The sequence below is a fragment of the Triticum aestivum genome, chromosome 3A (genome assembly GCF_018294505.1).
Source record: "Triticum aestivum cultivar Chinese Spring chromosome 3A, IWGSC CS RefSeq v2.1, whole genome shotgun sequence".
Classification (NCBI taxonomy): Eukaryota; Viridiplantae; Streptophyta; class Magnoliopsida; order Poales; family Poaceae; genus Triticum; species Triticum aestivum.
Window position 1 is genome coordinate 505,111,164 of NC_057800.1, and position 71,552 is coordinate 505,182,715.

The following is a 71,552-nucleotide window of genomic DNA, read 5'->3' on the forward strand; positions in this document are numbered from 1 at the left end:
AATCAACTAAACCATAACCGATCATCACGTGAGATGGAGTAGTTTTCAACGGTGAACATCGTTATGTTGATCATATCTACTATATGATTCACGTTCGACCTTTCGGTCTCCGTGTTCCGAGGCCATATCTGTATATGCTAGGCTCGTCAAGTTTAACCTGAGTATTCTGCATGTGCAAAACTGGCTTGCACCCGTTGTAGATGGACGTAGAGCTTATCACACCCGATCATCACGTGGTGTCTGGGCACGACGAACTTTGGCAACGGTGCATACTCAGGAAGAACACTTCTTGATAATTTAGTGAGAGATCATCTTATAATGCTACCGTCAATCAAAGCAAGATAAGATGCATAAAAGGATAAACATCACATGCAATCAATATAAGTGATATGATATGGCCATCATCATCTTGTGCTTGTGATCTCCATCTTCGAAGCACCGTCATGATCACCATCGTCACCGGCGCGACACCTTGATCTCCATCGTAGCATCGTTGTCGTCTCGCCAATCTTATGCTTCCACGACTATCGCTACCGCTTAGTGATAAAGTAAAGCATTACATCGCGATTGCATTGCATATAATAAAGCGACAACCATATGGCTCCTGCCAGTTGCCGATAACTCGGTTACAAAACATGATCATCTCATACAATAAAATTCAGCATCATGTCTTGACCATATCACATCACAACATGCCCTGCAAAAACAAGTTAGACGTCCTCTACTTTGTTGTTGCAAGTTTTACGTGGCTGCTACGGGCTTAAGTAAGAACCAATCTCACCTACGCATCAAAACCATAACGATAGTTTGTCAAATAGACTCCGTTTTAACCTTCGCAAGGACCGGGCGTAGCCATACTTGGTTCAACTAAAGTTGGAGAGACAGTCGCCCGCAAGCCACCTATGTGCAAAGCACGTCGGGGGAACCGGTCTCGCGTAAGCGTACGCGTAATGTTGGTCCGGGTCGTCTCGTCCAACAATGCCGCCAAACCAAAGTATGACATGCTGGTAGGCAGTATGACTTATATCACCCACAACTCACTTGTGTTCTACTCGTGCATATAACATCAACATAAATAACCTAGGCTCTAATACCACTGTTGGGTTTCGTAGTAATTTCAAAAAATTTCCTACGCACACGCAAGATCATGTGATGCATAGCAACGAGAGGGGAGAGTGTTGTCTACGTACCTACGCAGACCGACTGCGGAAGCGTTGACACGACGTAGAGGAAGTAGTCGTATGTCTTCACGATCCAACCGATCAAGCACCGAAACTACGGCACCTCCGAGTTCGAGCACACGTTCAGCTCAATGACGATCCCCGGACTCCGATCCAGCAAAGTGTCGGAGAAGAGTTCCGTCAGCACGACGGCGTGGTGACGATCTTGATGTACTACAGCAGCAGGGCTTCGCCTAAACTCCGCTATAGTATTATCGAGGAATATGGTGGCAGGGGGCACCGCACACGGCTAAGGAATAGATCACGTGGATCAACTTCTGTGTTCTAGGGTGCCTCTACCTCAGTATATAAAGGACCAAAGGGGGAGGCTGGCCGGCCACAAGGGGCGCGCCAGGAGAGTCCTACTCCCTCCGGGAGTAGGATCCCCCCCCCCAATCCTAGTTGGAATAGGATTCCTCGGGGGGGGAGAGAGAGGGGGCCGGCCACCTCTCCTAGTCCTAATAGGACTAGGGGAGGGGGAGGCGCGCAGCCCACCTTGGGCTGCCCCTTTCTCCTTTCCACTAAAGCCCACTAAGGCCCATATGGTTCCCGGGGGGGTCCGGTAACCTCCCGGTACTCCAGTAAAATCCCGATTTCACCCGGAACACTTCCGATATCCAAACATAGGCTTCCAATATATCAATCTTTATGTCTCGACCATTTCGAGACTCCTCGTCATGTCCGTGATCACATCCGGGACTCCGAACTAACTTCGGTACATCAAAATGCATAAACTCATAATATAACTGTCATCGTAACCTTAAGCGTGCGGACCCTACGGGTTCGAGAACAATGTAGACATGACCGAGACATGTCTCCGGTCAATAACCAATAGCGGGACCTGGATGCCCATATTGGCTCCTACATATTCTACGAAGATCTTTATCGGTCAGACCGCATAACAACATACGTTGTTCCCTTTGTCATCGGTATGTTACTTGCCCGAGATTCGATCGTCGGTATCCAATACCTAGTTTAATCTCATTACCAGCAAGTCTCTATACTCGTTCTGTAATACATCATCCCGCAACTAACTCATTTAGTTGCAATGCTTGCAAGGCTTAAGTGATGTGCATTACCGAGAGGGCCCAGAGATACCTCTCCGACAATCGGAGTGACAAAACCTAATCTCGAAATACGCCAACCCAACATCTACCTTTGGAGACACCTGTAATGCTCCTTTATGATCACCCAGTTACGTTGTGACGTTTGGTAGCACCCAAAGTGTTCCTCCGGCAAACGGGAGTTGCACAATCTCATAGTTATAGGAACATGTATAAGTCATGAAGAAAGCAATAGCAAGATACTAAACGATCGGGTGCTAAGCTAATGGAATGGGTCATGTCAATCAGATCATTCAACTAATGATGTGACCTCGTTAATCAAATAACAACTCATTGTTCATGGTTAGGAAACATAACCATCTTTGATTAACGAGCTAGTGAAGTAGAGGCATACTAGTGACACTTTGTTTGTCTATGTATTCACACATGTATTATGTTTCCGGTTAATACAATTCTAGCATGAATAATAAACATTTGTCATGATTATAAGGAAATAAATAATAACTTTATTATTGCCTCTAGGGCATATTTCCTTCATGGAGATGGACCTGACGGTTGGGGTCATCACCCTACCTGCAAACCTTTCATTACGCCGATCGCGTAGAACATTCCTCTCACCATGCGGTACCTGCGTACATTTTTTTTGCTTGCCAATTTTCTGTTGACGCTTCTTTGCCACCATACCACCCTTGCAAGCTCGCTCTCTCCTCCCAGGCGCTGCTCTGGACTCATGACTCTGCTCGTCCACTCCATTATCCGCTATTGTTATCGAATCACTGGTTTGCTGGTCGGAATTTTGTAGGTGCACATTGATTTCGATGAGGTCGCCATCTACAACACCATTACCGAAGGTTCTGCTTAGGTATGCACCTACAACACTATACATCATTATTTATATCTCATGAATGATTACATGATGAAAGATGATGGTTGATAGGATATGTACCATCGGTTTCGGTGTTGCGAATGTATGTGGGGGCCGCATTGACCGTAGGAGCATGATCTATTTGTTCACTGTCGAATTGTTGCGTGAGGGCTGAAAGTGTGAGAGTCGGACAATGTGTGTGAGGGTTAGACAATGTGCTAGTTAGATCTGGACGTGGCATTGCGATCGATTCCACGACGTGTTTTTCTTTGCAGCATACTTTGCCTTTCTCTTTGCACTTGACTCCCCCCTTTCATCCTCAGTCATGGTTTTAGGGTGTTGCACGCGCCATTCTTGCAACTTCTGATTTTTTTCTTGAAGATCGATCGTTCCGTCACCCACTTTTTTCCGATAACTTGCTCGCCTCCGCGCGTTTCTCTGCTCAATTTGCTCGTCTGTTAAGTCACCCTTGTGTTCTTTATCAGGCTGTTTTTCATCTAGTTGCTTGCTGGCTGCCTCCTCTTTTTTCTTTCGATAAGCAGCTCTCCTCCGAGCCTTTATTTGCTCTTTTTTCTCATCAAGGTCCACCGAGAATGACTGACACCCATTAGTGATATCACCGAGAGGTAGCAGGGTCACATTTTGCATATCTGCACGGAGGGTTTAGGGTCTTCATTGTTCAAGAAGATTTCGTGTACTACACAAACGCTTACTTTATATATCTGCACGGTCAGGTTAAACAATGATGTATAGCTGGATGTAGTTGGGTTGGTATCATCGAGAGGTAACAGGGAAACATTTTGCATATCTGCCCGGAGGGTTTAGGGTCTTCATTGTTCACCGAGAGGTAACAGGGCTGGTTGAAGCTACTTATTTATCTAGGGTTTATTTTTTATAGAATCCCTCCGTGTCCATACATAAAGTCTGTATGTACTCAAAAGTCGTATGTCTGCCATATATCAAATTGAACCTAAATGATCAGGAATTGTATGTTAACATAGTGGTCAACTATTGGTCAATTATATTTATTCTCTATTCTTGGTCAATTATTCGTGGGGTTGGGGTGAGGAAACATATGTCGCCTACATTATTCACTAAGAAAGTATACATACGGTCATCATATTGCTGAAACATAAACATCCGTACCTGATATCGTAAGGGCAGTCAGATTTTCATCTTTTTGCTTGTTGGCTGCCTCCTCTTTTTTCTTTCGATAAGCAGCTCTTCTCCGAGACTTTAGTTGCTCTTTTTTATCGTCAAGGTCCACCGTGGTTGGTTGACACACATTAGTGATATCACCGAGAGGTAACCAACCCACATTCATCATATCTGCATGTGAAATGATATTAACATTATATTGTGGAATGGAGGGAGTATATATAATATCATCACAGTGCCTTCCCATAAAGCATTCTTACCTGATATCGTAAGGGCAGACAGATTTTCATCTTGTTGCTTAACAGTAGCCTCCTCTTTTTTCTTTCTATAAGCAGCTCGCCTCCGAGCTTTTATCAACTCTCTTTTTTCGTCAAGGTCCACAGAGGATGGTTGATCTGCATTAGTGATATCACTATGAGGATGGCGTGGAACATTATGCGCCCTCTCTTACCAATTGTCACGTTGCATGCTAGCTAGTTATTTTGTCAGATAACTGAGAGCTGGGAACGAATCTACATTATATAGGAATGAGACTGGAGGGTTGTCTGCATCATGTTAACATAACAATATATTGGACCGAAACAAGGCAAAGTTGTAGGCACATGGTCTTAACCTTTCGGCAACATAATACTTACCCGAAATCAGATGGGAAGGTTGATGATCATATGTCCTTTCACAATCGGCTTGTTCAAGTATCATCCTGTCCGAGTGAGTAATATGGACTCCTACAAGTCACACGCTTGATCTTTTAGAATCGGTTCTGCCCAAGTCTGTTATGTGTGATTTATCACATAAAAAGCATAAAAGCAATCTCAGTATATATGCACAGCCTTAATACCTGGACTACTTGGGTAATTCTTGTGAACATCGTCGGATCCAGGTATAACCCCTTCATTAGAGTCGTCACCATTTGGCCCCTCCATCGGGCCTGCAACATCTCCTGTGATGGTGTTTGACATGTATAACAAAATATGTAGCTGAACATATGCAAGGAGGTAGATATATACCTGGAGTATCATATGTGCTATCACCATCGGTCTCAAGTATCATCCGTTCGGAAGGAGTAATATGGACTCCTAGAAGTAAAGATGTTGATACATTAGAATCGGTTGTGCCCAAGTCTGTTAGGTATGATTTTTCAACTAAAAAGGATAAAAATAAACCTTATACCTGGACTACGTGGGTAAATTTTGTCAACATCATCGGCTACGGGTATAATCCCTTCGTTAGAGTCGTCAACACTTGTCCCCTCCATCGGGCCTGGAACACATATATAGTTGAACATATATATGTTTGACTTGTGTAGCACAATTTATAGGTGAACATATACCTGGAGGTACATGTGATGAAGTCGTCTGTTCCGCTGGCTTGCTGTGTGGAGTCCCCATATGTAACTACTAAAAAAAGACATGTCCAACAGACTCAGGCATCACGCAAAAACTTGTAAACTGACCCTGCAAGCAAATCACGTGAAATACCAACATTACTAAAGGCCCGTTCCCATTGTACAAAAATTCAGTCCATAAGGGCAGGTTGTTACAGATTTATGAGTCTTGCTATATATATGAAAATAGAAAGACATGTCGAACAGACTTTGCTACTTTGCATTTTTTTGTGAACTGACTCTGCTGGATACATGTTAAGAATTCAAGATGCTAAGATGTCCTGTTCATCTGACTGCAGGCAGATGAAGGCCGTCGAAGATCACAAGCGCAGCTTGCTATTGTACAAGTTTGGAATTTAGAAAGGTGACCTATTTTCATGTGAACTTACCTATTCTTTGCTATTCAGAATAATTCTTTATCTTCCCATTGCTGTGTTAATTGATTCATATGCGGTTGTGCTATTCTCACAAGGATGTCCATCAGGGTTGTTTGGAGGAACATAATGAAACTTCACAAGTTCTGGGGGGACTGATTCTTTCAGAGAATTGTTTCATTACTAATGCGCTGTCGCGGGCATGTATTAATCCCAAATTCCAAATCACTTTGGAATCCAATCAAAATCCAGTGAAAATCACACTGGAATCCTTCTCCGTAATTGATTCGCAAACTATTCTCAAGGACTGCTCTGAACCTCAAATATCGTGGGCACATGAAGTTGTGGTGTAATTTTTACAGAAACAAGTGATTCAGGCAGCAAGGTATTGATTGATGCAACTATGTTGTACTGTTTCAATGACTGTTAATATTTTTGTTAGGAAGGATAACCAATTTAGTACTAAAAGTATTTTTCATGTTATCTAAATTGAGGGCGATCCTTTGTACACTAATATGAGGCGTTTTAGGTCACGGAAGTATTGACCTAAAAGGTCTTGTATTAGTTACAGAGGGGTTTGAGCACGGGTGGAAAATGAAGTCTGGCATGGCTTGATTTAGTTTGAACACGAGTCCATCAGGATCGCCCTGATCTGTACACGTAGACATAACAAACAAAGAAAACATGTGTGTTCATACCTGGGGTTGAAACCGTACAGCGTCGCCGATCGCATGTTCCGCGGCGGCGCGCGATCCAGAAACTGCCAGCGATCCAGAAACGTGGCGGCGGCCCTGCCGAGTCGTTCCGTGGCGGCGGCGCTGCGGAGTGCGCAGATCGCACGATGGCTGCGCAGATCTGATTGCAGCGGGGTATGGGGATCGGCGGCGGGGTATGGGGTATGGGGATCAGCGTCAGGGCGATCCTGATCGGTGGCAGGGCGCTGTTTCTTTGGCTACGTGCGTGGGTGGGGTTCGGTGGGCGCGGTTCGGTGGCTGGGCGTGGGGGTGGGGGTAATTTGATGGAAAAACCGGACGAGAAAAAACCAGTTGAAAAAAACCAAATGAAAGTGGGGGGACTATTCAACCAACTCGTCCATTAGGAGTAGAGATAATAATAATAATAATAATAATCTCTACTCCTAATGGACGAGTTGGTTGAATAGTCCCACCACTTTCGTCTGGTTTTTCTTCGTCCGGTTTATTTTCATCTCACATCCCACCACCATATCTACTCACGTTAATTTTTTTTACCCTCACAATAAAAAGTTTCCTAACCTTTCCAAAGTTTCCTAACTAGACACGTTATAAACGGGCAGGAACTGATAGCACGTTACCAATCAATAAAATTTAATTTCATGACAATTAATTCCAAATCCTAATTTTCCTAATACGTCGATCTTTCTCAAATCCTAATAAGCCCTCTTCCTCTTTCCTTTTTCACCGCTCCACCTAGAAAAAAAACCATCAATCATGCAACCCCTCCCTGCCTCTCCCCAACTCCCCAAGCGACATCCTCTCTCCCCTCCCTGCCGTCCCCCAAGACGCCCTCGTCGGTGCACTCTTCATCGGAGCGTCGTCCGTTGGAAGTCGGAGTCGGGAAGGAGAGCAGCCACCAGCGGGGGAGACCATAAGGGGAGGTGTTGGTTCTTCCTCCGATTGATGCATCCGCTCATGGGGGCATTGCTGGTGGGGGGCGAGGAGCGATGTTGGTGGCCGTGCTGGGGCCCGGCGGCGTGGGCGGGCGCGCTGGAACTGGTTGTGTCGATGGCGTCGTTACCGCCGGAGACCACGTTCGTGTGGGCGCTGGCCAGCGCCGGGTGCGTGGCCGGGTAGGTGCGCGTGCCTCTCGACGGTCTGCTCGACCCGGCCGGGTCGGCGGCTGTACGGCTTCTATGTGTTGCGCACTGCAAAGGGCTTTCGTCGCTCGACGAGGTCATCCAGCGGTAAGGGGAAAACCCCCTTGGATCCCTAACACTACCCCACCACAACAATCTATTGCTAAATTTTCTATGACTGTTTGGTTAAATTTGCAGGTCGGACAAGCTCGTTGGCCACATTGGGTAGCTGCCGCCCTCTGCTGAGATTGTTCACACCATGGATGAGATCTCCAACACTGTAAGTTACTCTTCTTTGGTTACGTTTTATTTAATTTGTGTAGTTTGATGTGGGTTGGCTGATTGGCTAGGTTTGCTCGGTCATTGATTCGGCGGAGCTGTGCAGGGACACGCACTCAGATAGGTGATTGGATGACGTCTGCTTGCTTCTTGTGTAATAATTTGGAAGCTCTGCAGCAGAGTGTTTTCAGTTTTCTTTTACTGAATATAAATATGTATGTGAACTAGGGAGTTTACGGAGGAAGTAGATAAGGCGTCAATGACGAATTATGAGCATCTTCAAGTAAGGTCTATAACATAAATGGCATCTGTGAAAAGGGAGAGAGCAAAGTGAAATGACCAAACCAGAACGGTAATATTCATTTCTGTGATTTTCTGCAGTACCTGAACACATATACTACTTTATAAAACGTGGTACTAAATGCTGAGAGTGAAGGTGCCCTGCCTACCAGAGGAATATGGGAAGGCAGCAAATAACTTGCGTATCGACTTTGAGAAAGGAGGGATTCATCTTCGTAACAGTTGCCATAGTGATAGTTATATTCTGTTGTGATTGTTAGCTTTTAATTTGAATTAGAAAGATAATGCTCTACCATTGCAGATAAACTCGAGCATCTTAATCAGCTGAACCTTGCAATTGCGCATCTGGGTAGAAAGTAGGTATTGGGTAGGCCGTTGCTAAGCTTAGTACTATTTTCACTGTCGAACTTGCATATATTGAAGTCAGTTGTAGTTCCAATTTGGAATTTAGTACCATGCATATCAGCATATTAAGAGAAGCCTGATTGGTTCCATTGATTTGCTATAGAACGTTTTATTAGACATGAAGGTGCCTGGCCTTTCTTTTAAAAAAATAGGGTAAGACCTACTTTGAAGAAAAATTGCTTGTTATGTTTACGAGTGGAGCGAGAAAACAATTGCTAATCTCCTTTCATATAGTCATTTTTGTAGCTTAGTTGTCCATCTACAGATATTGGTGGTCATGCCTTTCCCCTCACTTCCCTCCAAGCTTGTCGCCCTCGCCCCCCTCTTTGAGGCAGCCGCCCGCTGCTCATCTCGGTGGCGTCAGGTGCGGCCGTACCCACCATGGCATCGGCGTGGCCCTCCCTGCGAGGAGCGGCGCCTCCTTGGTACGATCGCGACATTGATTCAGCCGGATCGGCGGGGGTTAGTAGGCTCACAGGCTGGCGTTTCCTCGGATGCATCGATGTTCTAATCATGATGGCATGACCATAGATCATATGAGTCTAGAAGACTTTGGGGCGGCTCATCTGCGTGGATGGTTGTGGCTGGGCACACAATCCATTAATAAGCCTTCAAATTTTCACACAGAAGGTCCCCTCCTTTTCCTTTTTGCATTTTTTTCTTTTTAATTTTTTAGATTGCTTGCGTTGGCAAATGGAATAAAGACTCAGAATCCTAGATTTCTACTTTCTATCAGAAGCGTGTAACTGATCTGTAAGCTCACCAGCCAAGCTGTCCATTTGGATTTCAGTAGATATATGGAGTATATTTACTCACATTGTCCATGACTTGTTTGAAGAAATTTCTCTTCTGATTTGGTATTGCATTGTTGAGCACTTACTGTGAATTACATGCAGCATGTGTATGTTCTATAGCTTCTATTATACAGTTTTCCTTCTTTTTTTCAGGTTGTCCAGATGAGCACTGGCCACTGGGAAATGGCAACTTGGTTGAACTGAATCAGCTCTAATCTCCCAAATTTGTGCATTTATCTTAAAAAACACTGCAGTGCTACCTCCCCGTAGTAATAAATAAGTATATTATGAAGCTCATATATGATTATTACTATTATTTTTGCACGTTCAGTCAATTCCACTGATAAATCATTTATGCATTTTTAGAACAAGCATCAAGCATCATGTGGCATTATAGTCATTGATGAAGATTGACAATGCACTCAAATACAAGACTTATGATGGTGTTTGGTGACTGATAAAGATGATTGGAAAGGTGCTTTCCAGGCATAAGGTGAATCTTCTATATTTCACTTTTTAATATAATTTGGCCGGTACGATGTATATTTTCTAAAAACTATATCGCCATTGTGGGTTATCTGACTAAAATTACATTTTCTGCTTGGCACTGATTCATATATATTAATATGGGCAAAGGAAATTCACAATAATTTATGTCAGTGAAAGACTTCTAAAACCAGTGAAGTGTCTTAGTAAGGATGACACGCCGTTGTGCCTCTCGGCCTGAACAATATAGCTCATTTAGTTCATCGCCACAACTGGCTACACGGCGTGACGGAGCAGCTCCACATGTCCTGCGAGGACACGGAGTCAGCGTTGCACGGCCGCCGTAGGTGAGAGATCGTGCCATCGTACTGCATGACCCCCGTCGGCATAACTGGCTACACGGCGTGACAGAGCAACTCCACATGTCCTGCGAGGACACGGAGTCAGCGTTGCACGGCCGCCGTAGGTGAGAGATCGTGCCATCGTGCCGCATGACCCCGGTCGGCTCTAGACTGGTTTGTTTGTTTCTCTCCTTTAGATGTGCAATTAGGAACGGAAAAGCCGGTTTGTCGCCAATTCATAGAAAAGGAATAGCCGGTTGTCAAACAAAGGAAGGATGTTGGCTGGTAATTGGGACTGGGGCATTGAGATTGAAATTAACATGTGCCGTGAATCGACGAGGGTCTCACGGGTGGAACATACGAACCGGGCACGTAATTTTTTTCCGTGAGAGAGGAGGAATAATGTGAGAGAGGAGGAATAATGTAAGAGAGGAAGATGTGTCTGTGGCTCGAGGGCTACTATTGCTTGCGAAAGCAGTGGCAGGGAGCAACCGATGGAGAAGGAGAGGCTAGGAAGGAAGAAGAGAAAGTAGCACACGATCAGGACGGGTGGTTGTGCATGGGCTATTGTGTTGTGTGCCTGCGGCCAAGCCAACTGGGAGAGAGGCAACCACCGCAGAGATAGAGGAAAGTAGCAGTCCATGCATGTTGCTCAGCATCAGGGTAAGGTGGGTAGTTTCTGCCGCTATGCCGCCGCATCGGACGACTGGGAGCAGGGAAGAAAATTTAAAGGAGAAAATATCACAGCGGAAGAGACTGGGCCCAAAAAAGGGCAAGTTCATCCCAAACTCGTTTTTGATGTTTCAGGGTCACCTCTCCGTCCATACACCGAACTAGGAACTCGCAATTGTTTCCTGTTATTGAACTGGACATAATCAGTTTATTTAAAACTGGTACAGAACCATGCATATTTTTGAGTTGATACAAAAGACCAATGGTTTCTTTTTTGCATTATTGCCGTCCAGAGTGTAAGAGTTTCAGCCAAAACAAGTTTATGCCTAACATTTAGTTAGTAATGACTGAAATTTGTTTTCAGATTTAAGCAATGAGGATGTTAGAACTAAATTATAGTTCCAGCATGAAATTAGGTAATTTCTTGTAGATAATCATAGTGGTATATTTTCTTGTGTTCGGTTTACAAGAATTAAAAATATAGAGATATTGTTGAGAAAACAAGAAGTTAAGTGGATTCATGGTTGACAAGCAAAGTTATTTTGGGAAAAGTTCTGTAGTAATGTTTACGAGCATTTAGCATGTGTGTCATGCTTGTTTTCAGTGGAATATTACATGATATGGTTCTATAAGTTCTGGAGCTTCTACTGGTGTGGGTAGTTATTTGCTTAATGGTGTAACTTAAGCCAACTGCATAATGACCTTCATATGGTTTCGCCATTGTTTTTTCTCCCGTTGTGCTTGCGTGTTCAATCTTGTTATTATTGCATCTTGTGGTCTATTCTGATAGGTCATGTTTGTTTGTAGGGTGACAGTTTGTACATCTAGGGAACCAGGGCAATTTGGACATGTGATATTTCCTCGAGTAAGCAAACTTCTTTTGTATGGCCCAGCCTGATGATCAACACCCATCTGGTTTTATATGGTGCCACTTTTGTTGTATACAACAAGCAACTATTCATTTTGTGTGCCTTGCAACAACATCATAATCTCATTAAACCTGCAATAGATCACACATTCAGTACATTTCAATTTCTAATTAGTCTAGACCGTGAAGTATCTGTTTTTTTAACATAACAGGGTTATCTGATCATATAATCTGTCACAAGTAGTAAGGGTGGGTAGATGAGCAAATTTTCCCAGATGGCAAGATATCTATACAAATTATGGAACTTGAATCTGAACATTGGAGAAGTGGACAGTGGACGAGACTACCATTGTTATATATAATTATAGTGATATTCAAAGCTATTTTTTTGTCTTAATGTAAAGTTTATCGCAGACAGACATCCACCCAGAAACACACACATGAGACATGACACACACACTTCCTTTTGGATTTGCCGGTTCTATGTTACCTCGGGAGCACAAAACTTGAGTAATTATAGCAAAACAATTCAAAGATGAGACTACGAACCAACCTGTGGGTGGATGGTTAGAGGTACTGTGGTATCTCCAGCCCATCAGGGTTCAAATCCTGGTGCTCGCATTTATTTCTGGATTTATTTCAAGATTTCCGGTTATGCGCATTCAGTGGGAGGAGACGTTCCCGTTGACGACGAGGTGCCTACGGACTTCGTAAATTTCAAAATGACATGCCGGCTCAGTCTTTCGGAGATGCTCATAGGGGTAAGGTGTGCGTGTGTGCGTTCATAGAGGTAAGTGTGTGCGCGTGTACATGAGCGCTTGTGTTTGTACTGATGTTCAAAAAAAATTGAAGGACGAAACTACTGGACAGTGCAGAATACCTCTTTATTCCCATATAAAGGACACATATTCCTTGCGACTGTCTTTTCATATACCATGATATGTTCCTATTTGCCAAAGAGTTGGCAAGGTACCGGCCCAAAATCAAGTGCATTATGAGCACCCCTATTCCTAGCTGCTAATGTGGATCTTAATAATTAATGTCCATACCTTATCAGACCAAAAGAAGCAATACTTCCATTGATAGACTAAACGACTCGTGGCATGTGGACTAATGGACATGTCTTTTCATCCAAGGCATGGAGAACTCGGTACATGTCGAGAAAGAGGAACATAATGCTGGAGGAAGGCAATAACAAGTATCAGCTCAAGGAGTTCTTGATGGAGACAATTGGCCAGATCTTACTTGTAGCTTTTTTTGTGGGAAAGTATTTGACTCCACATTGTTGGGCTAAGTTATGTTCGCATCTCCGTTTTGGATTAAATCAATTGAACCTACTGAAAAAAATTCCTTTGGGAGTGTGACATTAGCAGGCGCGACAAGAATGATGATGGGATGCTCACTGGAGATGAGGTCAAAAAGGTGAATACGCCAATGATGCATAGATATATGTATGAATTGTACATGTACACACAAAACATACTGTGACAAGTATCTCATGCCAAGCTTTAGTTTCGGTAAGAGGTTTTGTTGCCCGTAGCAACGCATGGCCATTTAACTAGGTGTAATCCAAAATAAATAAATTAAAAGCCCGTAGCAATGCACGGGCGTTCTACTAGTGTGGGGGAGAAAAGTGAGTGTCCAGACTATCCGTCATGTTATCTCCAACACAAAAACCCCACCCCATGATGCATACTCCTTTTTTTCATATCAGACCCTCCCCTTCCGATTGGTTTACCCGCCCTAGTGGAACATTTGTTTCTAGAGCCCTCTCCTTTTCTCACGTTCGTCATAGCACCATCTATCCTTTACACCGTACTTCTACTGAAGCCACATTGCTCTCCGTCCTGATCCCCTCTCCCCGTATTCGTGTTGATGCGCCACCGCCATCAAGGGGGGCGAAGGCGTGGGCTGCCCATGACGCCCCTCGAGCCAAGAAGGCAGTTGTAACATATAGTTGAACGTCATGCATTACCACGAAATAAGAGTATAAAGTATGATATCCGTTATTGGGCATGCAACTGATACGTCACCATCTCTACTATTAACTCTTGAAGCAACCAACCAACAAATTTACGCTTCTATTGAAGCCAAAAATTTGTACGACTTGGTAAAAAATGAAACGCTCACTCTTGCAAGTTGCTACACAGCCATCTCTAATAAAATGTAATTTACCATATTTTGAAGAGTATTGAAAATATTCCTCTCAAACAGTCGTAACTCAACAGACCAACCACAATCCTCATCCCCTCACTCTCAACCCACACTCTTATCACAAAATCTATTTCGCCGTGTTCTAAGTGAGCCAATGATAGACATCGCGGTGGCAGGCCAATAACAAGGGACAAGGGCAGCAACCGCCTTCATATCTTAGTGCCAGAAATCAACCTACCTTTTTATGGAACGAAAATAAAAATGAAATTTGCATGTATATCAAATTAAAAATCAACCGCACTTGTTGTGCGAATTGGACACCGTGGAACACGACCTTTGCCTTTGGCCCCCCATGGTCACCGGTTGTCTGAGTAACAAACATGATGGTTGTTTGCTTGGTAGATGACAAATCAAAAGAGAATGCACAAAGCACTCTGCCTGCAATCTTGAGCCGTCGGACGTAGCAGCCACTAGCGCGTTTCTCAAATTGTTGTTCATATACACAAGATGGAATTATTCTTGCAAAATGGCATACATGTACATGTTGTACAATGAAATGTAAGTATATCTGTGTATGGATAATGTAGGCTATACATGTTGTGCATAACTTTATTTTAAACAAAACTCAGATGTGGAAATTGCTAAGCTACCGGCTATGTCCTGAATATACTGAAATTGACTTCATAGGCAGGATCCGCATATTGATCCAGCACGGAAGAACATCCCCTGCTCCTAGTGTAACCTAACTGACAAACATGAATACACATATCTGATGGATTGCATTACCTCAAGTGCACATAGTTGGTTTCTGGCCTAAGAGTTGCTCTGACATTGCATGGAACATCCTCTGCTCCTAGTAGAACGCCCATGCATTGCAACTGGCTGCGTTGGTGACTTCTTTTTTACCTCTATATAAAATGCTCTCCTTTTCTTCCTTCCCCAACTAAAAATGTTTCTCGGACTGATATGTGAATGTATAAATTTACAAACATACTAAAATATCAAGAGCTAAAGACATATTTATGGAATAACATTTCTACAACACATTAGATTGGGAACATCTATAATGGTGACTTGCCACCAAATCCCATTTATATTTCAGAACGTGTTTGTCCTACCAATATGTACCTTCAAGATCTCTCTGCCCTCCCTCCCTCCCTCGATCTCCCCCTCTCTTGATCTCGAGTGTGTTGCCTACAAGTGGCAACATCGCACGCATGCATGCATGCATGCACGCATGCACGCACATTTCGTTCGATCACATCAGAATGCTATATTTAACCATCCATATTTTTTTAGTATGATACATTGTTTTGAAGAGAAGAAAAATGGTTGTGCATATGATAACTTACTTCAAGACATCATCTCATCTACGTAGGTCCCGTTCGGGGATCAGAAGGACCCAAACAGCCATAGCAATGAAAATAATGACATACAACATAGGAGAGTTTGTACAATTATATACAAGCTTATGGTGTTGACATAAGCATTAGTTGATTGGAACTCCATTCTGGCAGTAACCACAGAATCTGACATCCTCTTGGATGTCGACACAACCATGATCTCCGCCCCCTCATGGTTTGTTCTTCTTCACTTTTGAAGTTGTCGTACCACCCCGTCACCAACACTCACAGTGTCCCGTCGTTGCCCGTGCATTGCAATGGGGCTTTCAATAACAATCATGTATCACTCTTTAGGGTAAAAATACTATGTATCACTCTTATTCATTCAATATATTCATTCTCTACCTCTCCAATCCATACTCGCCACCTCTGTCAATGCCACATCCGGCTCACAATCTCTCTCTCTCCATCCCACTTAAATACACACTTTAATTTTCTAGCGATGCCAATGCCTCATATTTGGACTATCATTGGACATCTAACCTAATATTGTCCCCATATTAACAGATAGAAACAATTTGATGGAAATCAATCAACTGTAGTCACATGACAAAACGAGTTGCAATAGTTAATTGCATAATTGAGCCATTTATCCCTACTTCCTGCAATCACATCAGGATAATTAATTTGACATTCCTTTTGTAGCAAAATATATTGTTTTCAACAGAACAAATATCATTGTACACTATGAAAGCAAGTCTTAATAGGTACTATTACCACAATCAGGTAATGTATGTAGGTTCGGTCCAAGGATAAAAAAGGAGTAACATATGCTAGACGATGCACTTGTATGGAGTTGACATAAACATAGAGAACTATAGTTAAACACGAAAGCATTGATGAACTGTGTATATATACCAAAATAAAATGTAGGCAAGTTGACAGTCGTGCCATACAACAAATAAAAAAGGGTGATATAGAGCAGTATGCAGTATAAAGACATAACCTGCACATAAGTTTAAAACAATGCCACGTCAACTAATGTTACAACCAACTAAAGCTCATGGTTCGTTATGCACACCCAGTCAATTGGACTCTGACACTGACATAGTCAACCAAAATTTACAAAATATATTTTGTAATTAACAAGTAGAACATTTCACAACAAACATCCCGTACAACCCACCTTCACTAATGTTGGAAAATAGTTTATCATGTCAAAAAAACATATATCTACCATGCTACAAAATGTAAGTGGAAGTTTAGACATAGCTTAGAAACAAGAAAGACCAAAACTATTTAAATTTGGGCTTTCAATCATGCACATTGGCGCAATGAATTTGTCATTTTTGTTTCCCAAATTATCATTTATTTAGGCCTAGGATACTCCAGGGGTAGATAATGATTCCATGACCGTGCTCAATTTACATTCCTATGAAAAGTGTATATATTAAGTAGTTAAATATAAGCAAGGGTTATATTAATAGCTCCAGCTTCACCTAGCAACAACTCAGTATCTGTATATGTAAAAACTACATGCCTTCATCTGGACAGAAAATTATGAGTGTTAATGGCCTTCGGTCTAAAGTACGAGCAAGCGTCTTCCCCGACAGTCTAGTTCTACATGTGTACAACAGATCGAGCAAGTAGAAGCCTATGATTACTCATTCTCCTGCAAGCAACTGAACTCAGGTTAGAAGCGTTTCATTGGTCACTATCATTAATTACATTATATGATAAAATCTACAATCGTGTTAATTAATTTGAGGGCTGATATCAATGGACTAATTCCTAATTAAACCTACAGAATATCATAATACAATAATATGTATCTTATTTATTTTTAACTACGATTCTAAAATGTGAACAACAAAGGCTTCAACCTAAAAATAATGGAAATGCACCAACCTTGTCCTAGCTAAGTTAATTAACACTATCAATTGAGCCCCTAAAAAAACACTATCAATTGAGGTACTCAAAGCTGGAAATAGAAAAGAAATATGTCTGGTGTAAAAAAGAGAACCTAAAAACTATGCACCAATTACTTTCAACGGGGCTGAAATTGCACCAATCATACCTGCCACTGACATCGATGTAGATGTAGCCTGAGCGATATAGGTATTCAGGAAATAGACATAGAACCTAATAGAATTTATACCCTGTCAGTTCTAATAGTTTTCTTCTTGCGGACAGCTACAGTTCAAACAGCTTAATATATTATCCCTGCTAACAAAACAAAACCAATCATATTTCCACCATAAGCACAAACTTGTCAACACCAGAAGCATGTTCATCTCTTCCTGGAGTTGCCTCTGCAAATTTCCGACCTGTGGTATTTAATCATATCTGGGAATAGAAAATCCCATTCTTACAAGAGTTACACGTACATGTATAAAATCAATAAAATTGCTTCTGTAAATGTGAAACATAAGAAGTCTGTTAACAGGAAATTTTAAACTAACACTGCAGAATAACAAGTGAAAGTAGAATTGTTTCAATTTACGAATAGCATCACAATACAAATAGGAAAACCACATAGACGAGGAAGCAATTAAAGAAGGTACTCACTTTCCGCTGGAGCTACGGTCTGGACAGACCCCCTCCGGACTCCTTACATCTTGCCATCCAAAAATGAGTAAACAGCACACCACTTTAGTTAATTATAGGTTGTGTGGCAACTGGCAAACCGACACAGGACAACATGTAGGCAGCGAACAATGCCCACGGCGGTCGACGGACATGGCCGAGGTCGGCGCTGCACAATCAGAGCAGCCTGCGACGTGGCTAAGGAACAGGGTCACAATCCGCAACGACGTGGTGGGAGAAGCATTCCCCAGGAGCTGCAGACCCGCACCTTGCACCACTTCCTCGCCAGGCAACGTCGAGGCTCCGCCGTAGCTCGCTTTTCGCCGCCGCCTGAGATGCCAAGTTGATGCACTCTGGAGCAGCCATCGATCATGCTTAGGCAGTCCCACCCGTCACCAGCAACCCTGAGGCACTGCCGCAACTTGGCCACGATCGCTATCCAATGCCTGGAAACACATCCCCTCAGGTCATCACCAGGAGAAGCAGAGTCGACGCATTGTGGTACAATCGTCGATCCTGGAGGAGGGGATGGTACGAGTGTGAGGGGTGGATTGGGACGCAACGAGGGATGGAGAGGATCAGGTGCGAACTGGAGGTGACGGGGCTCGGGCGGTGTCGGAGCACGGACAAAGAACAGATCGAGCTAGTGTGGCGGCTGCGCTCAAGAAACCCTAGTCGAGGGGAGGAGCAGTCGAGCGGGAGATGACGAATGGAGCGACGGCGGCACAACATCTCCCTGGTGAAACCCTACACACGAGGGGGTGCGAGAGGAGAGGAACGTCTTGGGCCGAAAGGCCGAAACGGAAATAGGAAAAAAAGGGGGGAGGCGTGCGAGGTGGGGGCGACTTCCTTCGATCGGTCGATGGGTGGAAGGGAACGAACGAACGAACGACGTACATTCTCAGCAATCTCTACTCCTAATGTCTCTGAGTATTCGTTGGTTTCGTTCGTTCGCATCCCCACCCGTCGCTGGTCCTCCTCGTTCCACCGATTTTCTCCTTCCTTTTTCCCACCAATCCCCACCGATTTATTTTAATTCATCCCGATTTTTTCCTTTTTTATGAGATCACGATTATTTTTCCCGAACAAGGAAGAGGTGGTTCGGGAGCCCAGCCCACCCAATCCTCTCTAGCGCCTCAAGCAGCAGACGCACGCAGGAAGCACAAACCCATGACCCCGACCTCGCAGCGCGCTAGGGTTAGCCTGCCGCCCATCCTCACCCGGCGCCGCCTCCGGTCCAGATAGATGAGACGATAGGATCCCCACGAGCGCGTGAAGCCCTGCCGATGCGGGAGATGGACCTGGAGGTTTACGTCCACGAGGGTGACGGGCAGGTCGTGCGGCGCTGCAAGGACAAGAGCACCGTCTCCGGCGTCAGGTACGTCCGTAAGGATGCGCCTGGTATTTCGTTCGTGCACTGCTGGTTTTCGCCATCTTTCCCTAGAGACAGCCACTCCAGGTACCCCCCTGCTCTTATTGGTTTCTCATCGCTTTGCCCAATCTCACCCTCTTAGTAGTGCCTAAACAAAAATCTTGCATTGCTAATCTCGTTCGCTCCAGGAGGAATGGGTGTTTCGTGGCTGCGTTGCGGCCCTCCGCATGCATAGGAGGCCGACTGCAGTGAGTTCATCGGCTGCGTCCACCAGTCTTGATGGTAGTGGGACTACAGAAATAACCTTGTATCTTATTCGTATTAACCGTAGCTAGCTGGGCCGTCATGACTTCCGGTTGTGCAGTTGCAGAGGTCAGAGGGTTTCCAGGAGAATCAGACTATCCCTCCAGGCCCCAAGAAAGAGGGCAAGAGTGAGCGGTGCAGTGTTAGGTTGGTCAAAGAATTATGTTCCAGCCATGTGAGCACATGGGTCAGCGATTTTCATCCGTTCATGTCTTGTATTTATTGGCAGGTTTGGAAGTACCAAGGCACAACCTTAATTAGTGGCTGATAGGGTGCTCTAGGTACTGCACGGCATGGTATTACTGACCTGCAGCTTGATGTTTCGATCAGGTGAGGTTTGTCGTAATATTCATTGTCTATGCTATTGAACATGAGCTTTGGGTACTTGACATCGTAAAACATGGTGAAGGATCAAATGATTTGCTTCATTTGATCGTACAGTGTGGGCAGTTCTAGATGAGTTGGTTGTACTGGACATTAATTTAGGCCATGCTCAAAAGTTCCCGAGTTCACATATATAGTAACAAATTTGCCTTGTTTCTTCTAAAAGAGTCGATTTTGCATGTATTTAACAGAAACGTTATCAAGTCTGCTGCATTCAAAATCTTGATAATATTTCTAATGTATTGATATGGTGTAAATATTTTAAAGAATTTGTATGTAGAAAACCAATTACAGTTAGATAGAAAATTTAGCTTGCTATAAGGAATTCCGAGGCAGGTTTGGTCCCAATGTCTTGGGACAAATGCATGGGTTTTCACTCTGCTAATATGGAGACCTTTGTGCCAGCTGGTTTGGTGCATTCAGCTTAGTCAGGAACATTCTTCAGGATAGAGCTACTGGAAGCAAGTAACATGTGCATATTATTCGTCCATAACAAGAACTTAAATCCATAATCTGATAAAAGTGAAGGTCAGATAGAGGAATATCACTGGTCCTGTCAAGAAAGAATGCTCCTATTGTTTTATTTTTGTCAATAAACAATTACGTGTATGGGGGTTGCCCCATGGATGAAGCAAGGTGATGCCGATGGCCGTCCGGCCTGGTCCTCATATCGATCGGTTTGTTGCTGGTCTTTGATGCTTGATCTTCTGTTATCTTCAGCCGGCATGGTGCTTAGTAAACAAGCATGATCTACTTATGAGAAGTGGGTATACTTTTTCTTCAGTTCTCTTCGTAAGAGTTCTTTGATCCTTGTGAAGACTTGACATGAATTATAGTGGATGCAGGGCATGAATGGTAGGACGTGCTTCCGTCGCCGCCCCTGGTCCTCCACTCCTCCTCTCCCATGCCTCCCCTTCTGCTAGCAGCAGCGGCCGGGGCCGCGCGAAGCAGTAACGAAGGACAACGGTGGCAGCGAGTGGACGGATGGAGGTCACGGGCATGTCTCCTCTCTATGTCCTCCTGAACATCATAGCTCTATACGTGTCACGGTCAATCGGCAATATAAGCAACGAACGTATCCAACCTCTTGTGATCCCTTCGTCCCTAAGCTTTGGACCAATGAATTTTTCGTCTCTTCGTAAAACACACAATTTCCATATCTTATAAACTGCCCTTGCAAGTGCAAGTGATACTGCAAATGTCATCTTGTTTGATTTATTTTGCCATTTATTTGATTCGTGTCCTTCGATTTGTATAGTTCTTTAATGATTGATATTACTTGATAAGAAATGGGGAAATACTTTGAAGTCCAATATAGGGGAATATGGCAGTTTTGGAGGTGCGGACATTGCTTATCTGAATCTATGGTTCGATGGATATGACTAATTATCTGAATCTAGATGATTTTCATGTTTTTTCTTGCTTGCATGATATGAGCATGACTGATGTGAAGTTCGATATGGGTTGGCCGTAGAGCCGGAAGTACAATATTTCCACTGCTGGCATATATCTCCAGATATATTTGTTCATGTGTGTAATTTTCTTCACAAGATGTTGACTTGGTTAAGGTACTTTTTTCTTTCTGACACAGCTGAATCACCTCATGCACTCAGTTTTATGCATTGGTTTCAAAGTTGGTTGAATGCAGAAACACACGAATTTCAGACATAACTGGGTTAATGCATTTGCGCGGGATATTACATCAGAACAACCGATAGTGGTTGTGGAGCCGTCCTTTGCGACTGGTAACATGTTATACTTTGCTTATGTATTTGCATGCCTATTTTACAATATTTTACTATATTTTCACATTTATTATGCTTTCAGCAGTTGCACTGGAAAAGAATTCATTGTTTCTGCAAAACCTTAGAAATATACTCAAAGTAAGTACTGCTTTTACTTTCAACCATGAGACCGGAATTTTTTTCATTTCATGGATGTTTCCTTAATGATTTAGAAAACTGAAATCGTGCATTCTGTATACCATGGCGTGTGGCCGTGTAAACTTGTCATGTGTTTTATTTTTCTCATAGAAGAGATGTGCTGTAATAATTTTGGAACGACCATATGAGATATGTGGATGTGAATAATGTACTGGTGCATGCCTCCTAAAATCGTCAACACTAGAGTCATGCACTAACATTTGTTTTTTCAGGCTTTCAGCAAAATTTGAGATGGCTAATTAACAGAGTGGTAGAGCATTTCGATTCCTTTCCTTGTTTAAGTTGGACAATCTAAAACCACACAATGGCGTCGTGGCGGTAATTCCAAAGGTTATTTAGTGAGACGTATAGGGACTTTGTCTTCCTGTTGGGTAAGGGTGGAATGAAACACATGAAGATCAAGGAAACGACAACCGGTTACAGTTCAAAGGAAGCCCGTTGGCAAGAAAAACATTGACGCTTGTCAACTCTGGCAATGGACTAAAAACATTCCCCTATAAAGTCATTTTTGATTGTCGTAGGGAGTATAACCATTAATTTATGTGCTTCGGAATGGTGGAGTAAATGAGCCAGGATTAAGTTAGAAAAGTTGTCTCAACCCGTGCAATGGTTAAGATTTTCCTTTAGTGTTTAAGCTTCTAGGATATACTGTAGCCGTTGAATGTTAATACTGAACAATATTAAGGTTTGAGTTGTGGGAGAGGGAAAGAGAGAGACAGGAGTGTGTGTGTGTGTGTGTGTGTGTGTGTGTGTGTGTCCGAGAGGGAGAGAGAGGGAGGGAGAGGGAGAGGGAGAGAGAGGGAGGGAGGGAGAGAGGGGGGGGGGGGAGGGATCTATTGATAAAAAAATAGACTGCAGATGTGCACAAAAAACTGTAGGTATACTTTAACTCGACTAAATCTTTATACTAATTATATATATATATTGCTTGTGTAAGATGCTTATGAGCTCAGAAATAAAATTTTATTATACTTGGTGAAGCACCATGCAAATGAAGTTAAAGACAACGTTTCTGACCTTGTATGGGAACATTTTAAGCGCATCAAGCAGATCTTAGCTTGTAACATATAATTAATCGGATAATTGCTCTCTATTTATATACCATCGAGTTACATGGCAGGTGACATGGATTTCAATTATTTTCCAATTATTGCAAGCTATTTTTTCTATACATGTGAAATATGATATACATTATATGCGCAATCAAGAAAAAAAATCTATCATGTATTCGTAGATGTAATAAAATAAATAAATTAAAAGCCCGTGGCAACGCACGGGCCGTCTACTAGTTAGGAGTAGAAGATAGAGATTTAAACTGAAAGCGTAAAATCACAAGAAGAAGCGTATTTGCGATGGTGAACCCGACAAAGTCAATCCGTGCTTTATTATTAGGGAGAAATAACAGTTTTTGGTCATGCCCGATGGGTGCCCAATTAGACCGGGTAACCCGATGGGTTGGGGTGTGGGTCTGATCTGAGACCCATGGGTAGGGTCGTGGGCGCAAGACTGGCCCGATAAAGGGTTCGGGCGTGGGTCTGTCTTAGGTCGGCCTGACCCGACCTGACTGTCAGGTTGAGCTAGGGGCACTGTTTGCCGAAGGTGGCCAGGTCAAGTCCGTTACAGTGGCGCACCGTCAGGTCGTCGCTTGCTGGCGTTCAGCCGTCTTGCGCTAGTCGTTGGGGGCCGGGTTGAGTTCGGCCGGGTCGACGGACTTGGCCGGGTTGAGCAACCTGACCAAGTGCGAGCCGGATTGAGGGGGCCCCGATGTTTTTGAAAAAGATCCGGGTTCCGTTGCCTGCACAGGGCTCATCCCCCCGACAACAATGCACTTTGATGATGTCCCACAAGCCTCGGGAACTCAACTGCAAGTCTTGTAGCTAAAATCTTGTCGAAAATTTTGACCGATCCATTTACTAAAATGGTGGGTCGGAAATTCTTGATATCCACCGCTCCGGCCACCTTCGGGAGCTCTGGCCATGCCTCTCATGCCACCTTGGCATGGGCGTTGGACCATTTCTACCGAGGTGACATGAGAGGCATGGCCGCCATCAACAAAGCTTTAGTGTTGTTGCTTCCAAAGGTGGCTGGAGCAGTGGATATCAATGTTTTCCAACCCATCAGTTTAGTAAATGGACCGGTCAAGATTTTTGACAAGATTCTATCTACAAGACTTGCAGTTGAGCTCGGTTAGCGTATTTGAAAGAGCTATACTTGATCCTACCCATGCCGCAATTCTTTATGCATCCGTTTAGCTTCTTGCCATGGTCGAGCTCCCCACATTCTATCAGGGTCATTTCCTCACGGCTACAGGACAACCGGTGGCAACTGAAAGAACGTATTTGATTTGTAGCACGTTTAGCATATTTGAAAGAGCTATAGTTGAGACATTTAATTGATATCACATATGCGACAAACAAAGACACAGACACAAAACAAAGTGCATGCCAAGCTATGGAATCAACATTTATCTGGACTTTGATTTTTTTAAGGGCTCGGGTATGAATATGTTAACATACAATTTTGTTTTTCTAAGAAAAAAAATCTTTCCCGCTGAAAGAAAAACTAAAATTTTCTAACCGAGTGAAGAAAGCCCACTCTGTACTACCACCACATACCTCGAGTAGTGAGCCCACCTATCTATCCACTTGACCCAGCCCACATGTAATAGTCCAACCGTCGAAGGCCCACTTCCACGGAAACCCTAGCCTCCGATATATAAGCTCGTATAAGCTCCCCTCTAGCGCCCCCTGCCCGAGCCCTCGCACGCGCACCGCCATCTCCCCGCCTACGCCGCAGCAGCCGCCTCCTGCTACCCGCCGCCGAGATGGTACGTTGCTCTCGTACTTCCTTTCTCGGCAAGCTCTTGCGATAGCGAAACACGTTTCAGTCTTGGATGCGGTATTTCTTAGGATCCATCCTGCGAGATCGTAGTGTTTCTAGGTGCGAAATCATGGTGCAGCAATTCGATTGTGTGTTACTGATATGTTGAGCTCTGTCGAGCTCCCCCTTTCTACCACCCGTGTTAGCCCTGAGTTGTGCTTTGTGCTTTTTATGCAAACTTCCTCTGGGCCAATCGATGTGTTCATCAATTGGCTTAGAACCTAGGTGTATTGGGATACTTCCCAGGTACTCAACCAGTCCCTTGGTGTACGAAATCTGCACTGACATGGTGTTGTGGGCTTGTGGCTAGTTAGGTAGAATAGCAGGGGAAAAGCCATCTGCGCAAGTGGTTCGAGTGGAGCGTGCGATATTTTGTTTGGGGAAGGATACAAACTGGATGCAATATCAGAACATTTTCCTTGTCTAATGTACTAGTGTTTCGTTGATGTTAAGCTTTCCACACCCGAAGTTAATCAATTGCCCAAATTCGATGTTAAATGTGCATTAGCAGTTGCTTCACTGATTATATAATAATGTTCATTTTTATTATGCTGCTGTGTAATTTGTTGTTTTGCAATGTCTACTCAGACGAAGCGCACCAAGAAGGCTGGAATCGTCGGCAAGTATGGTATGCGCTTGTAACATTTGGCTCATTTACCTGTTTATGCGCTTCTGCTGTGTCCTCAAATTAGCCCTTGCAATGTTATAGGTACCAGGTACGGTGCCAGTTTACGTAAGCAGATCAAGAAGATGGAGGTGTCTCAGCACTCCAAGTACTTCTGTGAATTCTGTGGGAAGGTATGTCTTCTGTCACCTACTACTTGGTTACACAGTGCATTGTGTGAATGCTATCTGCTATGTATGAACTGTTGTTGTTTACTGGGGTAGTACTGTACACTGACTACCTTTCCATGCATGTTCATACTCCCTCAGTCTGGAATTGCTTGTCGCATAAATGGATAAAAACAGATGTATCTAGAACTAAAATACGTCTAGATACATCCATTTCTCTGACAAGTATTTCTGGATGGAGTATTTATTGATGCTTGATGTGATAGTTTTGTATTGCTTTGCATGTTTTTTCCCTCCCAGTGATAGTTTTGCTTTGTCAGTCGTAATTTCCTCTCATCTTGTTACGTCATTACCCTGTAATATCTTATGCTAGCTGTTTTATCTTCTATTTGCAACAGAAGTTGTCCAATTTGGTTTTATTGTTGCCATTCTAATTGTAGTTTCATCATACAAAAATGTCATCTTATCTTATTGTATATGTTGTCATCACCATGAAGGGCTTGTTGTACTGTAGTAATCTGAGTACAGGAAAGGGAGGTTGTATTTAATATGTTACATACTCTATTATGCTAGTTATTTGTAGCATATATTTGACTTCCTATACGCTTCCTTAAAAAAATATACGGAAACTTTTGTTTGGTTGTCTAAAACTATGCTTTCTGCTTGTGAATCATAATCAGTTTGCTGTGAAGAGGAAAGCTGTTGGAATTTGGGGATGCAAGGACTGTGGCAAGGTCAAGGCTGGCGGCGCCTATACCATGAAGTAGGCATCTGTTCCGAGCTCCTTCTGGATGACCTCTTCATTGTCATATCGCTTTATGCTAATTTCTCCATGTGTCTTTGCAGCACTGCTAGTGCAGTCACCGTCAGGAGCACGATCCGTCGCTTGAGGGAGCAGACCGAAGCATGATTGCACTACTGTTGTCTTGAGGAATTCAGGGGTTCTGTAGTGGAGTGAAGACTTACCAATCTCTGTATTTTGGCTATTGAGCGATCTGTTAGTAATTTTGGTTCTGATTTTAGGATCTTTCAAACATGAAAGTATGTCCCTACAGTTGCCTGTTATGCGTTATGCCAACCTATTTTTATTTTTATGACATGTCTCTCACTCTCTACCCCTCCACACCCCAAGTCAATCTATGAACTGTTTTTTTAAACATAGTACAGATGAAAATGCACAGTCACCCCAGACACCCGACTGCACCTTTGTGAGATTGAGCCAACACATCATCTGAGATTGAGAATGAGAATGAACATTGCCGGAGGAAAATGTTAGTAGCAGTGCCAAGATGGGCTGGTCGCATCTCTAAAATTGTCAACTTATGGCCCAGTTGAGCAGAAAATTTTGAAAAAATAGGAAATAAGTTCAAAAAGTTATTTTTATAAACATTGTTGAATGTTTTATTGACATGCAAAGTTTGCACTGTAAAAACATTTGTGGTTGTCTCGGAAAAAAAATTGATGTTCAAAAGTGATTACAAGAAATGATTCGACACGCATTGCGTACGCTGCTCCCAAGGTCGTCTAGTGTTACAAGTTACGACTACTTCTGCAAAGGTGTTCGAGTCAGATGTTTCTCCAACAAAGGTTCTGTTGCAAAGGTGTGTTCTGACAGCAGAAGCTCTAGCTCTTAGATTCAGATCATCTCTTACACAAAAAGCGGGATGCAATTGTCTTGTTATTAACTCTGATAATATGAAAGTGATCGAGACAATGAAGAAACGGTCTGCGGGAGAGGCGTCGGCAGTGTTTGACGATTGCTATTTTTTGGCTTGTATATCTTCCCTCTCATTAGTCTTAAACATTGTAATAGGGAAGCGAATATGATTGCTCATGAAATTGCTAGGCTAGCAAAATTTTCTGCAACAAATTCTTGGTTTGAGGAGCCGATGGACGATATTGTAACACTTTTAATAGGCGATGTAACCGTTATTACCAATTAATAAAGTTGTTTCTTTCTGTAAAAGAAGGTTCTGTTGCAAAGGAGGTTTGCAACAATGATTTTGTTGCCATGTCAAAAACTGAGAAGAGTGTGTTCTAGAAGAATAATAATGGAAAATAACATTTTTTGTTGTTGCAATAAGGCCCCTGCTGCAGAGATTGAGTGCAACAATTGGCTTGTTGCAAATCACTGGTTTCAACTGGGTTCACATGGGGAGATCCAATGGTCCTTCTCGCTTCATCCAACGGCCGGCGAGGTGGTCGATCTTTTTAGATCATCTGCAGGCCGATACGTAGCGCCCCCGTTAAAAAAACACCCTTGTCGAAACATCCTTGTTGTTTTTTGTTTGTGCCAAAAAAGAGTTTTTGGAAATTTTCCATGGGTGCCTGCAGAAACTTCATGTTCCATTTCATTGATGCGATTTTGCTAATGTTATGATTTTGTAGTTTCTTTCTCGTGAGTTTGCTGTGCGATAGACATCTGACGCTCATAAAAGCTTATACGAAAGTAAGCCCTGAATAATCTTCAGATTCCACCAGCAAATGATAGGTTTTCATGTTCTCGCAAATAATAAATACTCCCTCCGTCCGGAAAAGCTTGTCCCAAGCTTGTTCCAGTTGGTGCTAGATACATCCATTTGAGGGACAAGTTTTTTCGGACGGAGGGAGTAGAAGCTCCTTATTAGCTGAACTTTAAGTTTCCCAAAGAATCTAGAGCTTCAGATACGGTATGTTACCGCAATCCCACCCAAGGAGATTGCTCAGATCCTCTTGAGAAGCGCTTTCAGATGCGGCTGTAGACTGTTTGTGATTGTTGCCATCTGAACGACGTATGAGAGCTCCCCATCCACCACCTGAAAAGCCCTCGTGATCTGCTTCACCTGACAAAATTATACAAGATTTCTTAGGAGATTCAGGCAACTTAGGCGGCTGCAAGACTCCGTAAGCGAGTGGATAACCCTGAAGATGACCTTCCTATGAAGTTTAGCAACTCCAACATGGAAAGACAATGTGCATGATGAGTGTTGCGAACCTATGAAAAAAAATACAATGAAGTGCCGCCAGCAAGATGAGTCATACCCCTCCTACTTCGGTTCAGGAACACAAAAGCAGATCTAAGTGTCATAGTTTCTGAGTTTTAAACAAATGAGACAACTGCAGAAGAAAGTAGGGCATTGCTTCCAGAGTTCAGAAATTCTACATGTAGATTTATCCCTTGTTAGTACAGATATATTGGTGCAAAGATAAATTTCTACTAGCTCATAGAAGATGAGATAAAAGCTTAATATATCGTGAGTTCATCCTGATTCGCAGAAAACAAAATACACTATCCCATCCTACTCAGAGCGAGACTAATTAACAACAAAGCACCTAAGCTCATCGGACAAACAATGATGCATGGTAGGTTGAAAGCAAAAAACAAAAAACATTATCACATAGTCAAATCAAAATTGACCGTCAGAACATCATGTGGCATAGTAATAACGATAATATTGATAATAAGAGACATCATATACAATCAACCTATGAGAGGTACCTTTGATGCATTGCCAATAAGTTCGCTTTGGAGTGTCACTGTTTTCTTTTCACTGTCATATGAACCCGTCTGCATTTTAGAAGCAAAGTTGTGGCAACAAATAACAGTTTAGCTAAAATAAAGATTGAACAATATAACTGCAGAAATAACAGTTTAGCTAAAATAACTATTATTGACCCACATACTGTTGCAAGCAACTATGCTAGAATGTTTTCAGTATCCAGTTCAGAATCTTCAGATATGAACAGTACGCAGACACTAAATTGAGCATGAGAAACCTGCCGTGCAAATTATAAACTGGGATTGCGATGGCCTATAACGAATACCAACAGGCAACACCTAAACAGAGTTGCCATTTGCAGCTGCCTCCAAATACATATACCATACTCAATCTAGCATCAGACAGAACTATGCTTGCAAGAACTCAGTGGGCAGTCAGTACGAACACACCTGGACCTCGGTGAGGCCTGTGCTCTGGGCGATGACCACCTCGACGGAGCCGTCGGGGCGGGGCCGCCAGTACCCACTCTCGGCGTGCATCGGGTCGCCGGACGCCGCCTTCCACGTCTTCTGCGTGTACGAGATCACCGGCTGCGCGCACCCGCGCCGAGTCAGGCAAAGGCATGAAAAGCTCTGCAGATCGGCCAACCGAAGGAACACATACGGCCGGGAGACGGCGGTGTACCTTGGAAGGGTGGTGGGAGAAGAGGATCTCCTCGCCGTAGCGGAACGGGGCGATGGAGGGGAAGGTTCCCTCGCCCTCGCCGCGCCACTTGCCCAGCAGAAACGACAGCGGAGCCACCAATGGGTGCGGCGCCGGCGGCTGCGTTTGTGGGCCGGCAGCTTCCATTTCTTGAAGTCTCCGGTTGGATTTTCGGACTGGTCTCACCTCTCTGCTCTCTTCTTTCGTGAGCTGAACGGGACGATGGGGAGTGGCTTGGGTTGCACAATCTATTTTTTTTACCGTAACCGTGGGCTGCACAATTTTCACCCAACCGCCCCCATTCGGTCAAGAATTTGTTGCTGACCCACCCAAAATCCTAATCATCCGAGAAAGACGGTCACGCCCACAATAATCATGTTAACTGGGAAAATTTGAAACAAGCACGATGTATGGCAAGAACTTTCACAATTCGTCAACCACGTCACAATTTTGCAAGGAGGTGTACTCGATAATTATCTGCACGTTTCACTCCCTTTAGCCGGAGAGGAACCAACAGGTCTTTGAGAACATCACTCTCCTCCCATCGGCGGTCATCGACAAGATTCACGATAACTGTAAACGATGACAAATAGTGACAGGTCTATCATTTCTATTAAGCTAGGATGTCACACTCTCCTTTGAGAGGAGTGTTGTCGGGTGGACAAACCAAGTAACAAACGCCCAAGGCTGCCTTGTTTGTTTACATGAGAATGAAAATTGAAGATCTCCTTTGTATTTTGAAACGAGGCAAAAAATTAGCAATTTTCATTGATTAGGAGGAAGGCTGGGAGGTTAAGGCTCAAGGCCGGAATTGCAACAATCACTCTCGCTACACTACAATACTCAAGTGTCGCGCCCTTGCAATGCTCCAAAGCGAGGTATTCTCTTTAGTCCTAGTGACAATCTTCCATCGGGACGAAGGAATTACGAAAGATCCGCGCATTCCACTCCTTCCATAATGCCCAAGAGATAAGCAACATCAAGGAAGCCAGCGTCTTACACGATTGGGTTTTTTTGGTAACGTTGTAGGTTCACCACTCTTTAACCCACCCAATCGGAAGGATGCACATCGTGAAGTCCAAGCCAATCTTTGACCATGCACCAAACTCTAATAGTGTACCGACATTGAAAAAAGAGGTGTACCACCGACTCTTCAATCTTCTTGCATACGGGGCACGGGTTACAATCTGACCACCTACGACGCTAAAGGGCTATCATCCCTTCAAATCCTAGTGTTGTTTGCAAGTCATGCAAAGAGCTTGCATTTAGGGAGCACCCATACTCTCCAAATGGTCAGGATCATGGCAGTGTCAGTCCGGCCAATCAACCGAGCCTTGTAGCATGCCGAGTCTGTCTCGGCAAGGAACCAAGCCATGCGAAGATCTCCTTTGTCTTGGTTGAGTCAACCATACATTTAAATGTAGTGTTTTTTCTCTTTCTAGTATTTCTGTAGCATGGTCTGTAATCATCTCGATGCCTCCCTCCCATGTGATTGTCTAGTTGTTTGAATTGGCGGCGTTCACCCTGATCAAATTGAGGCGTCTGCCAATAGCAAAATAACCAAAACATTCCAAGGAACAGTGAATATACAAATAAAAGCAAGGGAGAGATTTACCAGCGCAAGCATGTGAAAAATCAATCCGCCCACACTAACATATCTCGAGATTTTGCCCAATCAATCGATAATGAACTCATGAAAGACAAATCATTATTTGATCATGTTCCGTTGTGGCTTTAGGCCCGGTTTTCGATTGTCGGATTGTGTTGCATTGTATTTGCGCCTCTTTTTCATGCTAATTTGTTGTGCGGAAATAGCCACAAAACCAGAAACAATTATTGATATAGCTCATCATTCATGCCAAATGATAACTCAAGATGTTGTTTATTTTTTTATATAGCTCAAAACATTGTCCAGTGGTATAACATATGCACAATTTTGGAACAAATAAACTAACCAGCCCTAAACGGTATATATATTCACTGAAATGAAGATACCAAATGTGGTAAAGAAAAAGAGAAGCAGAAAACTTATTACAGCTTGCTCATTTTTTTCTCATTGCATTAGTATAGATCTGAGGACGGGACAAAAAACAAATACAAACAATCAGCGAGGCCACCACCACAAGGAGAAAAAACACAAGACGTGGTTGGACGTGGAACGGACGATCAGGATCAGTGCGTGCACCGCGACCTCTGGAATCTTAGCCGTCGGTTTTTGATGTCGAACTCCCACAGGTGCTCCTGCTGCAGGATGTTCCCGATGACGGAGATCCCGGGCCAGGGGCCTTCCTGCAGGCCGATGCACTTGACGCCGGGCGCCGCGTCGATCACGTAGCTCTTCCCCGGGGGCTCCAGCCGCGCCGCCCCGGCGAAGTGCACGGCCATCTTCGGCACGGCGACGCCGGCGTCCTGGCCCGACGGCGACGTCCAGTTGTAGCAGTACTCGAACGGGTCCATGGTGACCCGCGGCAGCCCGGCGAGCTCCTTGCTGAGCGCGGCCACGACGGCGCGGTAGGCCGGCTTGGCCAGCACCGTGAGGCTGGTGCCGGAGTCGAGGATGACGCCGCCGCCCGCCTCGACGTCCCAGACGGCGCGCGGTATCTTGAGGAACTCCCCGGCGACGGAGATGGCCTTGAGGCTGACGTCGTAGAAGGGGCGCATCCGGCGGTCGAGCAGCAGCGGCGTCGTGCGCGCGCGGGGAGCGGCGGCGGCGGCGCAGGAGGAGGGGGAGGCGTGGGAGGAGGAGGGGGAGACGGCGGGGTTGGGGCCGAAGGTGAGGTAGCTGGTGGCGTTGCGCGGGGCGAGGTGGTCGACGAGGCAGTAGGAGAAGCGGCCGCCGAAGCGGGAGGCGGCGTGGGAGGCGAAGGAGATGCCGCTGTAGCCGAGGCTGAGCACGCCGTCGGAGGCCTCGAAGCTGGGGCCGGTGTAGGAGCTGGTGCAGCCGAGCACGAGGCCCCTGAGCTTGGCCTTCCGCTCCTCCCGCCCGGACAGCGCGATGGTCGCCGACTCCGTGCCCACCGTGCCGCGCGCCGCCGACCCGTCCTTGTACCTGCATTGCATGCGGCCGTAGAATGCGCCACGGTTAGTTACGTGGATCGTGCATGGCACATGGCGCGGTTCAAGGACCGGCTTGTAAGTAAGCAAATGCAAATCCTCCGGAGCACAATGATTAAACCGGTGGAATGGAAAAGGATAATGCCTTTGCATGAACTGTTATCGCGAAGGATGCTGCCAGCAAGTGGACCTCACGCGGCGGTGCACATATGTCCTACGTTCATCAGTGTTTTTTGGCGAATGCATGCCGACCTGAACCCGATTGGTTAGCAGCCGGAGTATGTGCGTTCAAGCTGGAGGATGGGTTATTTTACTCCGGTCAAAACTGGTTTTGACCGAGGAGAACGTGGCCCAGGTATGGTCAAAGTCCCCCAGAGAAACTGTGTATACTATCACCGGTGAAATTGTGTAGTAGTATACATTCATCGCTGTTTGACTTTTGACAGTAGATAGCAGAACCTGGTTTTCCCTGCATAAACAGGAGATGATACTGTACTATACTCACTAACCTTTGACATTAGACATACGAGAAAGCAAAACTGTTATCAAGACCAACCGTCATGTTTCAGAAAGAGGAGAGTTGGGCACTCCATTTCTCTTCCTTCAGTACGAACAGGCAGGCAGATCGATTACCATTACAAGAACAGTCTACAAGCTGCATGCATGTTCGCCGTCGACACGCGTAACCCCAAATCTAAATGTACGTGTGAGATGCCATGGCACCAAGGGAGTGCGTGCTCGCCAGCTGCTCTTTCGGCCATAAGCGAGGCGAGACACTACTACTCCATGGCCTATTCTTGCCCTTGCATTACGTGGTACGTTCCGTAGGTACACTTATTTGTTGCGGAATCAACAAGTCGAACACCGTTTGTTACGGCACCTGCTTGGGACTATCACTAACGGCGTACGGGAACCATCTCATCTCAGATCGGTGCATGTAGTACGTATTACAGTACTACGATCTTTTGATTTATCTTTCGGTGGCTCCTTTCCTACGGAATATGTGCAATGTCCTGACACGCAGGCAGGCACTGATGGAGTACAGCCCAATCCACCGTGCACATGACCATCTCAAGCCAAGCCAAGCAAAGTCGAGTATACTATATACTGCTAGCTGCTACCTCGTTCCCCTTTCTCCTCTGCCCATTGTTAATGAAACAAGAAAACAAATGCCCGGCCTAGATATGAACACGGGCGTGCACATGCAGCAAAAACTACGAGCAGATAGATATCCTGCGCGCGCGACCCCTTTCTGGGCGGCGCTGCAGGATCCGAATCCGATGCATATGCGCGCATGTGATCCATCTCATCTCATCGCTTTCGTGAGCAGAGTTCGGGTCGATGCGTTCTTCTTCTTTCCTGTGTGTTCGTTTCGGTCCATCGCCTCGGTGAGCGGAGTGACGACGATGGCGCGACAGCTCCATGAAGGCATGGCAAGCCCACGCCTCTACAACTAGACGCCATAAATATGCTCCAATCTATGGGTGACTTTGACGAAGCAAGCGGCAAATCGATCGGAGATTCCAGAGGGGGGGGGGGGGGGGGGGGGGGGGGGGGGGGGGGGTGGAGCACTGGAGCTGAATCAGCGTGAGGACTCCCATCTCCATCACAGGGGGTAGGAGGAGTACATACGAGAAGGGGCGTCGTCGACCTACACGGCCGAGCCAATCAATGCCGTGCAGTGCTGCGGTCTCGCAGTACAAGTGGGACTGCCGGTACCAGCACCAGTAAGGCGAGGCAGGCCGGAGCTGCCCGGAGCAGGGAGGGCATCAATGGCGCCGCATTGATTAGACGCCGCGGCCCCATTGCCATTTGCAAATTGCAACTGCGCGAGATCCGACTCGCCCACCAACCAACCACTAATGGCGTCTCCTGCCTCCTCCTGCTGCCTCTGCCGCCTCTGCTGCTCGCGTCTCCTCATCAATGCCACGGCCAATTAACGACGCCCCACCCGCAGATCGATTCGATTCAATCGACGGCGATTACGCGCAGCTAAGTATAGGAGGAGTACGAGTGGTGGCGGCGGTAAAGCGCGGGCTGGCGTTCGGGTGAAGGCTGGTTAGTACGGTGGAGGGGAGAGCGATGCGAATGCGAATGCGGATGGCGAGTGAGGGAATGCTGACCGGTAGTCGTAGGCGCAGGGGCTGCCGGGCGTGGGGCAGGTGGCGAGGGAGAAGGGGAGCGACTTGGTGCAGGTGTCCGACGTGCACGAGATGGGCGCCCATGTCCTCGAGTCCTCGGGACGGAACGCGCGCCCCGACCCCGGCCCCGAGTCGGCCGGCGAGAGCGAGGAGTTGGCCGAGGCGGGGCGGCGGCACTTGACCCAGGTCAGGTCGCTGCCGGTGTCGGCCACCAGCAGGAACGGCTGCGCCGGGGTGCCCACGCGGAAGCGCACGAAGTACTGCCCGATGCCCGTGTAGGCGCCGGAGGTGAGCGGCATCGCGAAGGCCGCGGCAGCTGAAGAGGCCGACGAGCCCGCCGCGGTCTCCCGCGTGCGCCGCCGCCCGTGCGAGGCGATGAACGCCATCCGCTGCCGGTCGCTGCGCGCCAGGTCGGCGAGGGACGCCGGCGCGGCGAGGCGGAGCAGGGGGAACCGCGCCGAGTCGCTCGCGTGGCGGCCGCTCGCGCCTGCCAGGAACGCCGCGGCCAGCGCGACAAGCAGCAGGGCCAGGCGGCGACCCGCCATTGCCGACGGCGCGGCAGATTCTTGGGTTTCGCGGCTTTGCTAGGCCGCCAACGCGACGCCCGGCGATGTGTGTATGTGGCTGGCCCGCCGGCGGCCGTACGCGGCAATGCGCGCGCGCGCGCCTCACGGCTGAGCAGGCAAGCCGCCGCTGCGAGCTGCCGCGGCGGGCGGTGGTGGTGGTGCTTTTGTTTGCGCTAGAGTTTCGGGCGGCGTGTGTGTGTTTGTGTGTGTGCCGCTTTGGAGTGCGTATTTATCTTGCCCTCTTTGCGTGGGGGAGGCAGCTAGCTTAGGTTAGTTTAGTTTAGTGCTAAGTTTTTGTTCAGGGTGGTGGCTGTGCTGTGCGTAGTCCGGGCGGCACCTGCCGCGATTGGCATTGTGGTGGTGCGACGCGACGCGCTTGTGCTCTGTCCGCGCCGTGCTAGCCGGCCGCAGGTCTCGGTTTCGTCGGACTCGCTGCGCCGGATTTCGGTTGGATCTCTTTCCGTTAACACAGATGCTAAAAACAAAAAAGATGCTCTCGGCGAACTGAGAGCCTAGCCGGCTTAGGCCCTGTTTGGTTTATTTTTTATCGATGGATTCCGCAATCTGAACCAAAGGGCAAACCCAGCAGAATCCGATTTTAAAAATTCGCTGCCAAAATCTGAATCAAAAGCGGAAGCAATTCAGACGTGCTTTCCAAAATCTGATTCCGCCGCGGGTCAAAATCTGAAAAAACTGTATCAGCTGGTTTGCCAAATGACCTACATCTTTTTCACATCAGATTTTTCACAGCTGTTTTTCCACAGCAGATTTTTCACAACTGCTTTTAGAAATTCACAGTCGAACCAAACAGGGCCTATTAGACCATCTACAGCTTGACTTTGCAAATCCGTTCCCTATACGCTCACGGGCATGCCACCGACCTTTCATATGTTACACCGCACATTCACATACTCAAATTTTGATCCTCAAATTTATATAATGCATGCACATCGATCATATGATACAAATTATGCGAATTCAATAGTTCAAAACAAAGCAAAGCAAATTGTAGTTCAACAAACCAGACATGCAAATTGAAATCAATGTCCGAGCGTGACGGATGGCTTCGGATCATCGGTCGGGTGCATGCTTTGAGCGAAATGCGTTATGCTTCAGGCGGAATGCGTCATTCTGGTCCTGTTCTGCCTGCATTCGGGGTGCCTCCTCCTCTTGCATCCGTGCCGCACCGGCCCTCGCCGCCTTGTACCCTACGGTCGTTGATCTCCTTCTTCTTGTCCGCAAGCCACTTCTTCGCATGCTCATCCAAAAGGGTTTCATCCACCAACATGATCCTCACATCCTTCGCGTCCTGTGCAAGTTGCAACCTCTCCTTCTCAAGCTCTATGTCGCCAAATATCTTGCCTTCTCGAGTTCCCATTTGATCGCCGCCTCTTGCTTCTCTAACTCGATCTTCTCCCTCTCAATTTCGAGCTTCTTCCCCGCCCCTTTTCCGGTCCCACTCCATCCTCTTCTTTTGCGCATCCAACATGAGCTTGTACCTTTTCTCCTTCTTGTTCTCTCTCGCTGAAAAAATGCCCGTCCATGTGGACAACATTTTTATAGCCGCATCACGGGAGGCACGTGCCTTCTCCCACTTATTTTCCCATGACTTGGTGGTTATCCTTTGGCATGGTGCCTTTTCCATTCGTGAAGACAACATCGTCCTCTTCATCGTCCAACCCAATTGATTGGTTGGAGCTTGAGCCTCATTCCTCTTCTTGCCGGACTTGAGATCGTCCTCTGCTTGCCATTCAATATGATCCAACAATGTCTAAAAGCAAACGACATCTTCTCCACCTCGTGATACAAAGCGGTCGCCACCGCCGTCTAGCAAACAACGTATGTATGAGCACGAGAATGCATACATAAGAAGCATATGCAGATGACGACAAGATGAAGTAATTGAGCTTACGTGAGTTGCCACTTTCATCCCACTTTGAGGGCGTTTGATCACTTGTGAGTAGTAGCCGACGTACTTGTTCACTTTCCTTTGAATGATCCCCCAACGATGTTGGAAAGATGCCACATTGCAGGTGATCACGATAGGATGCGGCTCCACATACTCCTTTTGTTCGTGATACTCCTTCCAATTTTTCTCTCAATACTTGTTCCCATTTTGCTCGATGCCGCATATTAGATCCATCATTGTGCCCAACAAACCTTTGACCAACAAGATGTCCTCAAATCTTGAGAATGTCGGACATCTTGCCTTTGCCGTCTTGGTCTTCTTCTTTTCTTGCTCGGATTGAGATCAGATGTGGTCCCAACTTCAAATGCGGTGGTGGCCTCCAATTCATACTCCATTTCGGTCGGATCTTCGTTGTCATTGATCATGTTCGACAAGATCACATCCTACATAATTATGATTTGCAAGCATTCGTCATGTGCGAAATGAACTAGTGGTCTATGCAAAAATCTGATCGGACAGGAGCAAAGAAAACGTACCGACTCTTGTTCGGTAATTCCGTCGAACATGTCGAGGGCAGCCTGGGCGCTGCTGGTGCCCGTGCTCTTCCGCGCCCGAACTGTTGGGGAACGCAGTAATTTCAAAAATAAAATCCTACGCACACGCAAGATCATGGTGATGCATAGCAACGAGAGGGGAGAGTGTTGTCTACGTACCCTCGTAGACCGTAAGCGGAAGCATTATGACAACGCGGTTGATGTACTCGTACGTCTTCACGATCGACCGATCCTAGTACCGAAAGTACGACTCCTCCATGATATGCGCACGTTCGGCTCGGTGATGTCCCACGAACTCACGATCCAGTAGAGTGTCGGGGGAGAGATTCGTCAGCACGACGGCGCGATGACGATGATGATGCTACCGAAACAGGGCTTCGCCTAAGCACCTCTACGATAGGACCGAGGTGGATTATGGTGGAGGGGGGCACTGCACACGGCTGGAAACAATCAACTTGTGTGTCCTAGGGTGCCCCTGCCCCCGTATATAAAGGAGCAAGGGGGAGGCTGGCCGGCCCTAGTGGCGCGCCAAGGGAGGAGGAATCCTCTCCTCCTAGTAGGAGTAGGATTCCTCCTTTCCTAGTCCTACTAGGAGGAGAAGGGGAAGGAAGGAAGAGGAGAAGGAAAGGGGGGGGGCGCCCCCCTCCCTAGTCCAATTCGGACTCCCTATAGGGAGGGGGCGCAGCTGCCCCTTGTGGGCTGCCTCCCCTCTTCCCTATGGCCCATGAAGGCCCAACTTTCCTCGGGGGGGGGGGGGGGGTTCCGGTAACCCTCCGGCACTCGGGTTTTCTCCGAAATAATTTGGAACACTTCCGGTGTCTGAATATACCCGTCCAATATATCAATCTTTATGTCTCGACCATTTCGAGACTCCTTGTCATATCCGTGTTCATATCCGGGACTCCAAACTACCTTCGGTACATCAAAACACATAAACTCATAATACCGTCGTCACCGAGCGTTAAGCGGTCGGACCCTACGGGTTCGAGAACTGTGTAGACATGACCGAGACACGTCTCCGGTAAATAACCAATAGCGGAACCTGGATGTTCATATTGGCTCCCACATATTCTATGAAGATTGTCGGTGTCAAAACCGGCGGATCTCGGGTAGTGGGTGCCGAACTGTGCGTCTAGGCCGGATGGTAACAGGAGGCAGGGAACACGATGTTTTACCCAGGTTCGGGCCCTCTTGATGGAGGTAAAACCCTACGTCATGCTTGATTAATATTGATGATATGGGTAGTACAAGAGTAGATCTACCACGAGATCAAGGAGGCTAAACCCTAGAAGCTAGCCTATGGTATGATTGTTGTATATGGAGTTGATTGCCTACGGACTACAACCCTCCGGTTTATATAGACACCGGATAGGGTTAGGGTTACATAGAGTCGGTTACAATGGTAGGAGATCTTGAATATCCGCATCGCCAAGCTTGCCTTCCACGCCAAGGAAAGTCCCATCTGGACACGGGACGAAGTCTTCAATCTTGTATCTTCATAGTCCAGGAGTCCGACTGAAGGTATAGTCCGGCTACCCGAACACCCCCTAATCCAGGACTCCCTCAGTAGCCCCTGAACCAGGCTTCAATGACGATGAGTCCGGCGTGCAAATTGTCTTCGGCATTGCAAGGCGGGTTCCTCCTCCAAGTCCTTCATAGAAGATTGTAAACACCAAGAGTAGTGTCCGGCTCTGCAAAATAAGCTTCCACATATTGCCATAGAGAGAATAATATTAACACAAATCAAATCTGCTGACGTATTCCGCAGTGCGTCATCACACTACAGCCAAGTCCTTTACTTGAATCGATTTCACCTTTCCACCTCAGCGTGTTTTGCGAGGCAGTTTCCTTGGCACGTCTTGTCAAAGCAGAGATCGTGTGCCCCCTTTTACGGGATTCTCATCAATACGGACGTGGGTAACCCAATCGTGCCCGTTAGCATGTTTTCTCGATTAAAGGCGAGTCCCAAACGGTTACGGGGAGGGCTCCTGGTATTCGACCTCTTATAAAGAGACCAGGGCCTTACTCCTTTTTCCATCTCAAGCGAGTTCGCCCGTCGCCTCGAGTTCCAACACCCTAGGCTCCAGATTCTAGGCGCTTCGGACCTTCGACAATGTCCGGTTCTGACCTTCAAGGCTGATGGATGCCCTCCTTCGTCACGGAGGAGGACATGCTAAAGTTGAGAGAGGCTAAGTTCTTGACCGCCGAAATTTCGCACAGGTTGCCTGCTCAAAGGCAGGCTATCCCCAGTCCCCAGCCCGGTGAGAGCATAGTGTTCGTGTCTCACTTCCTTCGGGGGTTAGGCTTCCAGATGGATCCCTTTGTGAGGGGACTGCTGTTTTATTACGGGCTGGAATTTCACGACTTAGCTCCGGAGTCCATCCTCCATATCTCCTCGTTTATCGTTGTATGCGAAGCGTTCCTCCGTGTTACCCCTCACTTTGGATTATGGCTCAAGACTTTCAAAGTGGAGCCGAAGATGATCAAGGGACGGCACGCAGAGTGCGGAGGCGCTGTTATAAGCAAAAATGCTGATGCTCCATGGCCTGAGGGCTCTTTTCAAGAGGAGCTAGGCTTGTGGCAACGAGAGTGGTTTTATATCACCACTCCCCGGAGCACCAAGTGGGTGGCGCTTCCTGCCTTTCGCTCGGGTCCCCCACCACGACTAGCGTCATGGGTTAACAGAGGGTTAAATTGGGGTTTGCCCAAAGACGTGCCCTTGTTACAGGGCCACATTAAGGATCTCTTGGAAGGAGACCTCAGCCTGGTCAAGGTGACGCAGGTCATGCTGATTCACCGAATATTGCCCGGCAAACGTCGCTCCCTTCGCATGTGGGAGTTTAACCCAGAGGGACCGCGAGCTCTCCAGAATTTCATGGGCGCAACACCCACGGAGATGTATAAACTGTTCTTCGGATCACAAGAGATGTGTCCGGATTTAACCGAGGATGCAGGCCTAAGCTGGAATCACCCGGATACTCAAGTAAGCAACCTTGTGCCCGGACCTTCTATCCGTATAATTGTCATAAACTTGCCCCTAAAAGAGCCGTCCTTTTAAACAGGAGTGGATAGCGAAGGCAAAGCTGATCAGGTGTCCGACTCCCCTTCCCGAAACCAGGCCGGATCCCGTGCTGGTCAGGATGCTAGAGATAATGCCTCTGGAGGGAAGCAAGGGGGAGGACAACGAAACTATGGCCTCCTCGAAGGAGGCTGCTCCGAAGGGAGGAACCGACAATTCCTCTCCTAAGGGGAAGAAAAGAGCCGCCTCTGATGACCCGGAAACCATGGCCTCGAAGCGAGGGGGGGGGGGAATCCTCGTCAGAGGGTCCGACGCCGGGGAGTTCCTCGGCCGGACTACGCCCTCAAGGGGATCATCCCTCCAGCGAGCAGTAAGTAGAGAAAGATTTTCCTTTTGAGGGATGAGGGAAATCCTTGATTTATATCTGAGAAGATTAACCGAATTTTTTACCTTGTAGATCGGACCTTAGCCCTTCTCAGCAGAGCTCGTCTTCGGGGGATCTCCTTCCAGAGATGATGGAGAGCAGGACGCCTCCCCCTGCCGTGCCGCCTAGCGAGGCGGGCGACCCTGAGGTGTCGTCGCGGAGGGTTTCTCTGAATCCGGCAGGGACGGAAGATAGCTATGTGGCCCCCCGAGGTTCTCCGTGTCCGGTCTTCAAAAGAGGTCGTGCGACAAGTCCGGCACCGTCTGGTGCTCGGCCGGAGGAGCTAAAGATTCTGCTGGGGCGAGCTTCTATCTCGGAGGAGCACAGTGCATTGATGGGCACGGTGATTGAAAGGATCTCATCCGCAGAGAGCGGATTGCATGAGGCCGTCAAAATTTTACTGACGGGTTTTGAGGTACATTAGATAATGTACACTTTTGTCAGTTGCGCATGAATAAGATGCACCCTGTGTAGATAATAGCCCCTGAGACTCTGTGCGTCATCAAGAAATGACGGCACGCGGAGGATCATAATCCCAGGTCTAAGATGTCGCCTTTGAATGTAGGCAGCAGGGTGTCCGGAATCGAGCCGAACTGATGATTTTGCCGAACTAAAGCGACAACTGGACGTGGCAGATGCCGACGTCGCGCTTGTCAATAAGCGGCTTGATGAGGCTCAAGGTATGTAATTCCTCGGGTGGCATCAGGTAAGAAGAGTTTTATGCCAGTGTCTTACGATGTGTGTGCTTGACGCAGATGGTGCGGCCGTCGTGGAGAGTCTTAGGGCAGAACTTGCCCGAGCTAAAGATCAAGCCAGAGAAAGTGATGCAGCTGCGAAGAAAGCCCTTGAAGAGCTGAGAGCCGAACAGGCTGCTCATTGCTGAAGCAAGGAAGAGATGGCCGAGATGGCTGAAAAGTTAAAGAGTGTTGCAGACCGTTGCAGACTTCTTGAGAAAGAATACCAGGCGAAACAGACAGACTTAGACAAGGCCGTTGCCAATGCCAAGGACACGCGCTTTGCGATGAGAGCTGCGAAGGAGGAGCTGCGTTAGGCCGAACAGGTTGCGGCTGGAAAGCCCTTTATGCTGCGAAGGAAATCTTGCGATCCGAAGTTTGCTCCGTTGGACCGGATGTGGAGTGTGGAGGATATCTATCTGGATTTGGCAGCAAGTGCTGCTGATGCAACCGAACACTTTCGAGATCAGAAAGATCGCGAAGTGGAAAAGCTTTTCTGGTCGCAGTTTCACAATCCAGAGCGTCCACTGGCAGTGGACGATCGTTAGGCTCAATGGGCCAAACTGAATAGGTTGTCCGGACTCGCCATGAAGTACGTCATGGGTCATCTGTGGCCGGGGAGATCGGAGCCGAAGAGTTATTTCAGCTTGGTGCAACAATTCCTTGACGCGGTGCCGCGTATTAATGCAATGAAGAGGTCAGCATGCATAGAGGGCGCAAGGATGGCTCTTGCCCGTGTCAAGACATACTGGGCAGAGATGGAGACCACCATTGTTGCGTCCCGAGATTCGGACAAAAGCCGAGTACCCTCCGAGCACTATTTTTAGGAAGTCCTTGAAGGCGCTCGTGTAATAGAGACACAGTGCTCGAAAGATGCTATGTTATGATAGCATATGTAATTATAAAGTAATATTTTGATAAACTGTAGAGGCCTTTTTATACTTGTGCCTTCAAGTATTGGGAACACCTCCTGTGCGGCCGTTTTAAGATATATATACAAAATATGAAAGATGGCAGTCGTTGGCTTCAGCCCCCACGCACATAGTGCGGGGGTGCTTGCAGAAGACGCATTTTCACACTTAACCCAAGGTCTTGGTCCTACAAAGGAGGTGATAGCGCAGCGGGCCAGGCAACCGAACTATAATGCTTTAACACTTTCACTTAGCCATAGGAGCTTGATAGTGAGACTATTTAGGTAGCCCCTTGGTGGCGACTGCGCTCGCCCGAGTTCGGGGCGCGTATGTGCCTGACCGGAAAGCGGCCCTTCGTTAAAGTGGAGGAATCCGATAGATTCTGATAGGTCATCGAGTGGCCGACCAGTCTCACGCTACATCATGACAGTCAGTTTTCGGCTTTCTCTACTGTGGTGCTCGCCCGGCCGAACCGGGGCACAATCGCAGTAGTTCTCCTGGTGCTACCTTAGCCGATAGAGCGGAACGTAAGGTAGCCGAACTCAGGAGCCGGGCAACCCAACATTTGACCAAAGACATGATTCGGAGATGATGCATATAATGCCAAAACTCGCGACGCCGAACACTCCCTAAGGTGTTCGGTCTTTATGAGTGCGGGTGAAACAACACTCGTTATTACAAAAGCCCCTAGTGTCCAGGTACGCGCAAAAATTCTGACGTGGCCACATGCCAAGACGCCAGCCTCCTCCTTGGTTATATCAGAAAAAACTGAAGGAAATATGCCCTGGAGGCAATAATAAAGTTATTATTTATTTCCTTATTTCATGATAAATGTTTATTATTCATGCTAGAATTGTATTAACCGGAAACATAATACATGTGTGAATACATAGACAAACAGAGTGTCACTAGTATGCCTCTACTTGACTAGCTCGTTAATCAAAGATGGTTATGTTTCCTAACCATGGACAAAAGAGTTGTTATTTGATTAACGGGATCACATCATTAGATGAATGATCTGATTGACATGACCCATTCCATTAGCTTAGCACCCGATCGTTTAGTATGTTGCTATTGCTTTCTTCATGACTTATACATGTTCCTATGACTATGAGATTATGCAACTCCCGTATGCCGGAGGAACACTTTGTGTGCTACCAAACGTCACAACGTAACTGGGTGATTATAAAGGAGCTCTACAGGTGTCTCCAAAGGTACATGTTGGGTTGGCGTATTTCGAGATTAGGATTTGTCACTCCGATTGTCGGAGAGGTATCTCTGGGCCCTCTCGGTAATGCACATCACATAAGCCTTGCAAGCATTGCAACTAATGAGTTAGTTGTGAGATGATGTATTACGGAATGAGTAAAGAGACTTGCCGGTAACGAGATTGAACTAGGTATTGGATACCGACGATCGAATCTCGGGCAAGTAACATACCGATGACAAAGGGAACAACGTATGTTGTTATGCGGTCTGACCGATAAAGATCTTCGTAGAATATGTAGGAGCCAATATGGGCATCCAGGTCCCGCTATTGGTTATTGACCGGAGACGTGTCTCGGTCATGTCTACATTGTTCTCGAACCGTAGGGTCCGCACGCTTAAGGTTTCGATGACAGTTATATTATGAGTTTATGAGTTTTGATGTACCGAAGGAGTTCGGAGTCCCGGATGAGATCGGGGACATGACGAGGAGACTCGAAATGGTCGAGACGTAAAGATCGATATATTGGATGACTATATTCGGACATCGAAAAGGTTCCGAGTGATTCGGGTATTTTTCGGAGTACCGGGTAGTTACGGGAGAAGCAATGGGCCTTGATGGGCTTTAGTGGGAAGAGGAGAAAGGGCCTGCTGCGCCCCCCCTCCCTTCTAGTCCGAATTGGACTAGGGAAAAGGGGGCCGACCACCTTTCCTTCTCCTCCACTTCCTTCTCCCTTCCTCCCCTCTTGGTGGACTCCTACTAGGACTTGGAGTCCTAGTAGGACTCCACATCCTGGCCGCACCAAGCCTTGGCCGGCCTCCTCCTCCTCCATCCTTTATATACAGTGGCAGGGGGCACCCCATAGACACACAAGTTGATCTTCGTGATCGTTCCTTAGCCGTGTGCGGTGCCCCCTGCCACCGTATTCCACCTCGATCATATCGTAGCGGTGCTTAGGCGAAGCCCTGCGACGATAGAACATCAAGATCGTCACCATGCCGTCGTGCTGACGGAACTCTTCCCCGATGCTTTGCTGGATCGGAGCCCGGGGATCGTCATCGAGCTATACGTGTGCTAAGAACTCGGAGGTGCCGGAGTAACGGTGCTTGTATCGGTCGGATCAGGAAGACGTACGACTACTTCCTCTACTTTGTGTGACCGCTTCCGCAGTCGGTCTGCGTGGGTACGTAGACAACACTCTCCCCTCTCGTTGCTGTGCATCACCATGATCTTGCGTGTGCGTAGGAATTTTTTTGAAATTACTACGAAACCCAACAGTGGCATCCGAGCCTAGGTTTTATGGTTTGATGTTATATGCACGAGTAGAACACAAGTGAGTTGTGGGCGATATAAGTCATACTGCCTACCAGCATGTCATACTTTGGTTCAGCGGTATTGTTGGATGAAGCGGCCCGGACCAACATTACGCGTACGCTTACGCGAGACCGGTTTCCCCGACGTGCTTTGCACACAGGTGGCTTGCGGGCGTCTGTCTCTCCAACTTTAGTTGAACCAAGTGTGGCTACGCCCGGTCCTTGCGAAGGTTAAAACGGAGTCTATTTGACAAACTATCGTTGTGGTTTTGATGCGTAGGTGAGATTGGTTCTTGCTTAAGCCCGTAGCAGCCACGTAAAACTTGCAACAACAAAGTAGAGGACGTCTAACTTGTTTTTGCAGGGCATGTTGTGATGTGATATGGTCAAGACATGATGCTAAATTTTATTGTATGAGATGATCATGTTTTGTAACCGAGTTATCGGCAACTGGCAGGAGCCATATGGTTGTCGCTTTATTGTATGCAATGCAATCGCGATGTAATGCTTTACTTTATCACTAAGCGGTAGCGATAGTCGTGGAAGCATAAGATTGGCGAGACGACAACGATGCTACGATGGAGATCAAGGTGTCGCGCCGGTGACGATGGTGATCATGACGGTGCTTCGGAGATGGAGATCACAAGCATAAGATGATGATGGCCATATCATATCACTTATATTGATTGCATGTGATGTTTATCTTTTATGCATCTTATCTTGCTTTGATTGACGGTAGCATTATAAGATGATCTCTCACTAAATTATCAAGAAGTGTTCTCCCTGAGTATGCACCGTTGCCAAAGTTCGTCGTGCCCAGACACCACGTGATGATCGGGTGTGATAAGCTCTACGTCCATCTACAATGGGTGCAAGCCAGTTTTGCACACGCAGAATACTCAGGTTAAACTTGACGAGCCTAGCATATGCAGATATGGCCTCGAAACACGGAGATCGAAAGGTCGAGCGTGAATCATATAGTAGATATGATCAACATAACGATGTTCACCATTGAAAACTACTCCATCTCACGTGATGATCGGTTATGGTTTAGTTGATTTGGATCACATGATCACTTAGAGGATTAGAGGGATGTCTATCTAAGTGGGAGTTCTTAAGTAATATGATTAATTAAACTTTAATTTATCATGAACTTAGTCCTGGTAGTATTAGCATATCTATGTTGTAGATCAATAGCTCGCGTTGTTGCTTTCATATGTTTATTTTGATATGTTCCTAGAGAAAATTGTGTTGAAAGATGTTAGTAGCAATGATGCGGATTGGATCCGTGATCTGAGGTTTATCCTCATTGCTGCACAGAAGAATTATGTCCTTGATGCACCGCTAGGTGACGGACCTATTGCAGGAGCAGATGCAGACGTTACGAACGTTTGTCTAGCTCAATATGATGACTACTTGATAGTTTAGTGCACCATGCTTAATGGCTTAGAATCGGGACTTCAAAGACGTTTTGAACGTCATGGACCATATGAGATGTTCCAGGAGTTGAAGTTAATATTTCAAGCAAATACCCGAATTGAGAGATATGAAGTCTCCAACAAGTTCTATAGCTAAAAGATGGAGGAGAATCGCTCAACTAGTGAGCATGTGCTCAGATTGTCTGGGTACTACAATCGCTTGAATCAAGTGGGAGTTAATCTTCCAGATAAGATAGTGATTGACAGAATTCTCTAGTCACCATCACCAAGTTAGTAGAACTTCGTGATGAACTATAATATGCAAGGGATAACGGAAACAATTCCCAAGCTCTTCGTGATGCTGAAATCGACGAAGGTAGAAATCAAGAAAAACATCAAGTGTTGATAGTTAACGAGACCACTAGTTTCAAGAAAAGGGCAAAGGAAAGAAGGGGAACTTCAAGAAGAACAGCAAGCAAGTTGCTGCTCAAGTGAAGAAGCCCAAGTCTGGTCCTAAGCCTGAGACTAAGTGCTTCTACTGCAAAGGGACTGGTCACTGGAAGCGGAACTACCCCAAGTGATTGGCGGATAAGAAGGATGGCAAAGTGAACATAAGTATATTTGATATACATGTTATTGATGTGTACTTAACTAGTGTATATAGCAACCCCTCAGTATTTGATACTGGATCAGTTGCTAAGAGTAGTAACTCGAAACGGGAGTTGCAGAATGAACAGAGACTAGTTAAGGGTGAAGTGATGATGTGTGTTGGAAGTGGTTCCAAGATTGATATGATCATCATCGCACACTCCCTATACTTTCGGGATTAGTGTTGAACCTAAATAAGTGTTATTTGGTGTTTGCGTTGAGCATGAATATGATTTGATCATGTTTATTGTAATACGGTTATTCATTTAAGTAAAGAATAAATTGTTGTTCTGTTTACATGAATAAAACCTTATATGGTTACACACCCAATGAAAATAGTTCATTGGATCTCGATCTTAGTGATACACATATTCATAATATTGAAACCAAAAGATGCGAAGTTAATAATGATAGTGCAACTTATTTGTGGCACTGCCGTTTAGGTCATATTGGTGTAAAGCGCATGAAGAAACTCCATGCTGATGGGATTTTGGAATCACTTGATTATGAATCACTTGATGCTTGCGAACCATGCCGTATGGGCAAGATGACTAAAACGCCGTTCTCCGGAACAATGAAGCAAGCAACAGATTTGTTGGAAATCATACATACTGATGTATGTGGTCCGATGAATATTAAGGCTTACAGCATGTATCATTATTTTCTGACCTTCACAAGATGATTTGAGCAGATATGGGGATATCTACTTGATGAAACATAAGTCTGAAACATTTGAAAAGTTCAAAGAATTTCAGAGTGAAGTGGAAAATCATCGTGACAAGAAAATAAAAGTTTCTACGATATGATCGCAGAGGTAAAATATTTGAGTTACGAGTTTGGTCTTCAGTTAAAACAATGTGAAATAGTTTCACTACTCACGCCACCTGGAACACCACAATGTAATGGTGTGTCCGAACGTCATAACCGTACTTTATTAGATATGGTGCGACCTATGATGTTTCTTACCGATTTACCACTATCATTTTGGGGTTATGCATTAAAGACAGCTGCATTCACGTTTAAAAGGGCACCATCTAAGTCTGTTGAGACGACACAATCTGAACTGTGGTTTGGCAAGAAACCAAAGTTGTCATTTCTTAAAGTTTGGGGTTGTGATGCTTATGTGGAAAAGTTTCATCCTGATAAGCTCAAACCCAAATCGGAGAAAAGTGTCTTCATAGGATACCCAAAGGAGACAGTTGGGTACACCTTCTATCACAGATCCGAAGGCAAGATAATTCGTTGCTGAGAATGGATACTTTCCAGAGAAGGAGTTTCTCTCGAAAGAAGTGAGTGGGAGGAAAGTAGAAAACTTGATAAGGTAATTGTACCTTCTCCCTTATTGGAAAGGAGTTCATCACAGAAATCTGTTCTTGTGACGACTACACCAATTAGTGAGGAAGCTAATGATGATGATCATGTAACTTCAGATCAAGTAACTACCGAATCTCGTAGGCAAACCAGAGTGAGATCCACACCAGAGTGGTACGGTAATCCTATTCTGGAGGTCATGTTACTTGACCATGACGAACCTACGAACTATGAGGAAGCGATGATGAGCCCAGATTCCGATAAATGGCTTGAGGCCATGAAATCTGAGATATGATCCATGTATGAGAACAAAGTTTGGACTTTGGTTGACTTGCCCGATGATCGGCAAGCAATTGAGAATAAATGGATCTTCAAGAGGAAGACGGACGCCGATAGTAGTGATACTATCTACAAAGCTAGAATTGTCGCAAAAAGGTTTTCGGCAAGTTCAAGGTGTTGACTACGATGAGAGTTTCTCACTCATATCTATGCTTGAGTCTGTCCGAATCATGTTAGTAATTGCCGCATTTTATGAAATCTGGCAAATGGATAAACAAAACTGCATTCCTTAATGGATTTACTAAAGAAGAGTTGTATACGATGCAACCAGAAGGTTTTGTCAATCCGAAAGGTGCTAACAAAATGTGCAAGCTCCAACGATCCATCTGTGGACTGGTGCAAGCATCTCGGAGTTGGAATATACGCTTTAATGAGTTGATCAAAGCATATAGTTTTATACAGACTTGTAGTGAAGCCTGTATTTACAAGAAAGTGAGTGGGAGCACTACAACATTTCTGATAAGTATATGTGAATGACATATTGTTGATCAGAAATAATGTAGAATTATTCTGTAAAGCATAAAGGAGTGTTTGAAAGGAGTTTTTCAAAGAAAGACTTCGGTGAAGCTGCTTACATATTGAGCTTCAAGATCTATAGAGATAGATCAAGACGCTAGATAAGTTTTTTCAATGAGTACATACCTTGACAAGATTTTGAAGCAGTTCAAAATGGAGCAGTCAAAGAAAGAGTTCTTGCCTGTATTACAAGGTGTGAAGTTGAGTAAGACTCAAAGCCCGACCACGGCAGAAGATAGAAAGAGAATGAAAGTCATTCCCTATGCCTTGGCCATAGGTTCTGTAAAGTATGTCATGCTGTATACCAGATCTATTGTATACCCTGCACTGATTTGGCAAGGGAGTACAATAGTGATCTAGGAGTAGATCACTGGACAGCGGTCAGAATTATCCTTAGTGAAATAAGGATATGTTTCTCGATTATGGACGTGACAAAAGGTTTGTCGTAAAAGGATTACGTCGATGCAAGTTTTTGACACTGATCCAGATGATTCTAAGTCTCAATCTGGATACATATTGAAAGTGGGAGCAATTAGCTAGAGTAGCTCCGTGCAGAGCATTGTAGACATAGAATTTTGCAAAATACATACGGATCTGAATTTGGCAGGCCCGTTGACTAAATTTTTCTCACAAGCAAAACATGATCACTCTTTGGGTGTTAATCACATAGCGATGTGAACTAGATTATTGAATCTAGTAAACCCTTTGGGTGTTAGTCACATGGAGATGTGAACCAATCACATAAAGATGTGAACTATTGGTGTTAATCACATAGCGATGTGAACTAGATTATTGACTCTAGTGCAAGTGGGAGACTGAAGGAAATATGCCCTAGAGGCAATAATAAAGTTATTATTTATTTCCTTATTTCATGATAAATGTTTATTATTCATGCTGGAATTGTATTAACCGGAAACATAATACATGTGTGAATACATAGACAAACAGAGTGTCACTAGTATGCCTCTACTTGACTAGCTCGTTAATCAAAGATGGTTATGTTTCCTAACCATGGACAAAAGAGTTGTTATTTGATTAACGGGATCACATCATTAGATGAATGATCTGATTGACATGACCCATTCCATTAGCTTAGCACCCGATCGTTTAGTATGTTGCTATTGCTTTCTTCATGACTTATACATGTTCCTATGACTATGAGATTATGCAACTCCCGTATGCCGGAGGAACACTTTGTGTGCTACCAAATGTCACAACGTAACTGGGTGATTATAAAGGAGCATTACAGGTGTCTCCAAAGGTACATGTTGGGTTGGCGTATTTCGAGATTACGATTTGTCACTCCGATTGTCAGAGAGGTATCTCTGGGCCCTCTCGGTAATGCACATCACATAAGCCTTGCAAGCATTACAACTAATAAGTTAGTTGTGAGATGATGTATTACGGAATGAGTAAAGAGACTTGCCGGTAACGAGATTGAACTAGGTATTGGATACCGACGATCGAATCTCGGGCAAGTAACATACCGATGACAAAGGGAACAACGTATGTTGTTATGCGGTCTGACCGATAAAGATCTTCGTAGAATATGTAGGAGCCAATATGGGCATCCAGGTCCCGCTATTGGTTATTGACCGGAGACGTGTCTCGGTCATGTCTACATTGTTCTCGAACCGTAGGGTCCGCACGCTTAAGGTTTCGATGACAGTTATATTATGAGTTTATGAGTTTTGATGTACCGAAGGAGTTCGGAGTCCCGGATGAGATCGGGGACATGACGAGGAGACTCGAAATGGTCGAGACGTAAAGATCGATATATTGGATGACTATATTCGGACATCGGAAAGGTTCCGAGTGATTCGGGTATTTTTCGGAGTACCGGGTAGTTACGGGAGAAGCAATGGGCCTTGATGGGCTTTAGTGGGAAGAGGAGAAAGGGCCTGCTGCGCCCCCCCTCCCTTCTAGTCCGAATTGGACTAGGGAAAAGGGGGCCGACCACCTTTCCTTCTCCTCCACTTCCTTCTCCCTTCCTCCCCTCTTGGTGGACTCCTACTAGGACTTGGAGTCCTAGTAGGACTCCACATCCTGGCCGCACCAAGCCTTGGCCGGCCTCCTCCTCCTCCATCCTTTATATACAGTGGCAGGGGGCACCCCATAGACACACAAGTTGATCTTTGTGATCGTTCCTTAGCCGTGTGCGGTGCCCCCTGCCACCGTATTCCACCTCGATCATATCGTAGCGGTGCTTAGGCGAAGCCCTGCGACGATAGAACATCAAGATCGTCACCACGCCGTCGTGCTGACGGAACTCTTCCCCGACGCTTTGCTGGATCAGAGCCCGGGGATCGTCATCGAGCTGTACGTGTGCTAAGAACTCGGAGGTGCCGGAGTAACGGTGCTTGGATCGGTCGGATCGGGAAGACGTACGACTACTTCCTCTACTTTGTGTGATCGCTTCCGCAGTCGGTCTGCATGGGTACGTAGACAACACTCTCCCCTCTCGTTGTTGTGCATCACCATGATCTTGCGTGTGCGTAGGAATTTTTTTGAAATTACTGCGTTCCCCAACAAAAACTGGGGGATGTGTAGCAACAAGAGATAGTAAAAAAGGTTTACGCAGGGTCTTAATCTAAAAAGAATCCTTTAGGACGGGTCCCTACTGCACGTCTGCGCATGTGTCTCCGTTGTGCCGTATCCTGGACGTTCGCCGCATGACGTTCATCTGTAAAAGAGAGGAACTGAGTTGAAAACGGGTCGTGCCGAAAAAAAGTTTAAAATAAACAAAGTATAAAGTAAAATATATAAAATTGAGCTTTATTGTCTCTTATTATATATGCGTGGAGCCCCCAGTGCGGGATTATATGGCCACTAGGCCTGCATCAATGATGATTTTGCACCGAACTCGTCTATCCGTGTTCGTGGTCTTGAATGACCTATTTCGAAGTTTTTTGGCCGGTGAGGCCATTTTTCTATGGGGCTGTCAAGGTGGCCGCACAGTCCTCCGCTTGGGGAGGCGCACTTTAGTGCTTCCCCTTCAAAGAGATGATGCCTCGTGGACCGGGCATCTTAAGCGTAAGAGATGCATAATGCAGTATTGCGTCAAAGCGAGCAAAAGCTTCGCGTCCCAGTAGTGCTTGATAGCGACTTGAGAACGGGACGATATGGAAGATCAACTTTTCGCGGCGGAAGTTATCGGCAGAGCTGAATATCACTTCGAGCCGGAGGAAACCCATACTATGGGTGTCCGGACCAGGTATTACCCCTTGAAAGGAGGTTTTGCTGCGGCGGATTCTTGCTGGGTTTATCCCCATGTGCTGGATTGTATCCTGATATATCAGGTTTAGTCCACTGCCGCCGTCCATAAGGACATTTGAAAACTGGAGTCCGCCAATTATTGGATCGAGTATCAAGGCAGTCCAGCCTACATTCTTAATATTTCTAGAGTAATCTAGCTGATCGAAGATGATCGGTTTTGACAACCAGTGGCAGGACCCTTTGGGGATGGGCCGTGTGGTGCGTACCTTTAAGGGCGCCGCACGTTTTGATATGTGAAGTGAGTTCACTGTTTTTACTTCTTGTGGGAAGTTCTTTTGTTTCCTGGTGCTCTGCTTTTGGGGTTCGTCCTCGTCTTCACTTGGTGTGTCGAGCCCCTTGTGTTCGGCATTGAGTCTGCCGGATTGTTTGAAAACCCAACAGTCTCTGTGGGTATTGTTAGCAGGCTTCCCGGGAGTACTGTGTATCTGACATATCCTGTCCAGGATTTTATTTAGGTTGGATGGATCGTCCCTGTTATCCTGGGGGGGGGGGCGATTTTGCCTGATTTTGTCGTGAGCCTTTGAATCCGGCATTGACTGCCGTGCTCTTTGGACTTTTGTCCTTAGTCCAGCGACGGTCCTTGTTGCGTCACAGTTTTCCGTTTCCACCCCTAGTTTCGGATGTACTTGGGTCGCTAGGGCTGCACCTTGCCAACCAGCTGTCCTCCCCTGCACAAAAGCGGGTCATGAGGCTTGTTAGTGCGACCATTGTTCTTGGCTTTTCTTGGCCGAGGTGTCTGGCGAGCCATTCGTCTCGGACGTTATGCCTGAAAGCTGCTAAGGCTTCGGCATCCGGACAGTCGACTATCTGATTCTTTTTAGTGAGGAATCTATTCCAGAACTGCCGAGCTGATTCTCCGGGTTGTTGAGTTATGTGACTAAGATCGTCTGCATCCGGAGGGCGGACATAGGTCCCTTGAAAGTTTGCTTGGAAAGCATCCTCGATCTCTTCCCAGCTTCCAATTGTGTTCTTGGGAAGGCTTTTAAGCCAATGCCGGGCTGGCCCTTTAAGCTTAAGGGGTAAATATTTTATGGCGTGGAGGTCATCTCCTCTAGCCATGTGTATGTGGAGGATATAGTCCTCGATCCAAACTCCAGGGTCTGTTGTTCCATCATACGCCTCTATGTTTACGGGTTTGAATCCCTCTGGAAATTCATAGTCCAGGACCTCATCGGTGAAACATAGGGGGTGTGCGGCGCCCCTGTATTTGGGTGTGCCGGATTCTGATGATGGCTTCATAGCGTTGCTTACGAGAGCTTGCTTTCTTGGCCCATAAATGGACCTGACTGGGCCATGATGCGAATCCTTAAGTGGGTCGCATGCCAATTTAGGTGCGGCGCCGCTTGCCGCTTTATGGGGTCGTCTATCCGACCGTGTGGCTTTCTCATTTTTTGAATGCGAGGGCTCTAGGGCCTCTTCGTCGAATTCAGGCAGTAGCTTTCTTTTCGGATAGCTTTTAGTGAGGCGACTGTCACCGTATTTATCTGCGGTATTGATTACTTTGCTCCATCTAATCCGGAGTGCATCTTCCGCTGTTTTTAGCTTCCGCTTCTGCTTTTTTAGGCTGCGTGCAGTTGCAACGAGCCTCTCATGGAGATTCTTCTGCTCCGTAGGTTTATTCGGCGTGAGGTCGTCCGGAATGCTATTTTCGCCGGAGGAGGGATGTTCGGTTTCTCTATCCGTGTTGCCCTATTCGGCCGGTTGCTCTAAGGCCTGCTCGTCGTCTTCCGGCTCGTCCTGCTCTATTGCTGGGTTTTTGTCGAGGCGGGGCTTGGGTCGGCGTTTACGCCGATGCTTTGATTGCTTTTCGGGGGGTCGATCTCCCGTCCCATCCCCTTTTTCCTCGTTGTCGCTTCCTTTAGGGGTATCCACCATGTACACATCGTGGGATGAGGTGGCTGTCCAATGCCCTATGGGCGTTGGTTCGTCGGTATCTCCTGCATCGTCATCCATGCCGTCGATGTCTCCGGAGTCGAAGTTGAGCACGTCATTTAAATTGTCGATAGTGGCTACCAAGTGGGTGGTGGGTGGGCTTTGAATTTCTTCATCGTCCGTATCCCATCCTCGCTGACCGTAGTTCGGCCAGGGCTCTCCTGATAAGGAGAGAGACTTGAGAGAGTTCAGGATATCGCCACAAGGCGAGTGCTGAAAGATGTCTGCGGCGGTGAACTCCATTATCGGCGCCCAATCGGATTCGATCGGCAGGGGCGCGGGGGGTTCGGAGTTCGGAAAGGAGTCCGGATCCTTGGAGTCACGGATCATGCAGAGTGCGGGGCTAGTGTTTGGCTCGATCGCCTTTGAGATTGAAGCCCCCGAGGTGACGTCCAACCGCTCATCCTCGATTGGCACAATAGGCTCCGAGTTAGGGGTCGGAACCGATGCGTGTGCGGCCTCCAGGACACTGTCCGGAGGCAGAGCTAGATCATGCCCCTCGAGATAGTGTGGCGCGCTTGGCCGTGGCTCGAACCCGTCGAAGATCAAGTCTCCGCGGATGTCAGCCGTGTAGTTTAAGCTTCCAAACCTGACTTGATGGCCAGGGGCGTAGCTTTCGATCTGCTCCAGGTGGCCGAGTGAATTGGCCCGCAGAGCGAAGCCGCCGAAGATGAAGATCTGTCCAGGGAGAAAAGTCTCACCCTGGACCGTATCGTTGTTGATGATCAAAGGAGCCATCGGGCCTAAGGGCGACGACACAGAGGAACTCTCAATGAAAGCACCAATGTCGGTGTAAAAACCGGCGGATCTCGGGTAGTGGGTCCCGAAATGTGCGTCTAGGCCGGATGGTAACAGGAGGCAGGGAACACGATGTTTTACCCAGGTTTGGGCCCTCTTGATGGAGGTACAACCCTACGTCCTGCTTGATTAATATTGATGATATGGGTAGTACAAGAGTAGATCTACCACGAGATCAAGGAGGCTAAACCCTAGAAGCTAGCCTATGGTATGATTGTTGTATATGGAGTTGATTGCCTACGGACTACAACCCTCCGGTTTATATAGACACCGGATAGGGTTAGGGTTACATAGAGTCGGTTACAATGGTAGGAGATCTTGAATATCCGCATCGCCAAGCTTGCCTTCCACGCCAAGGAAAGTCCCATCCGGACACGGGACGAAGTCTTCAATCTTGTATCTTCATAGTCCAGGAGTCCGGCTGAAGGTATAGTCCGGCTACCCGAACACCCCCTAATCCAGGACTCCCTCAAAGATCTTTATCGGTCAAACCGCATAACGATATACGTTGTTCCCTTAGTCATCGATATGTTACTTGACCGAGATTCGATTGTTGGTATCTCAATACCTAGTTCAATCTCGTTATCGGCAAGTCTCTTTACTCGTTCCGTAATGCATCATTCCGCAACTAACTCATTAGTCACATTGTTTGCAAGGCTTATAGTGATGTGCATTACCGAGAGGGCCCAGAGATACCTCTCCGATACTCGGAGTGACAAATCCTAATCTCGATCTATGCCAACTCAACAAACACCATCGGAGACACCTGTAGAGCATCTTTATAGTCACTCAGTTACGTTGTGACGTTTGATATCACACTAAGTGTTCCTCCGGTATTTGGGAGTTGCATGATCTCATAGTCATAGGAACATGTATAAGTTATGGAGAAAGCAATAGCAGCAAACTAAACGATCATCGTGCTAAGCTAACGGATGGGTCAAGTCAATCACATCATTCTCTAATGATGTGATCCCGTTAATCAAGTGACAACTCATGTCTATGGTTAGGAAATATAACCATCATTGATTCAATGAGCTAGTCAAGTAGAGGCATACTAGTGACACTCTGCATGTCTATGTATTCACACATGTACTAAGTTTCCGGTTAATACAATTCTAGCATGAATAATAAACATTTATCATGATATAAAGAAATATAAATAACAACTTTATTATTGCCTTTAGGGCATATTTCCTTCATGAGCGAGCTGCGATGAGTCACATACGTCGGCCGTCGGCATCTGCGTGGGCGGAAAGCTCTTTGGAATGGCCCGGCCGGCCATCAAACCCTACTCTGTCCCAACGGGGTCAGACGACGTAATCTGCGTCGACGCTTGAATGGAAGGGGTGCGGGGTTCCGGGCGCGGCAGGGGAGACAACTGCTCCACCATGTCTGAACCTCCCTGCGACGCCGCCGCCGCCTCCCTCTCTCGTTGTTGGCGTCGCCGCAACTTTTGGGCGACGTTCTCCGCCTTGTAAGTCGGAGCCGACTAAGGGATGCCAACGGACCGCGTCTCCATCGCGATGGTCTGGGACGGGCTGGACGACATCTCCAACGATGGATCGGGACCGATGGTAAGGATTGGGAGCAAGGGTGAAGGACGACGAGGGTTCAGGCGTGGGAAAGGTTGGACAGGCAACGATAGGAGGAGAAATGGTTTGATGAATTTGATGCAATTTGCAGTAGGGTCGGATGTCAGGTCCGATGTGGCGGGCGTGGCCAGGCGCCCCCATATCCGCCCCATATTTGGGCTGTATATGAGGGGTGCCGGTCAGGCCGGGCGTTTGAGGCCCATTTAAGGAGCCCGTCTGGGTCGAAGTTTCGCGACCGGACTATGACCGGGCGACCCCCACCCCTCCCCCGGCGTATGAGGCGGGTTTGAGGCGCCTGACTGTTGATGCTCTTAGATGGTTAAAAAATTTAAGGGTGGAATCAACCCACCCGGATTTAAGTTTTAGATTTGGTGTTGGTTCTGGATTTATTTTAGGTTTCCAAGGATGTTTGTTCAGTGAATGGAGATGCTTCTTTCGACTGGAGGCGCCTGTGGTGACTGGATGTTCTCCTCCCTCTGAAAGGAGCATGAGCGAATTTGCTAATGGAGCTCGACCTCTATGTAACCCTTAATTTGAAAAGTACAAAAATCAAATTACAATGTTTCATTTTTTTTTGAAAAATCCGCACACACATATTATTTTTTTATTTTTTGCAAATTATAATGTTTCAAAAATGTATGCTGTAGTACTTTTCTGTAAAATTTCAGTGTAATATTATTTTTTATGCGAGCTGCACAAAAATGACAAGATCACGTATTTCTAGCTCATGCGCTATTCACTATAAAAGTACATGATGTTTTTTTGTACAACTCACAGCAAAACGTATTACGTGATAAAATTTCACATACATCGAGGATACAACTATAAGTACTTGTGTATTTATTTTAATTTTTTCTTTTAAATTTAAAAGTTATTTTTGATTTTTTGAAAATTTCAGGCTCCATGGAGCCCAAGAGCAAAAAAGCCACTCTCATGAGCGGCATGACCGCATGAGGTACTAGTAGTACCTTAATTTCACTTGAGAAATGTGGATCCTCAGCTGTGGATGCGGTCATGGCAACACTAGACAACATTTCCTTCGTGTCCACTGGTCACCTACATTGAGCAGAGTAGCAACCTGTTTACTCGTTCCGGACCCAGTCGCTTCTGAGTAGTAGCTTTGCTTGGGCCTCGTTGGGCTGTCGGGAGTACATCGCTATCCACCAAATTTTGGGACTGGATGGATGCCACGGGATGGGTGTCCATGCACGCAAAACAAATGCGTCTGCAGTGACTCGGCGTCACGTCCGGTCCGGAGTACATTTCGGGAATTGGGTGTGTTCAACAGGATTGTCGGACGGTTAGCTGGTTCGAGCTGATCATTTTGCTGTTCCCAGCCGGATTGTGTTTGACCCAGGCTTCCACGCGACCTCACGCTTGAGGCACCGGGCAATGCAGCGAGCTCTCGCCGTATCTTCCACACTCAAGTGCGGCCTTGGGTGTTTGCATTCGCCCTTCGTTTTCTTTCGCTACTTCGATCGGGACCTATTTGCGGTGCGGTGCGGCCACGCAATAACAAGTGGACGTCGTCGTCTCCTTCGGATAAGCATTGTACGCCACCGGCGTCGCCGCATTACACGTCACGAATGCATCGTGGCGGAGCGTGAACAAATATCGGAGGGGGGAGGAAGGCTGATGGTTAGTAGAGCGATTAGCAGAAAAATAAGCATATTTTGCAAAAAAAAATCTATAGAAAGGGGTCCAAGGCCCGGAATTGTCCCGCTGATGATTTTTCGCATGTAATATATGAACACTGTAATAGAAATGATAATCAAGTGGCACATGATCTGGCTAAGTTAGCCAGATTAGCGCCTCCTAGTATCTAGACGGATGATGCCCCGAGTGGGATTATTCCTTTTATTGTAAATGATGCCACTATTCTTATAAGTGAATAAATAACTAAATTGTCAAAAACAAGGAACGTGGAACATCTTCTTGGCAGCGTTTTTCATGTGAAAGTTTTGACGACACAATCATTATTAGAGCGGGCGTGCTACGTGTAGGCCAGCTCGTCTTATCGTCCGGGTCGCAAACTGTCCATCATGCAATCTCGTGATTGCCGTAGGAACCTTGTTGAAAAACACCGTCCGATCGTGTGATCTCGTGATTGCAACAAAAGCCTTGTTGCTCGAACATCCTCCTACAAAAGTCTTATTGAAGACAACATCTGTGGCTCACACAATAAAAACCTTGTTGCGGGAACATCCTGCAATAAATGCCGTGTCGCAAAACAATGGCTTGAACAACTAGAGCCTTCTTGCAAAAAGAAAAGGCATCTACGCTCACGGCATCGCTACCTACGCCGGCTGATTCCAGCGAGTACCAACCACATGCGACACGCTTTCGAGGTCGACTCGCTCCGCTCCTTTCCACCCTCCGACTAGAGGTCGCCGGAGCAGCCGCCCAAGTACCCCTCTAGCATCGCCCGTCCCGACCTCTGCCTCGTCCGACTCCGGTAGCCGGTCGCCGACGTCGGCGAGCCTTATCTCCTCCCCTTTCCTCTACATCACCTCCCTCGCAAGCCAACACCTCCCCCCCTCGGCCATGGCGCCACCCCTCCGCTCCCGAAGCCATGGCGTCGTTGGCTCCCTTTAGTCAGCCTGCAACTGACTAGTTGTTGCAGTGGAAAAAACTACAACAATGACATGGTTGCAAACCTAAACTATGGAAGAGGTTGCTCCCGGGTCACCCGATCAAAATCAGATACGACGACCAGGAAGCCGGCTAACGTGCATGGTGATACGTTCCAACGTATCTATAATTTTTAATTATTCCATACTATTATATTATGAATCTTTGATGTTTCATATACACTTACAAGCAATTATACATAATTTTTTGGGACTAACCTATTAACTTAGTGCCTAGTGCCAGTTGTCGTTTTTTTCTTTTTGTTTTTGGTTTCACAAAATATCAATACCAAATGAATTCCAAATGTCACGAAATTTTTTGGAGATTTTTCCTGGACAAAAGAGACAAAAATCGTGAAACCAACAGAGGAGTCCACGAAATACTTTTTCCGCCGCCACAAGTTCCAGAACCACAAGATCCCATCTAGAGGCCTTTTCCGGCACTCTGTCGGAGGGGGATTCGATCATGGAGGGGGCTCTTCATTATCCTTGTTGTCCTCTGATGATGCATGAGTAGTTTACCACGGACCTATAGGTCCATAGTTAGTAGCTAGATGGCTTCTTCTCTCCTTTTGATCTTCAATACAATGTTCTCCTTTGTGTTCTTGGAGATCTATTTGATGTAAAGATTTTTTGCAGTGTGTTTGTGGGATCCGATGAATTGTGAGTTTATGATCAGACCTATCTATGAATATTATTTGAGTTTTCTGTGAACTCTTTTATGCATGATTGTTATAGCCTCGTATTTCTTCTCCGATTTATTGGTTTGGTTTGACCAACTACATCGATTTATCTTGCCACAGGAAGAGGTGCTTTGTGATGGCTTCGATCTTGCGGTGCTCAATCCCAGTGAAAGAAAGGGACATGACACGCATGTATCATTGCTATTAAGGGTAACAAGATGGGATTTATTTCACACGTGAGTTTATCTTGGCTACATCATGTCATCTTCCTTAAGGCGTTACTCCGTTCTTCCATGAACTTAATACACTAGATGCATGCTGGATAGCAGTCAATGTGTGGAGTAATAGTAATAGATGCAGAATCATTTCGGTCTACTTGTCTCGGACATGATGTCTATATACATGATCGTTGCCTTGCATATTGTCATAATTATTTGTTTTCTGTCAATTGCATAACAATAATTTATGTACCCACAGTATGCCATTTTTATGAGAGAAGCCTCTAGTGAAAACTATGACCCCCGGGTCTATTTTCTATCATATATTAAAACCAAAAATATCTCGCTGCAATTTACTTTTATTTATTTTATTTTGTATTTTTTGATCTATTTATCAAAAACTATATCGTTTAATCTTTCTCATAATCGTTGAGGGATTGACAACCCCTCTACGCGTTGGATTGTAAGTATTTGGTGTCTGTGTGCAGGTGCCTCTTACATAGTGTTGTTTGGTTCTCCTACTGGATTGATAACCTTGGTTTCATAACTGAGAGAAATACTTATATCTACTGTACTACATCATCCTCTCCTCTTCGAGGAAATCCCAATGCAACTCACAAGTAGCTGAAGAATTTCTGATGCAGTTGCCGGGGAGACATCATCAACAACTATCAAGTACCTACGCATAAACTTTCATCTACTTGCATTTACATGCCATTTGCCCCTCGTTTTCATCTCCCCCACTTCTAAAAAGTTTTTACAAAAATATTTTTCGTTTGCCCTTTTGCGTGTTTATTTGTTTGTCCACTTTATCATTATGGCTAGTTCTTCCCTTGCTACGTGCACTCCTGAGAATGAGGTTCTCAATTTTAAGCAAAGGGGTGGAGAGAATTTAAAAGATGCTTGGTATAGAATTTGCAATGCTCATAATAGATCAACTCGAAAGCAATCCACTACTGTTCTTCTCCATAATTTTTATGTGGGTATTACTACTTGGTATAGATTTGTGCTTGATACTATTACCAGAGGGAATTTCTTGATGTGGCCATCTATGGATGCTTTTAATGATATGGAAAATTTAGTGGGATCACCACGTATCGCTGTTAATGAAACACTTTTAACTTTGGAACATGTTATACAAAGGTTAGGTGCTATTGGAAAAAACATGACTACCATAGAACTTACTGATAATTTGGATAAAAAAATCATAACCATGTCACTCAATTTGGATCAAAGGTAGGAATTACTCTAAAGATGCTAAAGGATAAAGAACCAATAATCAACGAAAGGGTAAAACAAAGTCCTGCTAGGATTCATAAGTTGAAAGGAATTATTAATAATTTGGGTTCCACTTTTTCTTTCGTTAAGACTATTAAAAAAACTAGCAAGAATTGCAAGTTTATTTATGTCCCTAAAGACAAGGGCGCCACGACTAGCAACAGTAACGAAGATCTTAAAATGATTAGTGTTCACCCCAATTTCGTTGATTTGATAAAGGAACCAATATATGAGAATAAGTCTCTTGATTTTGTTCCTAGGAGTGTGATTATTAAAAATATATATGCTAGAACTCCTAGGAAATATGGTTGTGTGATTGAGGAATTGGAAACCAAAGATGAGAACACTTGAAACTATGCATTATGCCTAGCTAGGGGCGTAAAACAATAGCACTAGTTGGGAGGCAACCCAATAGTTATCTTTTATTTTATTTGTTTTCCTTGCTGTTTTTCGATAAATATACAATTATGCTACTATTATCATTATGTTTTAGTGTTTTAATTAGTGTTCGTGCCAAGCAAAGCCTTTGGGATGATTTGGGTGATGGTTGCTTTGATTCTGTGCATTAACAGAAACTACTGCGTCCAGTAGCAGAATTGTTAAAATTTGCTGGAGCGTGATAAAATACGATTGTTATAACACATGATGATATACAAATTGCCCACGTTGTCCTAATATTTCAGATTTTTTGGAGTTACAGAAGTATGGTTAATGTTCAGATTACTACAGACTATTATGTTTTTGATATATTCTAGTTTTGATGCAATTTTTCTCTTGTTTTGATGAAAATATGGATTGTATCGGGGGGGGGGGGTTATAAGCCATGGAGAAGTTAGAATACAGTAGCTATAATGAAAAAACAAAATATGAATGGGTTTGCAACAATACTTAAAGTAGTGATTTGCTTTATTATACTAACGTATCTCACGAGGTTTTGTTGAGTTTTGTGTGATTGAAGTTTTCAAGTTTTGGGTGAGATCGCGATAGAAGAAGGAATAGGGAGCGATAAGAGCCTAAGCTTGGGGATGCCTGAGGCACCCCAAGGTAATATTCAAGGACTCTCAAGCAACTAAGCTCGAAGATGCCCTGGAAGGTATCCCCTCTTTCTTCCAACGACCATCGGTAATTTTACTTGGAGCTATATTTTTATTCGTCACATATCATGAGTTTTGCTTGGAGCGTCTTGTCTTATATGAGTCTTTCCTTTGTTTGATTTTTAGTTTGTCACAACCATCCTTGCTGAACACACTTGTTTGAGAGAGCCACACGCATATCATGACTTGCTAGAATACTCTTTGTGCTTCACTTAAATCTATTGAGCCAGGCAGTTGCTTTAGTACTTCACTTATATCTTTTTTAGCACGGCGGTGGTTATATTTAAAAAAAATAAACTCTCACTCTTCACTTATATTATTTTGAGAGTTTATTTTTTAAAATAAATATGCTCTCATGCTTCACTTATATTATTTTGAGAGTGGATTTTTTTAAAGAAATTTGCTCTTATGCTTTACTTATATCTTTTTGAGAGTTGATAATCGCAATGGTAATTTGCATAAGATATGAATTTGGTCCCAAAGTGATGGATATCCAAGGGGGGTATAATAAAAACTTTCATATAGATCATTGGATATGATAAACTTGATTCCTTGTAATAGTTTTGCGATATGGAGATAGTGATATGTGAGTCATGTTGGTGAGTAATTATGCTTTAGTAAGAATATTGATATTAAGGTTTGTGATTCCCTATACATGCACGTAAAGTCAATAGTTATACAATGAAGTTATATCCTACTTGTGGTGCATTATTCAGTGTTAATTATGTTCAATGCGCGTTTATGACCGTTTTCGTTTTTTTGGTTGGTCGCTTCTCAATCTATTTGCTAGTCTCCACTTGTACTAAGCAGAAATGCTGATTGTGCATCCAACTCCTAAAACCCAAAGTTGTGCCATATGAGTCCACCATACCTACCTAGATGCGGTATTTTCATGCCGTTCGAAGTAAATTTGCATGTGTCAACTCTAAATTTCAAATGATTTCCATTTTTTGTGCCTCTACCGCTCATGGAGCGGCAGGTGGTGGCCAATATTTTCCATGCTAGGTATTTTATTCTCACGGTGAGTATTTATTCACTTATCATTGCATGAGAGTGTGGCAGGTAATAGGGATGCCCAGTCACGAAATGAAAAATACTATGATAATAAATTCCTTGAAAAGTGTTGGTATGGAAGGTACCCTTGGATACAGCTAGTCATGTATCGTTGCTATTAAGGATAACAAGATGGGGGCTATTCCTACATGAATAGATCTCGTCTACATCATGTCATCGATCTTATTGCATTACTCCATTTCTCCATGAACTTAATACACTAGATGCATGCTAGATAGCGGTCCATGTGTGGAGTAATAGTAGTAGATGCAGGAAAGAGTCGGTCTACTGATCTTAGACGTGATGCCTATATATTGATCATTACCTGGATATCGTTATAACTATTCAATTTTCTATCAATTGCCCAACAATAATTCGTTTACCCATGGTGTGCTATTTCTCGAGAGAAGCCACTAGTGAAATCTACGCCCCCAGATTTATTCTTTATCATATTTGCTTTGAGATATATTTTTATTTGTTTTTATTTTTAGATCTATTAATCCAAAAACCCCAAAATACATTGCTGCACTTTTTATTTGCATCTTTTATTTCGTGTTTTATTGAGATCTATTTATCCAATCGATCACAAATTTTATTCCGTCAACTTGACAATTTATGGCGCGTTACCCGTAGAGGGATTGACAATCCCTCATAAGCGTCGGGTTGCAAGTATTTGTTCTTCCATTCATATAGTGTTGCTTGGTTCTCCTACTGGATTGATAACCTTGGTTTCATAACTGAGATAAATACCTACCGTAGCTGTACTGCATCATCCCTTCCTCTTTGAGGAAATACCGACGTAGTTCAAGCGACATCAAAAGGAATTTCTAGTGCCGTTTCTGGGGAGACATCACCAACATCTATTAGGTTCCTAATCACAAATCTCATCTCCTTGCAATTTACATTATTTGCCATTTGCCTCTCATTTTCATCTCCCCCACTTCACAAAAAATTGCCGTTTTATTCGCCCTCTTTTCGTTCGCCGTTTTCTCGTCAGATCTATTTTTGTTTGCAATCTTGCTTGCTTTGTCGTTATGGCCAGCTCTTCTTCTATTACGTGTACCCCCGAGAATGAAGTTCTTAATTTTAAACAAAGAGGAGGGGAGAATCTAAAAGATGCTTGGTATAGAATTTGTGGTGCTCATAATAGATCTATTCATAAGCAATCTACTGTTAGGCGCCGCGGCGCGCTCTGCTTGTGTGTGTCGGAGCGCTCGGCTTGTGGACAGTTTTTCCTTGCGTGTTCAACTGCTATATGCCCTAGAGGCAATAATAAAATGGTTATTATTATATTTCCTTCGCAAATAATAAAATGATTATTATTATTGCCTCAACGGCGATGAACCATAAGCCGAGCGCGCCGACAGACACGAGCAGTTGAACACGCAAGGAAAAACTGCTATATGCCCTAGAGGAAATAATAAAACAGCTTGTGGACAGTTTTTCCTTGCGTGTTCAACTACTATATGCCCTAGAGGCAATAATAAAATGGTTATTATTATATTTCCTCATTCATGATAATTGTCTATTGTTCATGCTATAGTTGTGTTATCCGGAAATCGTAATACATGTGTGAATACATAGACCACAACATGTCCCTGATGAGCCTCTAGTTGACTAGCTCGTTGATCAATAGATGGTTACGGTTTCCTGACCATGGACACTGGATGTCGTTGATAACGGGATCACATCATTAGGAGAATGATGTGATGGACGAGACCCAATCCTAAGCATAGCACAAGATCGTATAGTTCGTCTGCTGAAGCTTTTCTAATGTCAAGTATCATTTCCTTAGACCATGAGATTATGCAACTCCCGGATACCGTAGGAATGCTTTGGGTGTGCCAAACGTCACAACGTAACTGGGTAGCTATAAAGGCACACTACGGGTATTTCCGAAAGTGTCTGTTGAGTTGGCACGAATCGAGACTGGGATTTGTCACTCCGTGTGACGGAGAGGTATCTCTGGGCCCACTCGGTAAGACATCATCATAATGATCTCAATATGACCAAGGAGTTGATCACGGGATGATGTGTTATGGAACGAGTAAAGAGACTTACCAGTAACGAGACTGAACAAGGTATAGGGATATCGACGATCGAATCTCGGGCAAGTGTCATACCAGTAGACAAAGGGAATTGTGTACGGGATTGATTGAATCCCCGACATCCTGGTTCATCCAATGAGATCGTCGTGGAACATGTGGGAACCAACATGGGTATCCAGATCCCGCTGTTGGTTATTGGCCGATGAGATGTCTCGGTCATGTCTGCATGATTCCCGAACCCGTAGGGTCTACACACTTAAGGTTCGGGGACGCTAAAGTTGTTATGGGAAATAGTATGCAGTTACCGAATGTTGTTCGGAGTCCCGGATGAGATCCTGGACGTCACGAGGAGTTCCGGAATGGTCCGTAGGTGAATATTTATATATGGGAAGTCATCATACGTTCACCGGAAGTGTTTCGGGGTTTATCGGTATTGTACTGGGACCACCGAAGGGGTTCCGGGGGGTCCACCTGCCCCGGAGGGCCCTATGGGCTGTATGTGGAAGGGAACCAGCCCCTAAGTGGGTTGGGCGCCATCCCCTAGGGACCATGCGCCTAGGGTTGGGGGGACCCTAAAGGGGGCGCCCCCCTTGGCTTGGGGGGCAAGCCCCCTCCCCTTGGCCGCCGCCCCCCTCTAGATCTCATCTAGAGGGGCCGGCCCCCTTTCCCCTCCGCCCTATAAATAGAGGGGTGGAGGGAGGGTAGCAGGACCACATCCAAGGCGCAGCCCTCCCTCTCCCAACACCTCCTCCTCCTCCACTGAGCTTGGCGAAGCCCTGCCGGAGAACTGTGAGCTCCACCACCACGCCGTCGTGCTGCCGGAGTTCTTCCCCAACTTCTCCTTCCCCCTTGCTGGATCAATAAGGAGGAGACGTCCCCGGGCTGTACGTGTGTTGAACGCGGAGGCCCCGTTGTTCGGCGCTTAGATCGGAATCAACCACGATCTGAATCGCTGCGAGTACGACTCCTTCATCCGCATTCTTGTAACGCTTCCGTTTCATGATCTTCAAGGGTATGAAGATACACTCCCCTCTTTCTCGTTGCTAGTCTCTCCATAGATTGATCTTGGTGATGCGTAGAATTTTTTTAATTTCTGCAACGATCCCCAATAGTGGCATCATGAGCTAGGTCTATGTGTAGTTTCTATGCATGAGTAGAACACAAGTTGTTGTGGGCGTCGATTTTGTCAATTTACTTGTCGTTACTAGTATTATCTTGATTCGGCGGCATTATGGGATGAAGCGGCCCGGACCGACCTTATACGTACTCTTACGTGACACTGGTTCCAACGACTGACATGCACTAGTTGCATAAGGTGGCTAGCGGGTGTCTGTCTCTCCCACTTTAGTCGGATTGGATTCGATGAAAAGGGTCCTTATGAAGGGTAAATAGAAATTGGCATATCACATTGTGGTTTTGGCATAGGTAAGAAATGTTCTTGCTAGAAACCTATAGCAGCCACATAAAAACTTGCAACAACAATTAGAGGACGTCTAACTTGTTCTTGCAGCATATGCCGTGTGATGTGATATGGCCAAAAGGATGTGATGAATGATATATGTGATGTATGAGATTGATCATGTTCTTGTAATAGGAATCACGACTTGCATGTCGATGAGTATGACAACCGACAGGAGCCATAAGAGTTGTCTTAATTTATTGTATGACTTGCGTGTCACTGAAAACGCCATGTAATTACTTTACTTTATTGCTAACCGTTAGCCATAGTAGTAGAAGTAATAGTTGGCAAGACAACTTCATGAAGACACGATGATGGAGATCATGGTGTCATGCCGGCGATGATGATGATCATGGCGCCCCGAAGATGGAGATCAAAAGGAGCAAAATGATATTGGCCATATCATGTCACTATTTGAGTGCATGTGATGTTTATCATGTTTTTACATCTTATTTGCTTAGAACGACGGTGGCTTAAATAAGATGATCCCTCGCAATAATTTCAAGAAAGTGTTCCCCCTAACTATGCACCGTTGCTAAGGTCCGTTGTTCCGTAGCACCACATGATGATCGGGTGTGATAGGTTCTAACGCTCGCATACAATGGGTGTAAGCCAGATTTACACACGCAATACACTTAGGTTGACTTGATGAGCCTAGCATGTATAGACATGGCCTCGGAACACGGAAGACCGAAAGGTCGAACATGAGTCGTATAGAAGATACGATGAACATGAAGATGTTCACCGATGATGACTAGTCCGTCTCACGTGATGATCGGACATGGCCTAGTCGATTCGGATCATGTATCACTTAGATGACTAGAGGGATGTCTGTCTGAGTGGGAGTTCATTAGATAATTTGATTAGATGAACTTAATTATCATGAACGTAGTCTAAAAATCTTTGCAATATGTCTTGTAGATCAAATGGCCCACGCTAATGTTGCCCTCAATTTCAACGCATTCCTAGAGAAAACCAAGCTGAAAGACGATGGTAGAAACTACATGGACTAGGTCCGTAACATGAGGATTATCCTCATAGCTGCCAAGAAAGCATATGTCCTTGAAGCACTGCTAGGTGACGCACCTGTTTTCCCAGCAACTCAAGACGTTATGAAAGCCTGGCAGTCGCGTAGTGATGATTACTCCCTGGTTCAGTGCGGCATGCTTTACAGCTTAGAACCGGGGCTCCAAAAGCATTTTGAGCAACACAGAGCATATGAGATGTTCCAAGAGCTCATGCCCGAGTCGAGAGATATGAAGTCTCTGCCAAGTTCTACAGTTGTAAGATGGAGGAGAATAGTTCTGTCAGCGAGCACATACTCAAGATGTCTGGGTTGCACAATCGTTTGTCTCAGTTGAGAGTCAATCTCCCGGATGATGCGGTCGTGGACATAATCCTTCAGTCGCTTCCACCTAGCTATAATAGCTTTGTGATGAACTTCAATATCCAGGGGATGGAAAAGACCATTCCTGAGGTATATTCAATGCTGAAATCAGCGGAGGTGGAGATCAAAAAGGAACATCAAGTGTTGATGGTGAATAAAACCACTAAGTTCAAGAAAGGCAAGGGTAAAAAGAACTTCAAGAAGGACGGCAAGGGAGTTGCCGCGCCGGTAAGCAAGCTGCCGGGAAGAAGCCAAAGAATGGACCCAAGCCTGAGACTGAGTGCTTTTATTGCAAGGAAAACGGTCACTGGAAGCGGAACTGCCCCAAGTACTTAGCGGGTAAGAAGGCCGACAATACCAAAGGTATATGTGATATACATGTTATTGATGTGTACCTAACCAGCGCTCGTAGTAGCTCCTGGGTATTTGATACCGATGCGGTTGCTCATATTTGTAACTCAAAACAGGAGCTGCGGAATAAGCGGAGACTGGCGAAGGACGAGGTGACGATGTGCGTCGGGAATGGTTCCAAGGTCGATGTGATCGCCGTCGGCACGCTTCCTCTACATTTACCTATGGGATTAGTTTTAAACCTCAATAATTGTTATTTAGTACCAGCTTTGAGCATGAACATTGTATTTGTATCTCGTTTAATGCGAGATGGCTACTCATTTAAATCCGAGAATAATGGTTGTTCCATTTATATGAGAGATATGTTTTATGGTCATGCCCCGCTAGTCAATGGTTTATTCTTGTTTAATCTCGAACGTTATGTTACACATGTTCATAGTGTGAATACCAAGAAGTGTAAGGTTGATAATGATAGCCCCACATACTTGTGGCACTGCCGCCTTGGTCACATTGGTGTCAAACGCATGAAGAAACTCCATGCAGATGGACTTTTGGAGTCTCTTGATTATGAATCATTTGACACGTGCGAACCATGCCTCATGGGCAAAATAACCAAGACTCCATTCTCTGGAACAATGGAGCGAGCAACCAACTTATTGGAAATCATACATACTGATGTGTGCGGTCCAATGAGCGTTGAGGCTTGCGGTGGCTATCGTTATGTTCTCACCCTCACTGATGACTTGAGTAGATATGGGTATGTCTACTTAATGAAACACAAGTCTGAGACCTTCAAAAAGTTCAAGGAATTTCAGAATGAGGTTGAGAATCAACGTGACAGGAAAATAAAGTTCTTACGATCAGATCGTGGGGGAGAATATTTGAGTCACGAATTTGGCACGCAATTGAGGAAATGTGGAATTGTTTCACAACTCACGCCTCCTGGAACACCTCAGCGTAATTGTGTGTCCAAACGTCGTAATCGCACTCTATTAGATATGGTGCGATCTATGATGTCTCTTATCGATCTACCGCTATAATTTTGGGGTTATGCTTTAGAGACTGCCGCATTCACTTTAAATAGGGCTCCGTCGAAATCCATTGAGACGACACCGTATGAATTATGGTTTGGGAAGAAACCTAAGCTACCGTTTCTGAAAGTTTGGGGATGCGATGCTTATGTCAAGAAACTTCAACCTGAAAAGCTCGAACCCAAGTCAGGAAAATGCGTCTTCATAGGATACCCTAAGGAAACTATTGGGTATACCTTCTACCTTAGATCCGAAGGCAAGATCTTTGTTGCCAAGAATGGATCCTTTCTAGAGAAAGAGTTTCTGTCGAAAGAAGTAAGTGGGAGGAAAGTAGAACTTGATGAGGTACTGCCTCTTGAACCGGAAAGTGGCGCATCTCAAGAAAATGTTTCTGTGGTGCCTGCACCGACTAGAGAGGAAGTTAATGATGATGATCATGAAACTTCGGATCAAGTTGCTACTGAACTTCGTAGGTCCACAAGGACACGTTCCACACCAGAGTGGTACGGCAACCCTGTCCTAGAAATCATGTTGTTAGACAACGGTGAACCTTCGAACTATGAAGAAGCGATGGCGGGCTCTCATGAGTCATTGCACATCCCGGTACACCGCCGGAGGCATTCATATAGATTCATACTTTGTTTTACTATCGAGTTGTAATCATTGAGTTGTAAAT

General features: G+C 45.5%; 3 protein-coding genes and 2 long non-coding RNA genes across 11 annotated transcripts; 3 read left to right on the forward strand and 2 right to left on the reverse strand.

The window, feature by feature from the left end:
• Window positions 1-9,519: 9,519 nt before the first annotated feature.
• On the forward strand, window positions 9,520-12,962 carry LOC123061880 (uncharacterized). Its single transcript, XR_006429400.1, has 2 exons — window positions 9,520-10,170; window positions 11,984-12,962. It is a non-coding gene; the product is annotated as an uncharacterized lncRNA (long non-coding RNA).
• Window positions 12,963-19,108: 6,146 nt separating this feature from the next.
• On the forward strand, window positions 19,109-22,745 carry LOC123061881 (uncharacterized). 6 transcript variants are annotated; one of them, XR_006429406.1, is made up of 6 exons: window positions 19,109-19,586; window positions 19,688-19,781; window positions 19,864-19,949; window positions 20,032-21,931; window positions 22,017-22,069; window positions 22,342-22,745. It is a non-coding gene; the product is annotated as an uncharacterized lncRNA (long non-coding RNA). The 6 variants fall into 6 exon arrangements; XR_006429405.1 differs by having other exon boundaries at window positions 20,032-21,754; window positions 21,835-21,931; window positions 22,017-22,745; XR_006429407.1 differs by having other exon boundaries at window positions 20,032-20,949; window positions 21,023-21,931; window positions 22,014-22,745.
• A 2,085-nt stretch (window positions 22,746-24,830) lies between these two features.
• LOC123061882 (60S ribosomal protein L37a-1) lies at window positions 24,831-26,924 on the forward strand. 2 transcript variants are annotated; one of them, XM_044485163.1, is made up of 5 exons: window positions 24,831-24,956; window positions 25,598-25,637; window positions 25,719-25,807; window positions 26,482-26,564; window positions 26,648-26,924. In XM_044485163.1, the coding sequence occupies exons 1-5, from the start codon at window positions 24,954-24,956 to the stop codon at window positions 26,709-26,711; spliced, it is 279 nt and encodes a 92-aa protein (XP_044341098.1). In that variant the 5' UTR covers window positions 24,831-24,953; the 3' UTR covers window positions 26,712-26,924. The 2 variants fall into 2 exon arrangements, with proteins under 2 accessions (XP_044341098.1, XP_044341097.1); XM_044485162.1 differs by lacking the exon at window positions 24,831-24,956 and having other exon boundaries at window positions 25,586-25,637.
• Window positions 26,925-28,224: 1,300 nt separating this feature from the next.
• On the reverse strand, window positions 28,225-30,273 carry LOC123058503 (UPF0678 fatty acid-binding protein-like protein At1g79260). The gene is made up of 4 exons (XM_044481219.1): window positions 29,965-30,273; window positions 29,730-29,870; window positions 29,280-29,348; window positions 28,225-28,623 (listed from the first exon to the last, which is right to left on the reverse strand). The coding sequence occupies exons 1-4, from the start codon at window positions 30,127-30,129 to the stop codon at window positions 28,504-28,506; spliced, it is 495 nt and encodes a 164-aa protein (XP_044337154.1). The 5' UTR covers window positions 30,130-30,273; the 3' UTR covers window positions 28,225-28,503.
• A 1,572-nt stretch (window positions 30,274-31,845) lies between these two features.
• Window positions 31,846-35,982, reverse strand: LOC123061883 (aspartic proteinase NANA, chloroplast). Its single transcript, XM_044485164.1, has 2 exons — window positions 35,160-35,982; window positions 31,846-33,031 (listed from the first exon to the last, which is right to left on the reverse strand). The coding sequence occupies exons 1-2, from the start codon at window positions 35,720-35,722 to the stop codon at window positions 32,155-32,157; spliced, it is 1,440 nt and encodes a 479-aa protein (XP_044341099.1). The 5' UTR covers window positions 35,723-35,982; the 3' UTR covers window positions 31,846-32,154.
• Between the last annotated feature and the right edge of the window lie 35,570 nt (window positions 35,983-71,552).

Coding starts and splice junctions, on each gene's coding strand:
- LOC123061882 (XM_044485162.1), top strand. CDS start 25,586: ATGTCTACTCAGACGAAGCGCACCAAGAAGGCTGGAATCGTCGGCAAG. Junction 25,808..26,481: donor TCTGTGAATTCTGTGGGAAG/GTATGTCTTCTG, acceptor AATCATAATCAG/TTTGCTGTGAAGAGGAAAGC. Junction 26,565..26,647: donor GGCGGCGCCTATACCATGAA/GTAGGCATCTGT, acceptor GTGTCTTTGCAG/CACTGCTAGTGCAGTCACCG.
- LOC123058503 (XM_044481219.1), bottom strand. CDS start 30,129: ATGGAAGCTGCCGGCCCACAAACGCAGCCGCCGGCGCCGCACCCATTG. Junction 29,871..29,964: donor TCTCCCACCACCCTTCCAAG/GTACACCGCCGT, acceptor GGGTGCGCGCAG/CCGGTGATCTCGTACACGCA. Junction 29,349..29,729: donor CAGGCCTCACCGAGGTCCAG/GTGTGTTCGTAC, acceptor TCTAAAATGCAG/ACGGGTTCATATGACAGTGA.
- LOC123061883 (XM_044485164.1), bottom strand. CDS start 35,722: ATGGCGGGTCGCCGCCTGGCCCTGCTGCTTGTCGCGCTGGCCGCGGCG. Junction 33,032..35,159: donor CCCTGCGCCTACGACTACCG/GTCAGCATTCCC, acceptor CATGCAATGCAG/GTACAAGGACGGGTCGGCGG.